Raw genomic sequence first — 64,630 nt, forward strand, 5'->3', positions numbered from 1 at the left:
ATTTTCTCACTGAGCTATCCTTATTTGATCACTCTTTATATCTTTAATTCTATCGTATCCTGATCGCTGAAGCCGTCTCCCCTTCGAATTCCCTGGATCCACCGGGGCTGGACCCCGGTAGTTCTTGTCGGGTCTTATAAGAATAATGTAGCACTTTGGTACAAATATGCAGCCAAGGAGCCCAGCAATGGAAGCCAACATGGAGAAGATCTCCACAGCCACCATGACCTTGCCCTTGGTGCCGTGAAGGTCTCAGGCAGGTTCTTGGCCAGAAAAGCCAAGGAGAAGCTCCACAGGCTAAGGAGCCCAGGTATCCCAGGATATAGTACAAAGCAGTGACCAAGCCCTTGCACACAATGATGAGATCCTTGGGCTCAGAATGAATGTCCATCTCAAGGAAAGGGGGAAAGATTCCCAGACAGACTCCACAGATCAGGAAATACACAAGAATGACATAGTTAGAACCTCCTGCTACAAGAACCATCTCATGGTTCTTCTTGGTTTCCTGACCTTGAATGCCAAAATCACAGTCAGGGTATTGACCAAAACAGTGGCAACAGCCATGGTGAACACAACTCCAAGTGTGATCTGTTGGAGGGCACAGGTAGCTGTGTTGGGATGACCAGTGAAGAGCAAGGAGCAGAGCAGAGCAAGCAGAGGAGGAGGAAGAGGAGTAGGACATAGCTGAGAGCCCAATTATTGGCCTTGACTATGGGGGTGTCTTGGTGCTTAAAAAAGACCCACAAAACCACAGCTGCGATGACAAAAACCACAGAGCCATGCAGGTCAGTGACATTCCCAAGGAATCCTCAAAGGCCAGAAGGTGACAAGTTCGGGGAGGCAGCAGTTTCTCTCCCTGTTTGGATACCCTTGGTCTGGGCACTGATCACACTCTCTGCATCTGAGGAGAAAGTGGATTCAGCATTTCTTCATTTGTACAACATTTCAATATGTGGTAAACAGAAACATTTCCTGTCACTGTTCATATGTGTATTGTGCATATTGGTCCCTTCTGATATAATATTCAGACACATCTGATTAGAAAGTGTTTGTGAGCACGTAAAAATTTGGAACCTTTGTATGTTCTTGCTGGGAATGAAAAATGGTGCAGCTACTGTGGAAATAAGTCTGACAGTTTCTCTAAGAATTAGTATAGTATAATTTATTATATAAAAACTATACTATAGCATAGTTTATTCTCTAACAATAAACATAGTATTAGCATCAGTGTGCAATTCCCATCTAGGAGTACTCTCCCCAATTTCAAGGCAGAGGCTTGAAAAGATAATCTCTTACCTGCATTACTTATAGTAACCAAAAAATGAAACCAGCCCAAATGTCCACTGATAGACAAATGGATAAGAAAAATGATGTACATATTCAACACAATGGTATTCTGCCTTAAAATGAAATGAATTGATCTGACACATGCTATAATGTACAAGAATCTTGAAAGCCTTATCCTTTTGAAAGAAAGCACACTCCAAAGGACAAAGATGGTTTTATTTATAAATGTATTTAGAAAAGTCAAATTCATAGACACAGAAAGTAGAATGATCTTTACAAGGGAGTATAAAGTAAGAGTAGAAGGCAATGGCACCCCATTCCAGTACTCTTGCCTGGAAAATCCCATGGGCGGAGGAGCCTGGCAGGCTGCAGTCCATGGGGTCGCTAAGAGTTGGACACGACTGAGCGACTTCACTTTCACTTTTCACTTTCCTGCATTGGAGAAGGAAATGGCAACCCACTCCAGTGTTCTTGCCTGGGAATCCCAGGGATGGGGGAGCCTGGTGGGCTGCCGTCTATGGGGTCGCACAGAGTCGGACATGACTGAAGTGACTTAGCAGCAGCAGCAGCAGAAAGTAAGAGGGGACTACCCTGGTAGTTCAGCTGGTAAAGAATCCTGGAATTCAGGAGACCCTGGTTTAATTCTTGGGTCAGGAAGATCCCTTGGAGAAGGGATAGGCTACCCACTCTAGTATTCTTGAACTTCTCCGGTGGCTTAGATGGTAAAGAATCCACCTGCGATGCAGAAGACCTGGGTTCTATCCCTGGGTTGGGAAGATCCCCTGGAGGAGGGCATGGCAACCCATTCCAGTATTCTTGCCTGGAGAATCCCCATGGACAGAGGAGCCTGGCAGGCTACAGTCCATGAGGTTGAAAAGAGTCGGACACAACTGAACAACTAAGCACAGCACAGCACAGAAAGTAATAGGAAGTAACTTTCATGGCAAGAGAGATGAAGTTAGGGTGATACATTCTCTGCAGGGACAGTGGAGAAAGTTGTATAGCAATGGGAATTTATTACTGCCCTTGAATTGCACTCAAGAATAATTAAAATGTCAAATTTTATATGAGGTATATTTTACCATAAAAAAATGGATAGGTCAAAAACATGAATAAGTACATGTTTTGAGAAAATGATGCTCAAAGACATCATTCTTCTTTCCCAAAACCTTCAGTTTCCTTTTCATTGTGAAATATATAAGAGGTGGTGTTACCATAAATGATTATAAATCTTTATTCCTGTGTTGTTCGAAATGTGCTTCTCTGGGCAAAAAGTACAAGTAAAACAGCAAATAGGTCTTCCTTCCTGTGGAATTTTTCTGAACCCTGAACTATAACTCTGGCCACACATAGATTTCAAACTGAAAAAGAAAAATAGACAGAGGCATTGGTCAAATTTGGCAGATGATTAGCTGCTGTCAGAGGACATCTCTATGTCTGCCAGAAGAAAGGACATTCACCTTCTGTTACATCACTGGGTCTCATTCCTACTCCTAGCCTTGTCATATTCCCTAGGAATCTAAGTATGAGGAACTAAGTTATGCTTCCAAATTCCTTTTTCTGAAATATTTACAGAGACGACCAAAAATTTAGCAAAGTATTCCATGGCTTTTATTTCATATATTCCTGGTGACATAACTTGTCCTTCTTTTGTTTAACAACCTAACCCAAAAATCCTGTCAATGCAAGTATGCATGTGGTCATGATACTGAAGTTTAATGTGTAGAAAAATATTTTACTATGCTCTCATACTGGCTGCATAGAGGATGGAGTTTTTGGTAAAGAACCTAACAGTGTGAAAAACAGATACACTGCTAAAAGTAATTTCACAAAAAAATTAATGCAGGCCATGGAGAGACAGACTATGAGAGTGTGTTCTGAAATACAGATTTTGATTAACACATTACATCCTGATCCAAGTATGGTACAGTTTTGTACAAAAATGAGAAACATTTTTATGCGTTACATGCAAAAGCATTAAACAAATAATCACCTTACAATTACACTGGACTTTTCACATGTGGGAAATATGTTAAAATTCATGGTCAATGCTTTGAAGTATTAGAGTGAAGTTTTATGACCAAATAATATGCAAATAATGAAGGGAATGTATAAATGGAAAGTACAAAGAGATAGTTGATATCCATAGTCTACTTGTGTTTATCTAAACAGAAGGACTTTACCAAATATAAATAAGGTCAGGGTATTTCATTCTACACAACCTACTCATCCTAGAAATTGACTCAGAAAGTATGTAAGAGTGTTTACTGTGAGTCACAACATTACATTCAAAGAGTGACTTTAATGTTCAGAGGCATGCACACTTCATTTCATACGAAGATTTGCTCTAATATTTTGACAATGGATACATCTAATCTTAAAAAGATGTGATACCTCATTGATCCTATAGACCATTCTATCATCTCTTTACTGATCACCAAACCTTGGTCATATAGGCTCTTGGAGCCAAATTCTCCCACTTTAACCAGGAGTTCTAGATCACATAGAAAACTCACAGCATTCAGGATAACATGCTGCATCACATGATTTCTTTTGTCATCTAAGAATATGTGCTCCTGAGCATTGTTTCTAAATTAGATTTTATCCAGGAATGGGTGAAGCTAGAAAAGAAGCAAGACTGAAAAAATGAAAAGTGCATTCAAATTAGAACTGGAAGGCCCGTTGTTACATAGCAGGCTTTCTTTCCCACCTCCCCAGCCTCAATCAGTTTCTTGTTGGTAGTTTTGTGTGGGTGTTTACCATCTCTAGGACTCTAGAGACGTGGACATTTCATCTCGTTCTGAAAACTAAGACAGAAGGAATTGAATACAATCATGACACAATCAAAGGATGTCTCCATCATGGGTGTTGGTGAGTCCCAGACCAATAAATATTGAAAGCAACAAGGGGGAAAAAATAACATACAAGGGAAATCCCATAAGATTATCCGCTGAATCCTCAATAGAACTCTACAAGCCAGAAGAGAATGGCATGATATATTCTAGTGGTGGAAAGGAAGTATCTACAAATAAGAATAATCTACCCAGAAGTCTCTCAATCAGATTTAATGTTGAAATCAAAAGTTTTGTTGTTGTTCTAATGAGTCAGCTCTTTGCATCAAGTGGCCAAAGTATTGGCATTTCAGCTTCAACATCAGTCCTTTCAGTGAAAATTAAGAGTTGATTTTCCTTTAGGACTGATTGGTTTGATCTCTCTGCAGTCCAAGGGACTCAAGAACCTCCCACTACACCATAGTTCAAAAGCATCAATTCTTTGGCACTCAGACTTCCTTATGGTCCAACTTTCACATCCATATATGACTACTGGAAAAACCTTTGACTAGATAGACTTTTGTTAGCAAAGTAATAGCTCTGCTTTTTAATATGCTGTCTAGGTTTGTCATAGCTTTTCTTCCAAGGAGGAAGAGTCATTTAATTTCATGGCTGTTGTCACCATCTGCAGTGATTTTGGAGCCCAAGAAGATAAAGTCTGTCACTGTTTCCACTGTTTCCCCATCTGTTTGCCATGAAGTGATGGATCGGATGCCATGATCTTAGATTTTTGAATGTTGAGTTTTAAGCCAGCTTATTCGTGCTCCTATTTCATGTTCATCAAGAGGCTCTTTAGTTCTTCTTTCCTTTCCACCATAAGGGTGGTATCCGCTTATCTGAGGTTCTTCTTGGTATTTTGCCTGGCAATCTTGATTCCAGCTTGTGCTTCATCCAGCCCAGCATTTCATATGATGTACCCTGCTGTAAGTTAAATAAGTAGGGTGACAATATACAGCCTTGAAGTACTCTTTTCCCAATACAGAACAAGTCTCTTGTCTCATGTCTGGTTCTAACTGTTGCTTCTTGACCTGGATACATGTTTCTCAGAAGGCAGATAGGGTGGTCTGGTATTCCCATTTCTTGAAGAATTTTCTAGTTTGTTGTGATCCACACAGTCAAAGGCATTAGCATAGTCAGTGAAGCAGAAGTATATGTTTTTCTGGAATTCTCTTGTTTTTTTCTATGATCAAACAGATGTAGGCGATTTGATCTCTGGTTTCTCTGCCTTTTCTAAATCCAGCTTGAACATCTGGAAATTCTCATTTCATGTACTATTGAAGCCTGGCTTGGAGAATTTTGAGCATTACTTTGCTAATATGTGAAATGAATGCAATTGTGCAGTAGTTTGAACATTCTTTGGCATTGCCTTTCTTTGGGATTGGAATGAAAATTGACCTTTTCCAGTCCTGTGGCCACTGCTAGGTTTTCCAAATTTGTTGGCATATTGAGTGTTGCACTTTCACAGGATCATCTTTTAGGTTTTAAAGTAGCTCAACTGGAATTCTATCACTGCCACTAACTTTGTTCATAGTGATGCTTCTTAAGGCCCACTTGCCTTCAGATTCCAGGATGTCTGGCTCTCAGTGAGTGATCACACCATCATGTTTATCTGGGTCATGGAGACCTTTTTATTGTACAGTTCTTCTGTGTATTCTTACCACCTCTTCTTAATATCTCCTACTTTGGTAGGTTCCTACCATTTCTGTCCTATATTGTGCTCATCTTTACAAGAAATGATCCTTTGGTATCTCTAATTTTCTTGAAGTTATCTCTAGTCTTTCCCATTCTATCATTTTCCTCTATTTCTTTGCATTCATCACTTAGGAAGATTTCTCTCTCCTTGCAATTCTTCAAAACTCTGCATTCAGATGGGTATATCTTTCCTTTTCTCCTTTGCCTTTTGTTTCTCTTCTTTTCTCAGCTATTTGTAAGGCCTCCTCAGACAACCATTTTGCATTTTTGCATTTCTTTTTCTTTGGGATGGTTTTGACCACTGCCTCCTGTACAATGTTACAAACCTCCATCCATAGTTCTTCAGGCACTCTGTCTATCAGATCTAGTCCCTTGAATCTATTTTTTACTTCCATTGTATAATCGTAAGGGATTTGATTTAGGTCATATCTGAATGGTCTAGTGGTTTTCCTTTCTTTCTTCAATTTAAGTCTGAATTTGGAAATAAGGAGTTCACAATCTGTGCCACAGTCAGCTCCCAGTCTTGTTTTTGCTGACTGTATAGTGTTTCTCCATCTTCAGCTGCAAAGAATATAATCAGTCTGATTTCAGTTGACCATCTGGTGATGACCATGTGTAGACTCGTCTCTTGCTTTGTTGAAAGAGGATGTTTGCTATGACCAGTGAGTTTTCTTGGCAAAACTCTGTCAGCCTTTGCCCTGCTTCATTTTGTACTCCAAGGCCAAACTTGCCTGTTACTCCAGGTATTTCTTGACTTCCTAGTTTTGCATTCTAGTTCCCTATGATGAAAATAACATTTTTGGTTCTTTTCAACTTCAGCTTCTTCAACCATTCAACTTCAGCTTCTTCAGCATTAGTGCTTGGGGCACAGAATTGGATTACTCCAATATTGAGTGGTTTGCCTAGGAAATGAACAGATACCATTTTGTCATTTTAGAGATTGCACCCAATTACTGCATTTTGGACTCTTTTGTTGACTATGAGGGCTACTCCATTTCTTGTAAGGGATTCTTACCCCCAGTAGTAGATATAATGGTCATATGAATTAAATTCACCCATTCAGGTCCATTTTAGTTCACTGATTCTGAAAATGTCAATGTGCACTCTTGCCATTCCTGTTGGACCACTTCCAATTTACCTTGATTCACGGACCAAATATTTCAAATTCCTATGCAATATTGTTCTTTACAGCATCAGACTTTACTTCCACCACTAGATACATCCAAGCCTGAGCACTGTTTCCACTTTGGCTCAGCCTCTATTCTTTCTGGAGCTATTTCCTCACTCTTCTCCAGTAGCATATTGGCCACCTGGGGAGTTGATATTTCAGTGTCATGTCTTTTCATCTTTTCATGCTATTCATGAGGTTCTCAAGGCAAGAATGCTGAATTGATTTGGCATTCCATTTTCCAGTGGACCACCTTTTGTCAGAATTCTCCACCATGAACCTTTTATCTTGGGTGGTCTTATACAGCATGGCTCAGTTTCATTGAGTTAGACAAGGCTGTGATCTATGTAATAAATTTGGTTAGTTTTCTATGATTGTGGTTTTCATTCCTTCTGCCCTCTGATGGACAAGGAAAGGAGGCTTGTGGAAGCTTCCTGATGGAAAGTACTGATCAAAAGCTTTAGGCACAAGTAAGACTTATGAAAATTCAGCACCACTAAACTAATTTTGCAACAAATACTACAGAAACTTTCCTAGGCAGGAAGCACAAGAGAAAGAAGTTCAGTTCAGTCACTCAGTCATGTCCGACTCTTTGCGACCCCACGGTCTGCAGCACACCAGGCCTCCCTGTCCATCATTAACTCCCAGAGTTTACGAAAACTCATGTCTATTGAGTTGGTGATGCCATCCAACTATCTCACCCTCTGTCATCCCCTTCTCCTCCCACCTTCAATCTTTCCCAGTAGCAGGGTCTTTTCAAATGACTCAGTTCTTTGCATCAGGCAGCCAAAGTATTGGAGTTTCAGCTTCAGCATCAGTCCTTCCAATGAATATTCACGACTGATTACCTTTAGGATGGACTGGTTGGATCTCCTTGCTATCCAAGGGACTCTCAAGAGTCTTCTCCAACACCATGGTTCAAAAGCATCAATTCTTCAGCTCTCAGCTTTCTTTATAGTCCAACTCTCACATCCATACATGACTACCGGAAAAACCATAGCTGTGATTAGATGGAGCTTTGTTGGCAAAGTAATATCTTTGTTTTTTAACATGCTGTCTAGGTTGGTTATAACTTTTTTTCCAAGGAGCAAGCGTCTTCTAATTTCATGGCTGCAGTCATCATTTGCAGTGATTTGGGAGCCCCCAAAATAGTCTGCCACTGTTTCCATTGTTTCCCCATCTATTTGCCACGAAGTGATGGGACCGGATGCCATGATCTAAGTTTTCTGAATGTTGAGTTTTAAGCCAACTTTTTCACTCTCCTCTTTCACTTTCATCAAGAGGCTCTTTAGTTCTTCTTTCCTTTCCACCATAAGGGTAGTGTCATCTGAGTATCTGAGGTTATTGATATTTTTCCCAGCAATCTATAACAGCTTGTGCTTCATCCATCCCAGCATTTCACATGATGTACTCTGCATATAAGTTAAATAAGCAGGGTGACAATATACAGGCTGGACGTACTCCTTTCCCAATTTTGAACTAGTCTGTCGTTCAATGTCTTGTTCTAACTGTTGCTTCTTGACCTGCAAACAGATTTCTCAGGAGGCAGGTCAGGAGGCCTGGTATTCCCATCTCTTGAAGAATTTTTAGCAATTTGTTGTGATCCACACAGTCAAAGGCATTAGCATAGTCAATAAAGCAAAAGTAGATGTTTTTCTGGAACTCTCTTGCTTTTTTGATCATCCAACAGATGTTGGCAATTTGATCTCTGGTTCCTCTACCTTTTCTGAATCCAGCTTGAACATCTGGAAGTTCATGGTTCATGTACTGTTGAAGCCTGGCTTGGAGAATTTTGAGCATTACTTTGCTATCATGTGAGATGAGTGCAATTGTGCAGTAGTCTGAACATTCTTTGGCATTGCCTTTCTTTGGGATTGGAACGAAAACTGACCTTTTCCAGTCCTGTGGCCACTGCTGAGTTTTCCAAATTTGCTGGCATATTGAGTGCAGCACTTTCACAGTATCATCTTTTAGGATTTGAAATAGCTCAACTGGAATTCCATCACCTCCACTAGCTTTATTCATAGTGATGGTTCTTAAGGCCCCCTTGACTTCACATTTCAGGATGTCTGGTTCTAGGTGAGTGATCACAACATCATGGTTATCTGGGTCATGAAGATCTTTTTTGTATAGTTCTTCTGTGTATTCTTGCCACCTCTTCTTAATATCTTCTGCTTCTGTTAGGTCCATACCATTTCTGTCATTTATTGTACCCATCTTTGCATTAAATGTCCCCTTGGTATTCTAATTTTCTTGAAGAGATCTCTAGTCTTTCCCATTTTATTGTTTTCCTCTATTTCTTTGCATTGATCACCGAGGAAGGCTTTCTTATCTCTCCTTGCTACTCTTTGGAACTCTGCATTCAAATGGGTATATCTTTCCTTACCTCATGTTAAAATATCTTCAGTTTTAAAACTTAAATGACTCTCAGTTGAAATATTAAAAATTTTAAGCCTGTAAAGAAAGAAAAAGAATGTTAGGGACAAGAGAAGCTTTTTGGGCACAATGTCCTATTAGCCACTTTTCTTTTTCTCTAAACTTTCTGCCCCAGTCTCAGAACCTTCACCAGCCTTAAATCCCCACCCCTCCTCCCTGCCCCAGGCTCACAGGGGCATCTCTGAGACTGACAGGGCCTATGACCTCCTGTACCGGGGACAGGGACGTTGTTCACAGAATCCAGGTGAGCAGGAGATGTTCAAGGCCCTTTCTAAGGACAGATTACATTCCTGAAATGAAGGATGAGACCATCCAGGCCTTAAAATTCTTAGTCTAAGTCCTTGTGTTCTGTGAGTTTTCAGATTTCATTATTCATTACTGAACTTGAACAATACCCAGGCACACAGAAGCTTCCCAACAAGACCATGAGTACAGGGACTGGACATTACTTCTCCCAGTGATGCTGGGTTCCAAGCTTCTCATTAATATTTTATCCTCTCCCACTGACAGACACAAAGGCAGGTGTAGGTCTTGTCGGTGTAGAGGGGTCTCTGAAAACCAGTGAAATATACAGTGAGTCATGCCAAAATGCACCCACATTTCTCTGTCCCTTCCTGGCCAGTACTTGCTACAAAATGGGGAATCCTTTTTCATTTTGAGTCAAGGAAGAATCATGCACAGCAAAGACAACCCGAAGACTATTAAGCCCAGAGCCATAAAGAAGAACTGGAAACAATGTCCTCAGGTTAGTTTGTAAGACTTGAATACTCGTGAGGCCAACAAGTGAACACTGGCCCATCATTATGAAGAAAACCTAAAGAAGAACTTGGGCCAGACTGGAAATAACATGTCCCCTCTGGTATATCTCTTCTCCATCCCATTTTCATGATATTTAAGTAACTAATATGGGCTGACCCAGACAATCACACTCTGCCCTAAGCAGAGTAGAGAATTATGAGACCAGGCTTTGCCCATGGTCCTGTTTTCACAAGACTGGAAAGGATTTCACACTCTGAACCTGCCATACATCTCTCTCCTAGTTGCTCCTTTACAACTATGGCCCAAAGCAATGATGCTGAGGGAATCAGAGAATCATCTGTGGATATTGTTCACAGTGTTCACAGCCCCTGAGGAAGACAGGTTCAGAGGAAGAGAGACAGGAAGTAGATCTGGGTCACCTAATCCAGCCCTGAAGGTATTTGTTCCAGTCAGCTCTTCCCTGTGCACATGGCCACCTCCCACTTCCCAGGACCAGCTCCAGGCTTGGTTCCTGAGGGTCAGAGCTCTGGATTCCCACCTCAAAAGAGAACTATATTGAGACACTTGAGTACTGTAACAGGTTCTGTGAAACTTGGGTCTTGTCTGGCTATCTCAACACCCATTTCCTTGTCTTCTGTTGAAGACCTCAATCCCAGTAACAGTGGTGGACTTTATCAGATTCTCGTCTTGAAGGTAGGACTTAAAGTCATTTAAACCTGTGTTATATAGCAACTTCCCACTAGCTATCTATTTTACATATGGTAATGCCTATATTATACATGACCAACCTAGACAGCATATTAAAGAGCAGAGACATTACTTTGCCAAAAAAGGTCCATCTAGTCAAAGCTATGGTTTTTCCAGTAGTCATGTGTGAATGTGAGAGTTGGACTATAAAGAAAGTTGAGCACCAAAGAATTGATGCTTTTGAACTGGTGTTAGAGAAAATTCTTGAGAGTCCCTTGGACAGCAAGGAGATCCAACTAGTCCATCCTAAAGGAAATCAGTCCTGAATATTCATTGGAAGGACTGATGCTGAAGCTGAAACTCCAATACTTTGGCCACCTGATGTGAAGAACTGACTCATTTGAAAAGACCCTGCTGCTGGGAAAGATTGAAGGCGGGAAGAGAAGGGGACAACAGAGGATGAGATGGTTGGAATGGCATCACCGACTCAATGGACATGAGTTTGAATAAACTCCAGGAGTTGGTGATGGACAGGGAGGCCTGGCATGCTGCAGTCCATGGGGTCACAGAGTCGGACATGACTGAGTGACTGAACTGAACTGAATGTATATATTTTAATGCTACTCTCTCAATTTGTCCCACCTCCTCCTTCCCCCACTGTGTCCACAAATCTGTACTCTACATGTGCCTCTCTATTCATGTTCTACAAATAGGTTCATCAGTACCATTTTTATAGATTCCATATATAAGCATTAATATCAGCCTGGTGCTCTGTGATGACCTAGAGTGGTGAGAGGAGGGGGTGGGTGGGAGGATGGCTCAAGAGGGAAGGGACATGTGTATACTTATAGCTGATTGACACTGTTATATGTGGCAGAAACCAACACAACATTATTCTCCAAATAAAAATTTTTTAGAAAGTCGTTTAAACTGGATACCAATTCTGTTTGAAAGACAAGGGTTGCATCCACTGAACTGTAAAACATCAGAAGGTTAACACTGTGTGTGTGTGTGTGTATGTATAGAGTTCAGTAAAATAATCCAGCCAGTCATTAACAATATAAACATGTTAATAGAAGCAATGATCTACAGGGGTTTGACATACTCCAACAAAAGATATGAAACATAAAAAGAAATAGGGAAGGAAGGCCTGTATGCTGGAAAATAAGCAGGGACCAGAAATTGCTTGTGAATAGGTGACAAATGAAACAGAAAAAGACTTCAAAATAGCTAAAAAGTACAGTTAAAATGAAAAATTTACTAGAGTGTCTCAATAAATTTGAACTAGTAGAAACAATAATTAGCAAACTTAAATGTGGATTGATAATAAAATTTATGTCATCTGAGAGAACAGAGGATGAAATAAATTGAAAGGAGACTCAGAAAACATGGGACATGGTTAAATAAATACACAATGGGAGTATCAGAAGGATAGGAGAGAAGGGAACATAAAATTATTTTGAGGAAATAACAGAAAATAAGCCAAATTTATTTTTAAAAACACAATAATCTACACATTCAGGAAACTCAACAAATTCCAACTAAAACAAATGCAAAGAGAGCCACAATTAGATCCATCACATTAAAAAACTGAAAGCCAAAAGGAAAACACATACTCTTGAAAAACCACTTGTGGTTGTAAGGGAAACTTAATAAGAATAGCAGCTAACTTCTCTTTTTTTAATTAATTTTTTCTTTAATTTTTTAATGTTTAAAAATTTTTTTATTTTTAAAAAATGAATTAAGAAAAATGTTTTTTGACTGTACTTCTTGGCATGTGGGAACTTAGTTCCACAACCAGGGATTGAACCACACCCCCTGCAGTGGAAGTGCAGTCTTAACCACAGACTGCCAAGGAAGCCCTAACGGTTATCTTCTTATCAGGAACAATGGAGTCTAGAAAACAGTGAGATATTCAGGGAACTAAAGAAACAATTGCACTCATCTCACATGACAGCAAAGTAATGCTCAAAATTCTCCAAGCCAGGCTTCAACAGTATGTGAACCATGAAATTCTAGATGTTCAAGCTGGATTGAGAAAAGGCAGAGGAACCAGAGATCAAATTGCCAACATCCGTTGGATCATTGAAAAAGCAAGAGAGTTCCAGGAAAACATCTTGCTTTATTGACTACACCAAAGCCTTTGTGTGGATCACAACAAATCGCTAAAACTTCTTCAAGAGATGGGAATACCAGATCACCTGACCTGCCTTCTGAGAAATCTGTATGCAGGTCAAGAAGCAACAGTTAGAACAAGACATGGAACAACAGACTGGTTCCAAATTGGGAAAGGAGTACGTCCAGCCTGTATATTGTCACCCTGCTTATTTAACTTATATGCAGAATACATCATGTGAATTGCTGGGATGGATGAAGCACAAGCTGGAATCAAGATTGCTGGGAGAAATATTAAGAACCTCAGATACTCAGATGACACCACCCTATGGAAGAAAGCAAAGACAAACTAAAGAACCTCTTGAGGAAAGTGAAAGAAAAGAGTGAAAAAGTTGGCTTAAAACTCAACTTTTCTGGGAAAAAGACCTAAACAGATATTTCTCCAAAGAAGGCATACAGGTGGATAACAAACATGAAAAGATGCTCAACACTGCTCATTATTAGAGAAAGGCAAATCAAAACTACAATGAGATATCACCTTACACCAGTCAGAATGACCATCATCAAAAAGTTTACAAACAATAAATGTTGGAAAGGGTGTGGAGAAAAGGGAATGCTCCTGCACTGTTGGTGGGAATGTAAATTGATACAGCCACTATGGAAGATGGTATGGAGATTCCTTAAAAACTAGGAATAAAACCACCATCAGTTCAGTTCAGTCGCTCAGTCGTGTCCAACTCTTTGCGACCCCATGAGTCGCAGCATGCCAGGCCTCCCTGTCCATCACCAACTCCAGAGTTCACTCAGACTCATGTCCATTGAGTCAGTGATGCCATCCAGCCATCTCATCCTCTGTCGTCCCCTTCTTCTCCTGCCCCAATCCCTCCCAGCATCAGAGTCTTTCCCAATGAGTCAACTCTTCGCATGAGGTGGCCAAAACCACCATATGACCCAGCAATGCCACTCCTAGGCATATACCCTGAGGAAACCAAAATTGAAAAACACACATGTATCCCATTGTTGATTGCAGCACTGTTTACAATAGCTAGAACATGGGAGCAACCTAGATGTCCATCAACAAATGAATGGATAAAGACCTCATGGTACACATACACAATGGAGTATTACTCAGCATAAGAAGGAATGCATTTGAGTCAGCTCAAATGAGGTGGATGAACCTAGAACCTATTATACAGAGTGAAGTAAATCAGAAAGAGAAAGATAAATATCGTATTCTAACACATACATATGGAATCTAGAAAAATGGTACTGAAGAACTTATTTACAGGGAAGCAATGGAGAAACAGACATAGAGAACAGACTTATGGACATGGGGAGAGGGGAAGAGAAGGTGAGATGTATGGAAAGAGTAACATGGAAACTTACATTGCCGTATGTAAAATAGATAGCCAATGGGAATCTGCTGTATGGCTCAGGAAACTCAAACAGGGGCTCTGTATCAACCTAGAGGGGTGGGATGGGGAGGGAGATGGGAGGGAAGTTCAAAAGGGAGGGGATAGATGTATACCTATGACTGATTCATTGAGGTTTTACAGAAAACAATAAAATTCTGTGAAGCAATTATCCTTCAATGAAAAAATAAATAAAATTTTAAAAAGAGAAAATAAGAAAGCTAAGATCATGGCATCCGGTCCCATCACTTAATGGCAAAGAGATAGGGGAACAAGGGAAACAGTGAGAGACTTTATTTTGGGGGTTCCAAAATCACTGCAGATAGTGACTGCAGCCATGAAATTAAAAGACGCTGACTCCTCCTTGGAAGAAAAGTTATGACCGACCTAGACAGCATATTCAAAAGCAGAGACATTACTTTGCTGACAAAGGTCCATCTAGTCAAAGCTATGGTTTTTCCAGTAGTCATGTGTGGATGTGAGAGTTGGACCACAAAGAAGGCTGAGTGCTAAAGATTGCTGCTTTTGAACTGGGTGTTGGAGAAGACTCTTGAGAGTCCCTTGGATTGCAAGGAGATTCAACCAGCCAATCCTAAAGGAAATCAGTCCTGAATATTCATTGGAAGGACTGATGCTGAAGCTGAAACTCCAATACTTTGGCTACCTGATGCGAAGAACTGACTCATTGGGAAAGACCCACCCTATGCTGGGAAAGGTTGAAGGCAGGAGAAGGGAATGACAGAGGATGAGATGGTTGGATGGCATCACCGACTCAATGGATATGAGTTTCAGGAAGCTTCGGGTGTTGGTGATGGACCGGGAAGCCTGGCATGCTGCAGTCCATGGGGTTGCAAACAGTTGGACATGACTGAGCAACTGAACTGACTGATGGATGTTCAAAACCATCAATTCTTTGGTGCTCAGCCTTCATTATGGCCAACTTTCATATCCATATGTAACTACTGGAAAAACCATAGCTTTGCCTATACAGACCTTTGTCAGAAAAAGTAATGTCTTTGCTTTTTGGTATGCTATCTATGTTGGTCATAGCTTTTGTTCCAAGGAGCAAGCGTCTTTTAATTTCATGATGGCAGTCACCATCTACAGTGATTTTGGAGCCCAAGAAAATAAAATTTGTCATTGTTTTCATTGTTTCCCCATCTCTTTGCCATGAAGTAATAATCTTTGTTTGAAGCCATAATCTTCGTTTTTTGAATGTTGAGTTTTAAGCCATCTTTTCCACTCTTTTCTTTCACTTTCCTCAAGAGGCTCTTTAGTTTGTCTTTGCTTTCTACCATAAGGGTGGTGTCATCTGCATATATTAGGTTATTGATATTTTCCCCAGAAATCTTGATTCCAGTTTGTGCTTCAGCCAGCCCAGCATTTCGCATGATATACTCTGCATTTAAGTTAAATAAACAAGGTGACAATATACAGCCTTGACGTACTCCTTTCCCAATTTTGAACCAGTCTGTTGTTCCATGTCTTGTTCTAACTGTAGCTTCTTGACCTGCATGCATGTTTCTCAGGAAGCAGGTTAGATGGTCTGGCATTCCCATCTCTATAAGAATTTCCCACAATTTTTTGTGATCCATGCAGTCAAAGGCTTTAGTGTAGTCAATGAAGCAGAAGTTTTTCTGGATTATCTTGCTTTTTCTATCATCCAACGGATATTGGCAATCTGATCTCTAGTTCCTCTACCACTCTACTATTTGTATTTATCATTTTATGTTTATATTCTCATGTATCTGTTTCATGTATCATTTTCTTAATATTCTTTTTATTTTGGCTATGTCAAATGGCATGTGGAATCCCAGTTCCCCAACCAGGTTCAAAACTCAAGCCCCATGCATTGGAAGTATAGGATCTTAACCACTGGACTGCCAGGGAGTCCTCATTTTCCTAATATTCAGTACTTGTTTATCTGTGTTCTCTTTTACCTCACTGAGCATCTTTAAGAAGGTCATTTTGAATTATTGTTCATATAATTCACAAATCTGTTTCTTAGGGCTGGTTAATGGAGATTTAGTTTATTCCTTTGACTGTGCCATGTTTCCCTGTTCCTTTCTAGACTGTGACTTTTGTCAGTTTGGTTATGGGAAAAAACAGTCCCCTCCTCAGTCTTTATGGGCTGAGAGCATATCTTCCAGTCTTTTTGGACTGGACTGGGGAACACTGTTATCAGTCAGTTTGGCCAGATATTCTGAGGGTGCCTCAGATCTTTTTTAGGGACTCTTCTCTGAACTAGTGTGTATAATTTCCAAATTAAAGGCGCTTTTGCTTCTTCTCTGGAGACTGTAATGTCTTGCTTCACCTGGTGTCTGTCTGTGGTATTACAGTCTCTTTGGTGTTCCCCTTGGTTTTCAGCAATCCCAACTTAGTGTCCAAACTGCCATTCCAGTCAATGCTCTGAGCCAAGTGAGGAAGAAATCAGTCCCCTAGGCAAGACCCTGAAAAGTCAGACCATGATGTATAGTCTATTTTGTTTTCCTCCTTTTCACTCCTGGGGGAGAAGCTAAGAGTTGGGAATTTTTCTCCTGAATGTGTCTTTCTGTGCTTGGGGCAAGGACATAGTTAAAGTGAGTAAAACAGCACCAATTTTATTCTCCAATACAATGTATTTCTTACTGGCTTTGTACTCACCTGGAGTGCTGCAACCTCTTAAATGCATTCTGCAGTTCTCAGAAAAGCAATTTGATCCATATCTTATTTAGTCAAAGTCTTTGTAAGAAAATGAAGGCCTGGAGCTTCCTAGTTCATCATCTTACTGATGTGATTGCCCTGGGTTCACAGTTATTTTATTTCAGTCCTTGTACCTGTCTGGTTTCTGATGAAACATCTGCTTTCATTTGTTTGCTTTTTTCCCCTTTTTATAAGGGGTCATTCTTCTCTATAACCTTTTTTAGAAATTTCCCTTTCACTTCAGTTTCCAGAAGTTTGTGAAGTATTGTGGTATGGATTTTTTTGGTTTAATGCTTTTAGGGGTTTATTCACCTTCCTGAGTTTGAAAGTTTACATCTCTTGCTAAGCTTGGGAATTTTCAGCTATTACTGCTTCAGACTTTGCCAGCCTATACTCTTTATTTTCCCACTTTTAAACTGTGATAGTATGAATGCTAGATCTTTTGCTACAGGTACAGGTACCTGAGCAGCTCTGTTCTTTCTTTTGGTCTTTTTCCTCTCTGCTATTAAGTTCTGCTGTTCTGTCTTCAAGTTTATAGATATTCTGTCCACTCTGTTCTGCTCTTGAGCACATGCAGTGTATTTTTAAAATTTAGGTTACTGCGTGTTTTCAGTTCTAAAATTTCCATTTGTTTCTTATCTTTGCTGAGACTTAAGTTTTTTGTTTCAAACATTTAAAAAATTGCTTATTGAAGAATTTTTAGGATGGCTGTTATAAAAATATTTGTTAAATTATTTTAACATCCTTGTCATCTAATTGCTGCCTTGTTCATTTAAGTGATCTTCCTGATTCTTGGTATGATGAAAGTTTCTTTTGTTGAATCCTTGAAATTTTGGGTATTATGTTACAAAACTCTTGATGTTATTTTAGTCTTTAGCCTCAGCTGACTTGCTTTGATACTGCCATGGCAAAGGCAGAGGGAGTGCCACCTCAAAATGGCCATGTGACATAGATCCGCTTTCCCATTTGATCTCCCTAGAAACCTAAGGAGTTAAGGGTCTCCTTTTTATTGCTCGGTAGGGGTGGGATTTCTGGTTCCTCACTAAGCCTTCGCTGGTATCACCTTGGCTGAGACAGATGAGTGCCTGGTTTGCTCCCTATTTGCCCTCCAATAGCACTATGGGATGGGACTGTGGCCTCCCCACTGTTGGGTGGTGGTAAAAGTTCTAACCTGGCACTGGTGTGTGTGTGTGGGGTGTCCCAGGTCCCCATGTAGTGTCCAATAATAGATTGCTGTGAAGATGGGTCATTTACTACCACCCAGAATAGATGCATGTCTTAGCTCCTGGCCTTCTGTGACACCACCAGCAGAGCTTTATGGCCCCTCTTGACAGTCGTTTAAGGGTAGAAGTCTAGACTCTTCACTCAGCCATTGCTGGTGTGTGTAGTGATGCTTTTTTTTTCCTTTTTTTGGTGCTTTGTGGCTGGAGTAGAATGGTTATTATCTGAGTCATCTGTAAGGCAATGGCACCCCACTCCAGTACTCTTGCTTGGAAAATCCAATGGATGGAGAAGCCTGGTAGGCCACAATCCATGGTGTCGCTAAAAGTCGGACACGACTGAGCGACTTCACTTTCACTTTTCACTTTCACGCATTGGAGAAAGAAATGGCAACCCACTCCGGTGTTCTTGCCTGGAGAATCCCAGGGATAGCGGACCCTGGCAGGCTGCCATCTATGGGGTTGCACAGAGTCGGACATGACTGAAGCGACTTAGCAGCAGCAGCAGCAAGAGTCATCTGTCTTGCTAGGGTACCCTTTCCTGGTCCTTTGGCTAATGAAACTGAACCCTTTGTTGGGGGTTTGTAAACTTTTTTTGTGTGTCTATGTCTCTTGCTGTCTCTGGGTTCCTGATTCTTCAGCTCTACATTTGGGATATAAGAGGTGAAACAATTGCCATATCATTCTTCTGGTCCTCCTGAGGTTCCTAGCAGGCCTATTCTCTTTTCTCCATTTTAAAGAATCTTCTTGTACATATAATACATATATAATGTACAGGGGGGTTAGGTGTACTTAGTGGGAAAATAACACAAAGTATATACCTGCCTACTCCATCTTCCTGGAACAATGTTATCTTTAGATTGAAAACTTGAGTTCATAATATATAAATTGATTATTTTATCCAACAATATATGCTAATACTGTTACTAATTAATGATGTTTCTGCCACCAAAATACATAGATGAATACTTAAAACTATGAGTTAATCTACACCATTCATCATTGTTGTTGTCCAGTCACTAAGTTGTGTCTGACTCATTGCCACCCCATGGACGGCAGGCTTCCCTGTCCTTCACTATCTCCTGGAGTTTGCTCAAATTCATATTCATTGAGTTGGTGATGCTATCAAATCACCTCATTCTTTGTCACTCCTTTCTCCTACTGCCCTCACTCTTTCCCAGCATCAGGATCTTTTCCAATGAGTCGGCTCTTCACACCAGGTGGCCATAGTATTGGAGCTTCAACTTCAGCATCAGTCCTTCTACTGAATATTCGGGGTTGATTTCCTTTAGGATTGACTGGTTTGATTTCCTTGCTGTCCAATGGACTCTCGAGTCTTCCCCAGCATCACGACTTGAAGCAAGTGTCTTTTAATTTCATACCTGCAGTCACAGTCTGCAGTGAATTTGGAGCCCAAGAATATAAAATCTGTTACTGCTTCCACTTTTCTCCCTCCTATTTGCAGTGATGGGACCAGATACCATGATCTTAGTTTTTTAAATATTGAATCTTAAGCCAGCTTTTTCACTCTCCTCTTTTACCTTCATTAAGAGGCTCTTTAGCTCTTCTTTGCTTTCTGCCATTAGAGTGGTATCATCTGTACATCTAAGGTTGTTTACATTTTTCTCAGCAATCTCGATTTCAGCTTGTGATTCATCCAGCCTGGCATTTTCTATGATGTACTCTGCCTATAAGTTATATAAGTAGGGTGACAATATACACCCTTGATGTAGTCAGTGAAACAGATGCTCTTCTGGAATTCCCTTGCTTTCTCTATGATCCAACAGATGTTGGCAATTTGATCTCTGGTTCTTCTGCTTTTTCTAAATACTGTTTGTACATCTGAAAGTTCTTGGTTCAGGTACTGCTGAAGTCTAGCTTGAAGGATTTTGAGTATTACTTTGCTAGTATGTAAAATAAGTGCAATTGTATGGTAATTTGAACATTCTTTGGCACTGCCTTTCTTTGGGATTGGAATGAAAACTGACTTTTCCAATTTTGTGGCACTGTGAAGTTTTCCAAATTTGATGACCTATTGAGTACAGCATTTTAACAGCATCATCTTTTAGGATTTGAAATAGCTCAGCTGGAATTCCATCACCTCCATTAGCTTTGTTTGTAGTGATGCTTCCTAAGGTCCACTTGACTTCACATTCCAGGATGTCTGGCTCTAGGAGAGTGGTCACACCATCATGGTTATCCAGGTCATCAAACCTTTTTGTATAGTTCTGTAAATTCTTGCCATCTCTTCTTAATCTCTTCTGTTTCTGTTAGATCCTTCTCATTTCTGTCCTTTATTGAGCCCATCTTTGCACGAAATGTTCCCTTGGTATCTCTAATTTTCTTGAAGGGATCTCTAGTTTTTCACATTCTATTTTTTTCCTCTATTTTTGCATTGCTCACTTAAGAAGACTTTTTTTTTTTAATCTCTGCTGGCTATTCTCTGGAATTCTGCATTCAGTCGGGTATATCTTTACCTTTTGTTTCTCTTCTTTTCTCAGTTATTTGTAAGGCCTCCTCAGACAACCACTTTGCCTTCTTGCATTTCTTTTTCTTTGGGAAAATACAATGTTACGAACATTGTAACATTGTTCCTATACAATGTTATGAACCTCCATCTGTAGATCTTTAAATGCTCTACCAGATCTAATCCCTTGAATCTATTCATCAGTTCCACAATACAACGGTAATGGATTTTATTTGGGTCATACCTGAATGACCTAGTGTTTTTCTCTACTTTCTTTAATTTAAGCATGAATTTTGCCACAGGGAGTTCATGACTTGAGACACAGTCTACTCCAGGTCTTCTTTTTCCTGATTGTATAGAACTTCTCCATCTTCAGGTGCAAAGAATACAATCAATTCAATTTTGGTATTGACCATCTGGTTTTGTCTATGTGTAGGGTTGTCTCTTGTGGTGTTGGAGAGGGTATTTGCTATGATCAGTATGCTCTCTTGGCAATACTCTGTTAGCCTTTTCCCTGCTTCATTTTGTACTCCAAGGCCAAACTTGCCTGTTACTCCATGTATCTCTTAACTTCCTATGTTTGCATTCCAATCTCCTATGATGAAAAGGACGTCTATTTTGGTGTTAGTTTTAGAAGATCTTGTAAGTCTTCACAGAACCGCTCAACTTCATCTTCCCCAGCATTAGTCATTGGAGCATAGACTTGGATTACTGTGATGTCAAATGGTTTGCCTTAGAAACAAACTGAGATCATTCTGTCATTGTTGTGTCTGCACCCAAATACTGCATTTTGGGCTCTTTTATTGACTACGAGGGCTCCTCCATTTCTTCTAAGGGATTCTTGCCTACAGTAGTAGATATAATTGTCATCTGAATTAAATCTGCCCATTCCCATCCATTTTAGTTCACTGATTTCTAAAATGTCGATGTTCACTCTTGTCATCTCCTGCTTGACCATGTTCAATTTACCTTGATTCATGGACCTAACATTCCAGGTGTCTATGCAATATTGTTCTTTACAGCATCGGACTTTACTTTCACCACCAGACTCATCCAGAACTGGGTGTGGATTCTGCTTCAACCCAATCTCTCCATTCCTTCTGGAGCTATTTCTCCATTCTTCCCTAGTAGTATATTGAACAGCTATCAACCTGGGGGCTTATCTTCTGGTGTCATATTTTTTTGCCTTTTCACACTTAATCTACACCATTAGGAACTATAAAGCAGTATATGAAAAAGGTGGCATTTCTAGGGTTTAAAAAGCTGGAGACTGTGTAACTTGAACCAGAATAGGGGTAGGAAAACATATAGGTCTCTTCACTCTTCGTCCAATGCTCTCATGGAATGTTATCTCTCTCAAAAATAAATTATAATAAAACCTTACAAGCAGCTGTTGGAAGCTGTTTTTATAATCTGAAGCATACTGACCTACAATACAGAAATTATATGTTATTTTGAAAGCATAGTGAAAGTTGCTCAGTCGTGTCTGACTTTTTGAGCTTCCATGGACTATACAGTCCATGGAATTCTCCAGGCCAGAATACCGGAGTGGGTAGCCTTTCCCTTCTCCAGGGGATCTTCCCAACCCAAGGATCAAACCCAAGTCTTCCACATTGCAGGTGGATTCTTTACCAGCTGAGCCACAAGGGAAGCCTAACTGCACCTTAATTTTAAAAAGTAAATTAAGTAAATTATCAGTTTTAACAATTTTATCATCTGTGGTATTTAGCAAAATACCAGGACAACTGTCAGGCACCAAGAGTAGAGCTAGCCTCTGTTCTTTTTTTAACTTCTCATTAAACATTTTTTACAGACTCTCCTAAACTCATATTTCCAAAAGTTCATCTTTTAGCCAGTTTCTCAAGTCAGAAACTATCAAGTCATCTTTGAACCTTCTGCCACATCAGACATTCTTCCTAAAACAGGCTTCAAACTGGCCATTTGCTACACAGAGATATACACTGATTTAATATCTAAGGATCATATCCAAACTCCTATACTCTCAGGTAGTATTTAACTTTTCTGATAACCTAACTCTAGCTTTCGTTTCCAATATTAATTTTTCTTTTATTGTATCAGAAATCCTCTACATCAGCAAAGCTTGTTTCTCTACTGGTCTCATCAGATGCTGCATTCACTCTCCTTCTGAGACTCTTGCTCTTATGGTACTCTTGTCCATGCCATCCCCTTCTTCTCTCTACATGTTATAATTTCATCCATGCTTCAGATCTGGATGACAAAAAAAAAATTCTGCTTTGAGTTCTTAGAACACAATCTTGGCTTCTACTTCATTTGGCTTCTACTTATTAAAGAAGAAACCTGATCTTATTAACACATCAGTTCAGTTCAGTCGCTCAGTCGTGTCCGACTCTTTGTGGGCCCATGAATCGCAGCATGCCAGGCCTCCCTGTCCATCACCAACTCCCGGAGTTCACTCAGACTCACGTCCATCGAGTCAGTGATGCCATCCAGCCATCTCATCCTCTGTCATCCCCTTCTTCTCCTGCCCCCAATCCCTCCCAGCATCAGAGTCTTTTCCAATGAGTCAACTCTTTGCATGAGGTGGCCAAAGTACTGGAGTTTCAGCTTTAGTATCATTCCTTCCAAAGAAATCCCAGGGCTGATCTCCTTCAGAATGGACTGGTTGGATCTCCTTGCAGTCCAAGGGACTCTCAAGAGTCTTCTCCAACACCACAGTTCAAAAGCATCAATTCTTTGGTGGTCAGCCTTCTTCAAAGTCCAACTCTCACATCCATACATGACCACAGGAAAAACCATAGCCTTGACTAGATGGACCTTTGTTGGCAAAGTATTGTCTCTGCTTTTGAATATGCTATCTAGGTTGGTCATAACTTTCCTTCCAAAGAGTAAGTGTCTTTTAATTTCATGGCTGCAGTCAACATCTGTAGTGATTTTGGAGCCCAGAAAAATAAAGTCTGACACTGTTTCCACTGTTTCTCCATCTATTTCCCATGAAGTGATGGGACCGGATGCCATGATCTTAGTCTTCTGAATGTTGAGCTTTAAGCCAACATTTTCACTCTCCACTTTCACTTTCATCAAGAGGCTTTTGAGTTCCTCTTCACTTTCTGCCATAAGGGTGGTGTCATCTGCATATCTGAGGTTATTGATATTTCTCCCGGCTTCCAGCTTATGCTTCTTCCAGTCCAGCATTTCTCATGATGTACTCTGCATATATGTTAAATAAGCAGGGTGACAATATACAGCCTTGATGTACTCCTTTTCCTATTTGGAACCAGCCTGTTGTTCCATGTCCAGTTCTAACTGTTGCTTCCTGACCTGCATACAGATTTCTCAAGAGGCAGGTCAGGTGGTCTGGTATTCCCATCTCTCCCAGAATTTTCCACAGTTTATTGTAAATAATGATATGCCACGACCAAGTAGAATTTCTTTTAGTAAAGCCAACATTCAAGGGATTAGATCTAGTAAACAATGTGCCTGAAGAACTACGGGTGGAGGGCCATAATATTGTACAGGAGGCAGTTAACAAAACCATTCCAAAGAAATGAAAAGCAAGAAGGTAAAGTGGTTATCTCAGGAGGCTTTACAAATAGCTGAAGAAAGAAAAGCAGCAAAAAGCAAGGGAGGAAGGGAAAGATACAGCCAACTAAATGCAGAGTTCCAAAGAATAGCAAGGAGAGACAAGAAGCCCTGCTTCAATGAACAGTGCATAAAAATAGAGGAAAACAACAGAAGGGAAAAGACTAGAGCTCTCTTCAAGAAAACTAGAAATATCAAGGGAACATTTCACCCAAAGATGGGCACAATAAAGGACAGAAATGGTAGAGATCTAATAGAACTTCTTGATCTAATAGATCGAGATGAAAAGAATACATGGAAGAACTGTACAAAAAAGATCTTAATGAACTGGATAACTATGAGAGCCAGAGCCAGTATGTCACCCAAAGCCAGACATTCTGGGGTGTGAGGTCAGGAGTGCCTTAGGAACTGTGGTGCTGGAGAAGATTCCTGAGACTCCCATGACCAGCAAGGAAACCAAACCAGTCAGCCTTAAGGGAAATCAACCCTGAATACTCATTTGAAAAACTGACACTGAAGTTTCAGTATTTTGGTCACCTGATGTGAATAGCCAACTTATTGGGAAAATCCCTGATGCTGGGAAAGGTTGAGGGCAGAAGAAGAGGGCGTCAGAGGATGAGATGACTGGATGGCATCACTGATGTAATAGACTTCATGAACTTGGGCAAATTTCAGGAAACAGTGAGGGACAGGGAGGCCTGGTGTGCTGCAGTCCATGGGGTCACAGAGTCGGACACAACTGGGCAACTAAATAACAGTAACAGGGCAACACTGGTAAGCATAAAAATTCAGTCAATATAACTATCTATTAAAGTGTGAAGAGAAAAAAATATTATTTCACTAAATACAGAAAATGAAAATGAAAAAATACTACTATTTATGATTAAAAGAAACAGCACATTGGGAATACAGGGGTATGTTTCTATTCTGATAACAAATATATACAAGAAATTAAAGAAATTAAAAGTAACATCATTAAATGGGCTTTCTTGGTGGCTCAAACAGTAACGAGTCCACCACCAAGAGTAATGCAGGAGACTCAGGTTCAGTCCCGGGGTTGGGAAGATTCCCTAGGTTGGGGAGATTCCCTCAAGAACAGAATGGCTACTCATTCCAGTATTCTTGCCTGGCAGATTCCAAGGTTAGAGGAGTCTGGCAGGCTAAAGTCCATAGGGTTGCAAAGAGTTGGACACGACTGAGCAACTAACACTTTCACTACTTTTCAACATTGCACTGGTCTGTGCTATACAGTACTACCATGTAAGAAGAGATTTTGATTTAAAATTAAATGTACTACAACTCAAAGAGAAAACCACTAGACCATTCAGGTATGACCTAAATCAAATCCCTTATGATTATACAGTGGAAGTGACAAATAGATTTAAGTGATCAGATCTGATAGAGTGCCTGAAGAACTATGGACAGAGGTTCATAACATTGTACAGGAGGCAGTGATGAAAACCATCCCAAAGAAAAAGAAATTCAAAAGGCAAAATGACTGTCTGAGAAGGCCTTACAAATAGCTGAGAAAAGAAGTGAAAGGCAAGGGAGAAAAGGAAAGATATACTCATCTGAATACCGAGTTTCAAAGAATAGAAAGGAAAGATATGAAAGCCTTCTTAAGTGAACAATGCAAAAAAATAGAGGAAAACAATAGAATGGAAAAAAAAAACTAGAGATCTCTTCAAGAAAATTAGAGATACCAAGGGAACATTTCATGCAAAGATGGGTACAACAAAGGACAGAAATGGTATGGACCTAACAGAAGCAGAAGATATTAAGAAGAGGTGGCAAGAATACACAGAACTAAACAAAAAGAGTCTTAATGACCCAGAAAACCACAATGGTGTGATTACTCACCTAGAGCCAGACATCCTTGAGTGTGAAGTCAAGTGAACCTTAGGAAGCATCACTACGAACAAAGCTAGTGGAGGTGATGGAATTCCAGCTGAGCTATTTCAAATCCTAAAAGATGATGCTGTGAAAGTGCTGCACTCAGTATGTCATAAAATTTGAAAAACTCAGCCATGGTCACAGGACTGGAAAAGGTCAGTTTTTATTCCAATTGCAAAGAAAGGCAATGACAAAGAAAGTTCAAACTACACAATTGTGCACCATGTTCAAAGCAAAACTGCACTCATTTCACATGCTAGCAAGGTAATTCTCAATATCCGTCAAGCTAGGCTTCAGCAGTACACGAACCAAGAACTTTCAGATGTACAAGCTGGATTTAGAAAAGGCAGAGGAACCAGAGATCAAATTGCCAACATCTATTGGATCATAGAGAAAGCAAGGGAATCCCCAAAAATCTACTTCTGCTTCATTGATGAGACTAAAGCCTTTGACTGTGTGGATCACAGGAAACTATGGAAAATTCTTAAAGAGAATCTGGAATACCAGATCACCTTAACTGCCTGCTGAGAAACCTGTATACAGGTCAAAAGCAGTAGTTAGAACCGGACATGGAACAATGAACTGGTTCAAACTTGGGAAAGGAGTATGTCAAGGCTGTATATTGTCACCTTGCTTATTCAATCTACATGCAGAGTACATCATACTATATGCTGAGCTGGATGAAGCACAAGCTGGAATCAAGATTGCCAGAGGAAATATAAATAATCTCAGATACACAGGTGACAACACCATAATGGCAGAAAGTGAAGAGAAACTAAAGAGCTTCTTGATGAAGGTGAAAGAGGAGAGTGAAAAAACTGGCTTAAAACTCAACATTCAGAAAATGAAGATCCTGGTATCTGGTACCATCACTTCATGGCAAATAGATGGGGAAAAAATGGAAACAGTGACAGATTTTATTTTCTTGGGCTCCAAAATCACTACAGATGGTGAGTGCAGCTATGAAATTAAAAGATGCTTGCTTCTTAGATGAAAAGCAGTGACTAACCTGGACAGCATATTAAAAAGCAGAGACATCCCTTTGCTGACAAAGGTCATCTAGTCAAAGCTATGGTTTTCCAGTAGCCATGTACAGATGTGAGTGTTGAACCATAATGAAGGCTGAGCGCTGAAGAATTGATGCTTTTGAACTGTGGTGTTAGAGAAGACTCTTGAGAGTCCCTTGGACATCAAGGATATCAAACCAGTCAATCCTAAAGGAAATCAACATTGAATATTCATTGGAAAGACTGATGGTGAAGCTGCAGCTCCAATCCTTTGCAACCTGATGCCAAGAGCTGACTCATTGCAAAAGACCCTGATGCTATGAAAAGATTGAGGGCAGCAGGAAAAGGGGGTGACAGAAGATGAGATGGTTGGATAGAACCATCAACTTAATGGACATGAGTTTAAGCAAACTCCAGGCAATAGTGAAGGACAGGGAAGCCTGGCATGCTGCAGTCCACGTGGTCATAAAGAGTCAGATACGACTGAGCAACTGAACAATTATGTTTGCAGAAAATACCAAAGAACCTATAAACAAGCTACTAGAGAAAGTCAGTTTAGCAAGATTACTGGATATAAGGTCAATATATAAAAATCGATTGCATATTCATGTTCTAGTAATAAACAATTGGGAAATGAAGGTTAAAAAATACTACTTACAATAGTATAGTGAAGGCATCATGTCTCCTATGTTCTTTGCCATTACATGAACTTTTCCTCTGTGTTAATGTCATTCCATCTACTTCCACACACTTGTTGAACTCCTACAATTCTTTCCAGTCTCTGCTCAGGGTTAATCAGTCTTTCAAAGCATTTTTTCTTACCCTTTTAAGTACTTTTTCAAGTTTATAAGCAAATTCTCTTCTTAAAAAAATAAAACAAAAATTAACACAGATATCAAACATATAGAACAAATAAAAGTGGAGCTTTCTCACTGAAATGAGTACAGAGTAAACTCAAGAGTCATAACTTCCTAAAAAAAGCTCCTAAGCATAGACTGAAACTCAAGATTTTTAAGTACTCAAAGATCCGAAAATTGCTACTATAGCCAACATCTTAAAAAGTGGAATCTTTCTCCGGCTTTATAGAAAATAAGATCAGCATATACAAATTCTTTCGCTTCCAAGTCAAACAGAAACTTATTTGCATTCCTTTCTGCAGGCTTTTCTCTCCAGCTTAAGTTGAATTCTTCCACCTAAGCTCTTATTCTCTCATAATAGCTCAGAAAATCTGTTCCAGTGACCTCTTTAATTCAGTAATATGTGCATACATTGTTGCCTCAATTATTAACACAGAAATATTGTCATTTTCTCCCACTGAAATACAAACTTTTTTTCCCTTTTTTTTTTTTTAAACTTCCTGAAGTTCACATCTTCCATCTAACCTACAATAATGTGGCTTCTGTTCACTCTGATTAACAGAAATTGTTCTTGCCAAGGTCTTCAACATGCTAGCTGCTAATTCAAATTTACTCTTTTATGTGATTTGTGGCACCCAACACTACTGAGATCCAGTTCTCCTTTGGGTTCACTGACTTCACTCCTCCGGCTTTTCTACGTCTGGGGCTATTCCTTTTCATGTTAAATTACTTTTCCTCCACCAGCTCCTTATTTGGTATTTTTGTGGGTTTTATCTATGACCCCTGCTCCCCATTCTAATCTATACACTATGCTGGACAAATTCACACATGATGGTTTTGAGTACCAATTCTGTATTTTACTCTGAATTCTAGTCTTCTGGGTCTAGACTGCTAGGCTTGTCTGTTCAGCTGTCTTCAACCTTTTAAACTCAGTCTCTACACCTTATTGCTAGACCCACTCCCCTTATATAAAATCTTTCATTGGTATAAATTTCCGAATCAATTTCAAATGCTTTAGGACAGCAAGTAAGACTTTTGGTTCTGCCATCTTCTCAAGCTTCAACCTGTCATTCTCACCACTGAACAGATGTTCTACAAATGTGCCATGCTGTCGCCCACCTTTATGTTTGCTTATGTGGCTCCCTCTCCTTCAAGTACTCATCTCACTCTCTGGAGAATTCTTATTATTCTTCCATAACTAGGCTCAGACCTCACTGTCCCTAGTCCTTTCAGACTCCCTTGGTTAGGTCCATTCCTTCTTTATGCACCCAGCACAAAAACACAGCATTTGTGTTCTATAACATAGTATCATTGTAACTTCTATTTCTCTGTGCAAACTACACTGTAATCTGCTTACTCATTTGTTATTCTCTTCAACTCCATCTTTTTGCCTGTCAAATCACGACTTCCTGAAGACCTGTTCTTTTTCTTTTGTATGATTTCCAGTGCCTAGAATAATAGCTGGCTCACACTTGGAGTTAAGCATTTACTGAGTAAACTGTTTTTTAAAGGTTTAGAAAATTTTCCCGTCTTTTATTTTCCTTTGGAGTCTGAGATTTTTAAAAACTAGAAAATCTTAAGTGGGGAAAACATGCTTTTATTTCATGAAATTGATTCATTTGTAAGACTGCCACAAGTTCTTAGGACTTCTGCAGCAAACTAAAAAAAAAAAAAAAATTAATAGCTTTAAAGTGATTAATCAAACTATATTTTTTCCTACTTAAATTAGCATGCTGTACAGAACTGAGCAAATACAGTTATATGATAAATATGACTTCAATGAAATAAAGAAAAATAATGCTGAAACAAAATTAGAAATTGTGTAAAAATTTTGAGACACTCTTAGGTGTAATTTTGAAGTAACAAGAAAAATAAAGGAGGAAGAGAAAGTTATGACCAACCTACACAGCATATTGAAAAGCAGAGACATGACTTTGTCAACAAAGGTCTGTCTAGTCAAGGCTATGGTTTTTCCAGTAGTCATGTATGGATGTGAGAGTTGGACTATAAAGAAAGCTGAGCGCCGAAGAATTGATGCTTTTGAACTGTGGTGTTGGAGAAGACTCTTGAGAGTCCCTTGGACTGCAAGGAGATCCAACCAGTCCATCCTAAAGGAAATCAGTCCTGAATATTTATTGCAAGGACTGATGCTGAAGCTAAAACTCCAATACTTTGGCCATCTGATTTGAAGAGCTGACTCATTTGAAAAGACCCTGATGCTGGGAAAGATTGAGGGCAGGAGGAGAAGAAGGGGATGACAGAGGATGAGATGGTTGGATGGCATCACTGACTCAATGGACATGGGTTTGGGTGAACTCTGGGAGTTGGTGATGGACAGGGAGGCCTGGCGTGCCTCCCTGTTCATGGGGTCGCAAAGAGTCGGACACAACTGAGCGACTGAAGTGAACTGAACTGAACAGAGGGTGGGTTTTTTGGCCTCCTTTTTGATGAAAACCATGCACCAAGTTTGACAGAAATTTAGGAAAAGTTGCAGAGGCTGAGGTAGGTTGCAGTTTATTTTTATCTATTATTTGGTCCTTTGCTCTAAAAATGCATATATTTTAAGGTTTTTTTTTGCTATTAAACTGTTGTAAGAGACATGGTATTAAGCTTATGCAATTGGTGTCTTTCTAATGATAAATCCAGCACCTTTACACCCAGATTTTTTCTGTTCACATGTTGCATATAGTGTATAACACTGTATAAAGAGACAGAAAAACCTCACATTTATCTTACAAATGGCCAAAATCAGTATTTTCAATTGTGATTTATTTGTCTCAGGATATTTTAAAAAGTGACTAACAGGTATTAAAGTATTCCACATATTTATTACACAGTCAAAGCTTTTCCTTAAAATTAAATAACTGATAAGGACTAAATTAAAATTGAAGTTTTATCATATTCATTACATTTACTAAGTCATTCTCAAGTGTGTATACAGTTGTCCCATACTATCTGTAGTGGACTGATTCCAGGACCCCCACACAGATACCAAAATCTGAGGATGATCAAGTCCCTTACATAAAATGGCACAGAATTTGCATGTAACCTATGCACATCTTCTCATAAACTTTAAATCATCTCTAAATTACTTGAAATACCTAATACAGTGCAAGTGCTTATGAAAATAGTTGCCAGTGTGTGGCAAATTCAAATTTCGTTTTTTGGATATTTCTGAAAAGTTTTTTTAGTATTTTAAATTTGCAGTTATTTGAACCAGTGGATGTGGAACCCACAGATATGTAGGACCAATTTTATTCTAATGACCTTTGGTTTAAGGGTTTCACACATGCAAATCTACTTTGAAGGGGTCCTCTTCAATGTGAATTTTATAATGGTTCGTAAGGGACGACCTCTGGCTGAAGAGTTTCCCACATGCATTACATTCATAGGGTTTTTCTCCAGTATGAATTCTTTGATGTGCAATAAGTGATGAGCTCTGTCTAAAAGTTTTCCCACATGTAATACACACAAAGGGTTTTTCTCCTGTATGAATCCTTTGATGTTGAAGAAGAGCTGCACTTTGCCCAAAAGATATCCCACATTCCAGACATCGATATGGTTTCTCTCCTGTGTGAATTCTGTGATGATTACTAAGGGACGAGTTACACCTGAATGTTTTCCCACACTCATTACATTTATAGGGTCTTTCTCCAGTGTGCATTCTCTGATGTTGAATGAGAGCAGAACTTTGTCTGAAGGCTTTCCCACACACTTTACATTTACATGGTTTCTCTCCAGTATGAATTCGCTGATGAATAATGAGTGTCGAGTGGGAACTTAAGGCTTTACCACACTCATTGCAATTATACAATTTCTCTCCAGTATGAATTATTCGATGTCTATTAAGTCGTGAAATAGAAGTGAAACCTTTTTCACATTCATTACATCTGTAAGGCTTTTCTCCAGTGTGAATTCTTTCATGTTGGATAAGAGATGCACTCTGACTGAAGGCTCTCCCACATTCACCACATTTAAAAGGTTTCTCTCCTGTGTGAATTCTCTGGTGGTAACGAAGGGATGAACTAGACTTAAAGGTGTTGCCACATTCGTTACATAAATAGGACTTCTTTCTTGGATGAATTCTCTGACATCCAGGAAGGTTGCAAGTGGATGCCTTCCTTCCTGGGTTATATTTGTGGGGATTGTCTTGAGCATGAATTTTTTGATGTATAAAAAGGGCAGACCTTCTGCCAAAGGACTTACCACATTCTTTACATTTGTAGGATTTTTCCACAGTATGTATTTTTACGTGTTTATAAAGGGATGCACTATGGCTGAAGGCTTTCCCACACTCTTTACATATATAGGGTTTCTCTCCAGTATGAGTTCTTTGATGTTGAATAAGAGCTGAACTTTGGTTGAAGGCTTTCAAACATTCATCACATTGAAATAATCTCTCTCCAGTATGGTTTTTCTGATGTTTACGAAGGGATGACTTGTGAATGAAGGCTTTTTCACATATGTTACATTTATGGCGTTTTTCTGCTGTCTTTATTTTCGATTGGTTAAGTACATTTGAATCCTGCCTTAAGCTATTTCTTTGTATTTCATATTTTGAAGGTGTTTTTTCTCTAGCAATCCTCTGTTGCTTAACAAACACTGATTTCAGGCTGAAATTTTGGCCGAAGTCATTATTTTTATGGCTTCTTTCTACAGTGAGGATTTTTGTATGGGTGACTGAAATTATTTGTAAACTTTCACTTTTGTCCTTCTGTTTCTTTATTCTGTCTTCATATATGCAGGGGTTTTCTGATATGAAATTCCACGGTTCATCCTTTTTGAGTGTTTTCCTTATTAGCCCCGAAAATGATGAGTCTTGAGTTTGAGTTGCCTTTGTGGTTTTAGGACTGCTCTTACATTCTGAAAAAAAATAAAAAAAGGAAGTGCCAATGATTCACATGATTAGCTGAGACTAAATGTATAGAAGGAATAAATATTAATGATATATAAATAAGGCCTCACTTTCTGGATTAAAAAAAGCACTAGGAAGAGGAAAAATAGAAGTAACACTGTATATATAAAATAATAATGAATGAGAGATGATGTACTAGGGTGAATAAAATAAGGGATCTTCATTTAAAGAAGGTGAGCATATACACATGACCAGGAGAATGGAGAGAAGGGATCAGAAGAGAAATATGAACTGGGAAATGCAGTCTAGCACCCAAAGCATATGACAGGCTCATAAATTATCTCCATGACATCATTCTCATTTCTGTAATTATTTCTAATCTTGAATATCTTCCCTACTTTTCCTACATGTCAAACTTCTCTGTAGCCTTCAGATTCAGTTCCAATGTTAGCTCATCTGTCACCCTTTCCTGACTCTGAGCCCAAACAATCTATTCCCCTTATTATACCACTTACCATAGTATCCCATAATATGTATTTAAGGGAAAAAAATGAGTATATCTAGAGAAAATGAGAAAGCCTTAAACAAGTTCAGCACCATTAATAATAAACACATGCAAGAAAACAGGAATTGAGAGATACTTCCTCAACAAGGTAAAGTACATATACTTTAGTCCTAAAATCAGTATCTTATTTAATAAAGAAACTCTAGAGACATTTCCACCATGATCAAGAACAAGGCAAGGATACCAACTACCTTCACTTCTATTCAACATTGTATTAGATGTATTAACCAATACAAGTACACAAGCAAAGCCTTTTGGCTTTGTGTATAAAGAGGCATAAGGATGAGTAAAGAGAAAATTAAACTACTTCTATTTGCTGATGCTATTAATGATACATCTAAAATTAAACTTCAGAGAATCAATGATAAAACTTGATCAGTGACATAGCAGGATATAAAATTAACATACTAAAATCAATAATCTTCATTTATACAAAAATTTAGGGAAATAAATTCACAAGAAATATGAAAAACTTATATGAGGAAAAATTTGAAACAGTCTTGAATGACATTAAAGTATACCTGAACCAATAGCAAAACCTCTCCTATTCATGGATAAGAAAATTAAATATTATAAAAATATAAAGATATTAAATTGCGTGTGTGTGTGTGTGTGTGTGGGTGTGTATAGATAGATAGATAGATAGATATTTTAAATCCTGCAGGATTTCTCAACTTTAGCTGACATTTTATGCTGGATAATTCTTTTTCAGTGATGGCCTGTGCAATAGTACCTACTCTTTTCACCACTCCTACCCTCTCTCAAGTTGTGGCAGTCAAAAATATTTCAAGACACTGAAGCACTGAAATGATAAAATCACCCCTGGTAGAGAACCAATGGTATGGATGAAATAAAAATGAAAGTAAGTTAATAAATGTTGAAACTGGGTGATAGATACACAGGAATTCCTTATACTATTTTCTCTACTTACATATATGTTTAAACTTTTCTGTAATAAAAGTAAAAATTAAATTTTCTTTTACTTTCTGTTAATTTCTTGCAAGAGGAGAGAGTAGGTTAATCTTTCTCCCCTTTATACCATGTATAATCAGGGAGAAATTAGAAAATACTTATATTTGAATGAAAATGAAAACACAACTTACTAAAACTTATGGGGTGTAGTGAAAACAGGAAGAAAATTTAAAGAAGTACTTAAAAACATAATTTACTACTTAAGGAACCAGAAAAAACAAACTCAACCCAAAGCTAGCAGAAGGAAGGAAATAACAAAGGCAAAAGCCTAGTCACATAAAATAGAAAAACAATAGAGAAAAATCAACAAATCCAAAATCAGTTATCTGAAAAGACCTAGAAAATTGATAAGCCTTTAGTGAGACTAAGAATAAAAGGGAAAAGACACACATTAGTAAAATCAGAAATGTGAGTGGTGACATTACCACAGATTAAAATAAAAAGGATTATAAGGAAAAACTATGGATAATTGTATGACAAAAAACTGGATAGCCTAGAAAATATGGACAAATTCATAGAAACACAAAATCTACCCAAACTGAATTATGAAGTAGAAAATCTGAACAGATATATAATCTAGAAAAGCAACTGAGTCAGTAATCAAAACCTCCCAATAATAATTATAAAAACCAGCTCTGTACCAGATGGCTTTACTGCCTACCAAACATTAAAGATCTAACACCACTCCTTCTGAAATGCTTCCAAAAAACCAAAGGAGGCAGCGATACTTTCTAACTTATTCTATGAAGCCATCATTGCCCTGATAATAAAACCAGACAAAAACCCTACAAGAAAAGAAAGCTAAAGACCAATATTCGTTACATATATTGATTTTAAAATCCTCAATAAAGTACTTGCAAAGAGAATTCAGCACATTAAAATGATTATACATCATGACCAAATGAAATTTATCCCTGGCATACAAGCATGATTTAACATATGAAAACCAACTAAAGCAACACATTCAGAATGAAGACACAAAACCACACAGTCATCTCAAGTGATGTACAAAAATGTACCTAACAAAACTCAAAATACAACATTTTTTCATGATTAAAAAAAAAAAGAACAACAACAAAACTGGGACTAGAGGGAAACTACCCAACACAATAAACACTATCCTTAAAGAACCCACAATTAACATCATATTCAATGGCAAAAGACCATGATCTTTTCCTCTGAGATCAGGAACAAGACAAGGATGCCCACTTTTACCACTTCAACCCAGTACTGGAATTTCTAGCCAGAACAATCAGGCAAGAAAAATAAAGAGTATCTAAACTGGAAAGGAAGAGGTAAAATGATCTTAGTCACAGATGACATGCTCTTTTTAAAAATTTATTTTATTGAAGTACAGTTGACATATAATGGTGTGTTAATTTCTGCTGTACCACAGTAATTCAGTTATCAGATGGTAAAGAATCTGCCTGTAATGCAGGAGACCCAGGTTCAATCCCTGGGTTGGGAAAATCCCATGGAGGAGGGCATGGCAACCCACTCCAGTATTCTTGCCTGGAGAATTCCCATGGACAGAGGAGCCTGGCGGGTTACAGTCCATGGGGTCGCAGAGAGTCAGATACAACTGAGCAACTAAGCACACAGCACATACATATATTGGGTTGACCAAAAAGTTCGTTCAAATGTTTCTGTAACATCTTATGGAGAAATCCAAATGACCTTTTTGGCCAACCCAATATATACATTCTTTTTCATATTCTTTTCCATTACTTATGGGTTACCACAGGATATTGAATATAGTTCCTTGTGTTATACAGTAGGACTTTGTTGTTTGTCCACTCTATATAATAGTTTGCAATAGATGACATAATCTTATATACAGAAAATCTAAAGACTCAACAAAAAAACTGATAGAATACACAAACTCAGCAAAGTGGCAGGATAAAAAAATCTACACAAAATCAGTTTTGTTTTTATATTCTAACAATGAACAAGTCAAAACAGAAATACAGAAAAGGATTTCATTTACTATAGCATCAAAAAGAATAAAATACTTAGGAATTAACTCAAAGGAAGTAAAAGATTTATACACTTGAAACTACACTGTATAAAGATGACAAAGGTAAATGGAAAAACATCAAGTATTTATAGATTATAAGATTTACTATTGATAAGATGTTAATACTACCCAAAGTGATCTAGAGATTAAATGCAAGTCCCATCAAAATTCTAATGCCATTTTTGGGCAGAAATAGAAAAACCCACATTAAAATTTATATTAAATCTCAAGGGACCCTGAGAAGTCAAATAATTTTGAAAAAGAAGAACAAAGTTGGAATACTTCCCGATTTCAAAACTTATACAAAGTTACAGTATGGAAGCATCGTGGTACTGGCATAAAGATACATATAGATCAATGGAATAGAACAGGAAGTCTGAAAACAAATCTTGGCATATAAGGGCAAAGGATTTTTGACAAGGGTGCCAAGACCATTCAATGGGGAAAAGATAGTCTTTTCAACAAATAGTGCTGGGAAAACTGGATATGCATGTGCAAAAAAAAAAGAAAAAATGAAGTTGGACCCTTCATGTGTGTAACACCATACACAAAATTTAACTCAAAATGAATATATGACTTAAATGTAAGACCTAAAACTATAAAATTCTTAGAAGAAAACATGGGGCAAAAGCCTCATGACTTAGGATTTACCATTGATTTCTAGAATAGAATACCAAAAACACAGGAAACAAAGGAAAAAATAGACAAATAATTGTACTTCATCAAGATTAAAAGCTTCTGGGTGAATTCCTGGCAGTCCAGTAGTTAGGACTTAGCACTCTCACTACTGGGGTCTGGGTTCAATCCCTGGTTGGGGAACTAAGACTCCACAAGCTGAGCAGTGTGGCCAAAATAAACAAATAAAAGCTTCTGTACATCAAAGAAGACATCAGTAGAATACAAAGGTAAGACTAGGAAAAATATTTTCTAATTATATATCTGATAAAGGGTTAATATTCAAAATATATTAAGTATTCCTATAACTCAACAATAAGAAAAAAAAAAACAATTTAATTCAAAAATGGGCAAAGGACTTGAACAGACATTTCTCTATAGAAGGTATACCAGTGGACTCTAATAAGCACATGAAAAGATGTTCAACATGTTAGGAAATAAAAATCCAAACTTTCACATTTGTTATTATGGCTAACAAACATATATGTGTGTGTGTGTGTGTGTGTTTTAATTATATATACAGAGAGATGGAAAGTAACAAATGTTGGCAAGGATATGGAGAAATTGGAACCCTTCTGAATTGCATTGATGATCATGCACCAGCTAGGACAAAGAAAGCTTTAACTCAGTCTCTTTAAAAAATCTCTGCTAATGCTTGAAACGTCAAAAATTCCAGTGTTCACTTGCCACCCCCATCATTCCAGTTTGGCTTTGAATGTAGCCACTTTACATGCCAACCTAAACACACTGTCATTCCCCCCTAAACTGACATATGGAGTCTGTTGAGCAGGTTGAATATGTCACACAATTAAGGAAATTTTGTGACCCATACTGTGTCATTGAAATATGCTGCTAGTGGTGACCATTTTTCTAAAAGCAATCTCTGGACTGTCTCTCATAACTCAAAAACTCTGGCCAGTGATCTACCTTTAGAAAGCATCTCACTTCTGTGTATAAGAGAAGACGTGCGTTCCGTATCCATCTCACAGAGCTGTGCAAACAGTCATGAGTTAAGGGCATGTACTTTAATGTGGTTGATAATTTTAATTACATTCTGCAAAACGTTGTTAAGGTGACATTTTCCAGCTAGCCAGCATTTCTCTATGGATAACACAATGTGTAGACTCACATTCAGAAGTGACCTCTTTGACCCAAGTACATTACTTTGCCAACAAATGTCCATCTAGTCAAAGGTATGGATTTTCCAGTAGTCATGTATGGATGTGAGAATTGAACTATAAAGGAAACTGAGTGCTGAATAATTGATGCTTTTGAGCAGTGGTGTTGGAGAAGACTCTTGAGAGTCCCTTGGACTGCAAGGAGATCAAACCAGTCAATCCTAAAGGAAATCAGTCTTGAATATTCATTGGAAGGCCTGATGCTGAACCTGAAACTCCAATGCTTTGGCCACCTGATGTGAAGAACTGACTCATTGGAAAAGACCCTGATGCTGGGAAAAATTGAAGGAAGGAGGAAAAGGGGATGACAGAGGATGAGATGGTTGGATGGCATCACTGACTCGATGAACATGAGTTTGAGCAAGCTCCGGGAGTTGGTGATGGACAGGGAGGCCTGGCGTGCTGCAGTCCATGGGGTCGCAAAAAGGCAGACACGACTGACCGACTGAACTGAACTGAATGAAACCAGAAAGCCATCTAGTGGTTTTCTGACCATCTAATAATGGTCTAAAGACATTACTATGGTCTCTGTGCAGTCAAACCTTTCTGCTAAGGATAATCTGTATTTGCACCCCACCCTCCCTGCCCCCAACCAGCCCCAGCAATAGCATCAACACCTCAGTTCCACACCAGATCAAGCATTAGAGTCTCATAAAGAGTGAGCAACCCAGATCCCTCGCATGTACAGTTCACAGTAGCATTCACACTATTTTAAGAATCTAATGCTACTGCTGATCTGACAAAAGAGTTACGAGCTCAGTCATGGCAGCCACTCTGTCCACGCATATACAGATACAAAATGACCAATTCTGTTTCCCTGATATGAAATCATTCTTGAATAGTTCTGCAGCTGTGATGTTGGTTGCCAACACAAGTGCACATATCCCCCTGCATATCCTCCTGAAAAACAGATTGCACAAAACCAGGCACTGTTTTCCTGTTTTCAACACTGGTAGACTCATCAACCTGGATTACGCCCCACAGTGACTCATTAATCCTCTCTAACAATTGTGCCTCAATATCCTCTGCTGTTTCATCCATTTGTCTAGTTACAGTGCTAGACGAAAGAGGAACACATGCCACCTTTTGAACTGCAGCCTCTCCTAAAGTTCATGACAAATGAACTTTAGCAGCAGACAGGATCAACTCTTCACCAATAGTAAAGGACTTCTTACCTTTAGCAATGAAGTTAGCCCTAAGAATGATGCTCAGTGCAGACACATTTGATGAAGTGGTGGCCTTCAGTAATTGCTTCTGTTCTTCGTATTCACTTTCTTTTTTTCCCCCTTTGAAAAACTCCAGAGACTTGCATTTTATTGCAGGGTGCTTGGTCTTCCTGTGGTAAAGCAGTTTCGAAGGTTTCGAAACTTTGTTGGATAGCCAGTCATCACATACTATACAAAGTGGGCTTAGAGAATGTGAATCACCTGTTTCAATAAACCTGTAATTTAAGTTGGACTCCTGGTATTCTATTTAACTTTTATTATTTATTTTTATTTTTGGCTGCTGGGTCTTCATTGCTGTGCGCAGGCTTTCTCTAGTTGTGGAGACTGCAGGCTTCTCACTGCAGTGCCTTCTCTTGGTGCAGAGCATTGGCTCTATAATGCAAGGGCTTCAGCAGTTGCAGCTCTTGGGTTCTGGAACACAGGCTCAGCGGTTGTGGTGCAAATGTTTAGTTGCCCTGCAGTATGTGGGATCATCCTGGACCAGGGATCAAACCAGTGCCCCCTGCATTGTAAGGTTAATTCTTAACCGCTGGACCACCAAGGAAGCCCCATTTTCTTTTAAATACCGCTTTATTTTTGTTGGCAGTCTTAAAGCCTTCTGCTGTCTCATTATTGTGTCTTTCACCCTTTTCAAAGAAGCTCTCCAGTGATGTTTGTTTTTTACTTATTTTGGCAAGGGTTACTTTGTAGGTTTATCAAAACTGTGACTGAGACAAGTGTGCAATGAGGGAAAGAGATGTGTATAGAAGTGATAAATAAAATAATGGACAGGTCATGCATGGACTAAAATAAGTGTAAGATTCTGATTTAAAGCCCACCACTAGATACAGCTGTACAATTCATCAACTCACTTGCCCCTATAAAGCCTGCCACCAGATACATCTTAGTTGTCACTTGCCACTCACTGATAGGGTTTTGATATCAGTCTTTAAGCAATTGATTTATTATGGTCTCTGTGCAGTCAAACCTTTCTGCTAAGGATAATCTGTATTTGCACCCAAACCCCCAGCAAAAGCATCAACACCTCAGTTCCACATCACATCAAACATTAGATTCTCATAAAGAGTGAGCAGTCTAGATCCCTTGCAAGTACAGTTCACAGTAGCATTCATGCCATTATGAGAATCTAATGCCACAGCTGATCTGACAGGAGTTAAGAGCTCAGGTGGTAAATGCTATCGATAGGGAGGTGCTATAAATACAGATGAAACTTCCCTTGCTCTCCTGCTGCTCACTCCTGTCATGCAGCTTACCACTCACCTCCTGCTACCCGGACTCCTGCTCTGTAAGACACTAGGGATCCAGTAATGAAAAGAAGGGGTGACAATGGGCCCCCTCCACTAATAGGAGTGACTGGATCCTCCTTCTCAGACTCTTGTATTGGTATGGCCTTTTCCCTCAGACTGAGAAAGATATAAAAATGTGTTTAAACATTAGAAATGTGAAGGAAACACTGAAAGATGGTGTATTTCAATGGTCATTAAAAAGAGCTAAAATGAAGAACAGCAGCAGGTTATGTTTGATCTACAGCATGTCTGAAGTTGAAAAAACTCTTTCAAGTGCAATGTTCACATTACATTCTAAATGTATGGTTCTTTTAGTATTATTTTAACCAATACAATAAAACCTATTAACCATCGGAAAAAAAAAAAAAAAAAAGAAATGTTTTGTTTCCTCCAGGAGCCTAGTTTAACATGAGAAACAAATTAATTCAATGTGCAATCAATGCAAAATGTGATCACTTCTACAATGAAAATAAAAGATAGAAACAGAAACAAATGTGCGCTTTAAAGAGTATCCAAACTATCCTTCGACAGTGGAGGATATCGGCAGGAAAGATGTTCAGGCAATAGTAACAGTTTCCTAGGATTTCAGGGGATTAGTAGTTTGCTAGTGGAAATTTAAAAACTGAATCTTCCCTTTTGTCAAAATGGAAAGATATGTGCTTTCCCACCCTTTTTCTTAGCATATTCTTTGAGAAAACTTTTATTTGTAAATCATTCCTCTATAGCTTTGATATGTATTTAAACTTGTAAAGCTTCTGCTAGCATTAGAAACCAGCACTAAAAATTCTTAAGAGCTTGGGAGCCATCTCTTTGAAATATAAACATCAAGAAATATAGTGATACTATCTTCCTGTTCTTGTGAAAGTTTAGCCTAGTGCCTAGTTCCAAACTGGCACTATCTGCTCATCATAGGATACTAGAAGTTTTCTTATCACTAGGACATATAGCCCAACTGCCTGGTGCATTTAGAATAAATACAAAAAAATGTATAGCTGTGTTGTCGTCAGTCCCCTTGAAAATGAAAGTGTTAGTCGCTCAGTCATGTCGACTCTTTGTGACCCATGGACTGTAGTCTGCCAGGCTCCTTTGTCCATGGAATTTTCCACGCAAAATTACTGGAGTGAGTTGCCATTCCCTTCTCCAGGGATCTTCCTAACCCAGGGATCAAACCTGGGTCTCCCACACTACAGGCAGATTCTTTACCATCTGAGCCACCAGGATGAAGACAAATGACAATTAACCTCAAGAACATGTATTCTCAAGAATATGTAATTCTCAGCTACGTTAAAAAAGGGTGGGTTTTTTTTTCTGTTATTGTGATCTCATCAGCAGGTTACCTATGCAGTCTAGTTTAATTCTTATTCAATAGTGACAATGTTTTCTGTCTTTTGGAGAGGTTTTTCTGGGTTGGCAGGAGATTTAACAAAACTTTCCCCAATATTATATGAAGGGATAAGCATGAGGGTTGAAGGCAGAATCAGTATCTTTTTTTTTTTTTTTTAACCCAAAATAGGCTTTTGGCCGTATTTTCTAAAGCATTCCCCTGATTTATCCAATAATTAGTCAGATTCAAAGTTATATCTTAACGAAAATGTGACTTTAATTGGCACTTTCACAAGGCTTCTTGTGAACCAGAGACTGAGAGAATTAAAATCGGTATGCTGGGAATTATACATAACAGTATAATTATACATGGGTGTAGTACTGCACATTTGTGAACACCCTCCGTCTTACTGAAAAAAGAAATGCTGGTATAGACAATGTTTTTGGCAATGTCAATTTAAATAACTTTTTATTATGGAAAAATTTTAATATATATGAAAGTAGAGAGAATTGTACAATGCTTCAAAAACCACCAACACTTCATATATAAGCTTCACTCCTCCTCCATCAGATGGGCTAAAGCAAATCCCAAACTTATCATCTCATCTGAAAATATTTCCAAACACATTTCTCAAAGGGCATTAAGAAAAAGCAACAAAAAGCAAAACATCTCACAGCCAATGAAATTAACACTATTTACACAGGCAGCATTTGAATTTCCCTATGTGAAAGCCTTTGACTGTGTGGATCACAACAAACTGTGGAAAATTCTGAAAGAGATGGGAATACCAGACCACCTGATCTGCCTCTTGAGAAATCTGTATGCAGGTCAGGAAGCAACAGTTAGAACTGGACATGGAACAACAGACTGGTTCCAAATAGGAAAAGGAGTAGGTCAGGGCTGTATATTGTCACCCTGCTTATTTAACTTATATGCAGAGGACATCTTGAGAAACGCTGGGCTGGATGAAGCACAAGCTGGAATCAAGATTGCCAGGAGAAATGTTAATAACCTCAGATATGCAGATGACACCACCCTTATGGCAGAAAGCGAAGAACTAAAGAGCCTCTTGATGAAAGTGAAAGAGGAGAGTGAAAAAGTTGCCTTAAAGCTCAACATTCAGAAAACTAAGATCATGGCATCCGGTCCCATCACTTCATGGCAAACAGATGGGGAAATAGTGGAAACAATGGCTGACTTTATTTTTTTGGCTCCAAAATCACTGCAGATGGTGACTGCAGCCATGAAATTAAAAGACGCTTACTCCTTGGAAGGAAAGTTATGACCAACCTAGACAGCATATAAAAAGCAGAGACATTACTTTGCCAACAAAGGTCCATCTAGTCAAGGCTATGGTTTTATAGTAGTCATGTATGGATGTGAGAGTTGGACTATAAGGAAAGCTGAGCGCAGAATTGATGCTTTTGAACTGTGGTGCTGGAGAACTCTTGAGAATCCCTTGGACTGCAAGGAGATCCAACCAGTCCATCCTAAAGGAGGTCAGTCCTGAGTGTTCACTGGAAGGACTGATGTTGAAGCTGAAACTCCAATACTTTGGCCACCTGATGCGAAGAGCTGACTCATTTGAAAAGACCTTAATGCTGGGAAAGATTGAGGGCAGGAGGAGAAGGGGACGACAGAGGATGAGATGGTTGGATGGCATCACCAACTCAATGGATATGAGTTTGGGTAAACTCCGGGAATCGGTGATGGACAGGGAGGCCTGGCGTGCTGCAGTCCATGGGGTTGCAAAGAGTCAGACATGACTGAGCAACTGAAATGAACTTTGTCCTAAATTTTTTCAATTAGGAAACAAGGTTCACCTACCTTGGTTGGTGAACTCTTAAATCTTTTCTAATTATTAGGTTATAAATGTAATTTGTAATCTGGTGAAGTGAAGGTCATTTGCCATCCCAGAAAAATATCTTAACCTGATAAAAGAGTATCCACAACAACCTAGAGCTAACATTACACTTGGGCTTCCCCAGTAGCTCCGTGGTAAAGAATCTGCCTGTCAATGCAGGAGATGGAAAAGATGTGGGTTCGATCTCTGGGTCAGGAAGATCTCCTGGAGAAGGAAATGGCAACCTACTTCAGTATTCTTGCCTAGACAGTTCCATGGACAGATGAACTGGATGGGCTACAGTTCATGGGTTCACAAAGAGTCAGATATGACTGAGAGACTAAGCACACACATCATTATACTTAATGGTGAAAGGCTGAATGCTTTATACCTAAGATCTGGAACAAGGCAACCATGTCTGTTCTCACCACTCATAATCAGTATAGTACTGAAAGTCTACTTAGTACAACATGGCAAAAAAATGAAATAAAAGGTGTACAAATTGGAAAGGAAGAAATAGAACTATCCCTATTTGTAGATAACAGTACAAAGAAAATTCCTCAGAATCTACAAAACATTTTCTAAAACTATAAGACATTTAGGAAGGTTACAGGATAAAGACAAACATACAAAAATCAGTATTATATCTACGTAATATGGACATATGGGCAATGAACTTATATTTATAGTACCATTTATAATTACTCAAAAACACTTAAGTATAAATGTAACAAAATATATACAAGACTTGTATCATGAAAATTATGAAACATTGATGAAAGAAATTAAATAAGAGCTAAATGGGGAATTCCATGGTGGGTCTGTGGTTAGGACTCAGCACTTTCACTGTTGAGGGCCCAAGGGCCAGGGTCAATCTCTGGTTGGGGAACTAAGATCTCACAAATCATGTGGCATGGGCAAAAACAAAAACAAAATAGAACTAAATATATGGTTGCTGCTGCTAAGTCGCTTCAGTCATGTCCGACTCTGTGCGACCCCATAGACAGCAGCCCACCAGGCTCCCCTATCCCTGGGATTCTCCAGGCAAGAATACTGGAGTGGGTTGCCATTTCTTTCTCCAATGCATGAAAGTGAAAAGTGAAAGTGAAGTCGCTCAGTCGTATCCGACTCTTAGCGACCCCATGGACTGCAGCCTACCAGGCTCCTCCGTCCATGGGATTTTCTAGGCAAAAGTACTGGAGTGGGGTGCCACTGCCTTCTCCGAAATATATGGTAAGATATACCATATTCACGGACTGGAAGATTCAGCCTAGTAAAGACCTCAATTGTCTCGAAATTTACTTGGTTTACTACAATATCTCTGCATGTAGATATAAATAAGATTATTCTAAAATTGACATGGAAAAGCAAAGAAACTAGAATACCTAAAGCAACTTCGAAGAGGAAGAAGAAACTAGGAATAATCAACCTACCCAATATTAAAGCCTATATATAGCTACAGTAATCAAAACTGTGTGATGCAGGTAGAGGGAAAGACACACAGATCAGTGGAACAGCAGAGAACACCTAGAAATAAAGTCACTCGTGTGCTCAACTGCTTTTGGACAAAGGTGTAAAAGAACTGAGTGAAAAAAGACAGCTTATTCAACAAATAATGCTGGGACAACTGACTGTCCACCAGCAGAAATAATGAGTCTTGACTGAATCTTACATCTAATACAAAAATTAACCCCAAAGAATCACAGAGATGAATGTTCAATGTAAAACTATAGCACTTTTAGAAAAAAATGCAGAAGAATATCTATAAGATCTAAGGATAAGTAAAGAGTTCTTAGACTTAATGAAAGGACAATTCATAAAAGGGAGCATTGAGGAACTGGAGCTCATCAAAATTAAAACTTTCATTCTTCAAGAGACACAGTTAAGAGAATGAAAGGGGAAACTAAAGACTAGGAGAAAATATTTGCAAACCACATATCCATCAAGTGACTATGATCCAGAATGTATTAAAAAACTCTCAAATCTCAACAGCAAAAAACCAAACAATACAATTAGAAAATGGATAAAAGATACAGACAGACATTTCACCAAAGAAGATATACAGATATCAAAAAAGCACAAAAAAATATGTGCAATGTTATTAGAACTTAGGAAGATGCAAGTTAAATTATAGGTATAATTGGGTCTCCTGCATTGCAGGCAGATTTTTTTACCATCTGAGCCACCAGGGAAACCCCGTATATACCTATCAGAATGGCTAAACTAAAAGTAGCAACAACACAAAATGTTGGCAAGGATACATAGAAACTGAATCATTCATATGCTGCTGCATTGCTGGTAGAATATAAATTGGTACAGCCACTCTGGAAAACAATTTGGTTGTGTCTTCAAAACCTAAACATGCAACTACAACATGACCCAGCAATTATACTCCTGGGCATTTATCACAGAGACATGAAAATTTTCTTTTGTACAAAAACCTATACACAAATGTTTTTAGCCATGTTACCTGTAATTGTCAGAAACTGGAAACAATCTATATCCTTCAACAAGTGAATGGTTATATAACTGTGGTATGTGTGTGTACTTTACAAAAAACTATTCAGCAATCAAAAGGAATGAAATATTGATACAAGAAACTACTTTAAAAATTTTCCAGAGAATTATGCTGAGTGAAAAGAAAAATCCTAAAATGTAACATACTGTATGACCATTTAAATAATATTCTTGAAATGACAAAATTATAGAAATGGACTAGGAGTTACAAAAGAGAAAGAACAAGGGGAGGTGAGAAACAGGGACAAGGAATCAGAGGAAAGTGGGTGTGTCTAAAAATGGGTAGCAGGTAGGATCCATATGGTGACAGAAGGAATTCTTCCATATCTTTACTGTATCAATATCTTATTTGCAATCTTCTATTATAGTTCTGGAACTGGGTGAAGGACCAATGGATCTCTCTGTACTATTGGGTTGGCCAAAAAGTTTCAATACTTCTTATGTGAATCTACAATTATCTTAAAATGAAAGCTTTTTTTAGCCAAAAAAAAAGGCAAAATTCCCTCTAAAGTAAAAACTCAAATTGGTATCAGTCCCCCAAATCTGATCTAGTACCACTATCTCAGTGAATGATATCATTGTCCATCCCTAAACAAGTCACAAGCCAAGCAGGCAACCCTGACAACTCAATATCCCTTATATTCCATATTGAATCCACCTTTAATTCCTGCTGCCTTTATTTCCTAAACATCTCTGAAACTGGTTTCCTTCTTTCTGTCTCCATTACCACTAGGCTAAGCAAGTCATTCATTAACTGGAAACTGACTTGGACCAGGCACTATTTTAGGTATTGGAGAAATAGGTACAAATGAAACAGACAACCCAGCACAAAGGAGTTTATAGTTCAGAGACAGAGCAGATTATAAATAAATACTAACTATTTTGCAGTGGTAAGGACTCTGAGAGAAAATAACACATGATGAGGGGATTAAAATAGATGGAAGAATGTTGCAAAGGGTGTGGAGGTAAGGGAATCCTCCTATACTGTTGGTGGATATATAAATTGGTTCTGCCACTATGGAAAACAGCATGGAAGTTCCTCAGAACAACTAAAAACAGAGTTGCCATATGATCCAGCAATCCCACTCCTGGGCATATGTCTGGAAAAAACTGTAATTCAAAAAGATACACACACCCGAAAGTTCACAGCAGCACCATTTACAATAGCCAAGACATAGAAACAACCTAAATGTCCATCAAAAGATGGAAGGATAAGGAAGATGTGGTATATATACACAATGGACTACTACTCAGCCATTAAAAAGAATGAAATAATGCCATTTGTAGCAACAGGAATGGACCTAGAGATTATCATACTAAGTCAAGTAAGTCAGAAAGATAAAGTCAAATACCACATTATATCACTTACTTGTGGAATCTAAAATATGATGCAAACAAACTTATCTGAGGCAGAGGAACCAGAGATCAAATTGCCAACATCTGTTGGATCATAGAAAAAGCAAGAGAATTCCAGAGAAACATCTGTTTCATTGACTATGCTAAAGCCTTTGACTGTGTGGATCCCAACAAACTGTGGAAAATTCTTTAAGAGATGGGAATACCAGACCACCTGACCTGCCTCCTGAGAAACCTGTTTTCAGGTCAAGAAGCAACAGTTAGAACCAGGCATGGAACAATGGACTGGTTTCAAACTGAGAAAGGAGTATATCAAGGCTGTATATTGTCACCGTGCTTATTTAACTTATATGCAGAGTACATAATGCATAATGCCGGGCTGGATGAAGCACAAACTGGAATCAAGGTTGCCGGGAGAAATATCAATAACCTCAGATATGCAGATGACACCACCCTTATGGCAGAAAGTGAAGAGGAACTAAAGAGCCTCTTGATGAAGGTTATAGAGGAGAGTGAAAAAGTTGGTTTAAAACTCAACATCAAAAAACTTGAGATAATGGCATCCGGTCCCATCACTTCATGGCAAATAGATGGGGAAACAATAGAAATAGTGACAGACTTTATTTTCTGGCTCCAAAATCTCTCTGGACAGCTCTGGACAGTTGTACTTTCATTCAATTTAATCCAACTAAAGCTTAACTCAGAAAGGCAGACTCCTCATGGATCAGAGGCTGTCAAGGCGAAGGTAAGGGCAACAATTCCTCCTTCTCTCCCTCTGATCTTCCATGTCAGGCTCAGCCCATGCCTGGCAGTGGGGCTGACGCCTCTCCTAACTCTCTACTGCTTCCCTACTGCCTGAGTCCTCTGCTTATTTTGTGGTCATCTTCAGCTGTTCCCGCAAGATTAGTATATTTCTCCCAAATTACAGTTATAGAGAGAGCCAAGTGTGGTTCAGATCTCAAAAGATCTCACCTTGGATGGGGAAGCAAGCACTCTCCTAAAGGTGTGGGCACTTTAGGAATTGAGACAGCCTGTCTCATAGCTCGTCTCACTCACTCACTCACTTCAGTCGCTCAGTCGTGTCCAACTATTTGCAACTCCACGAACTGCAGCACGCCAGGCCTCCCTGTCCATCACTAACTCCCGGAGTCCACCCAAACCCATGTCCATTGAGTTGGTGATGCCATTCAACCATCTCATCCTCTGTCGTCCCCTGCTCCTCCTACCCTCAATCTTTCCCAGCATCAGGGTCTTTTCAAATGAGTCAGCTCTTTGCATTAGGTGGCCAAAGTATTGGAGTTTCAGCTTCCACATCAGTCCTTCCAATGAACACCCAGGACTGATCTCCTTTAGGATGGACTGGTTGGATCTCCTTGCAGTCCAAGAGACTCTCAAGAGTCTTCTCCAACACCACAGTTCAAAAGCACCAATTCTTCAGCTTTCTTTATAGTCCAACTCTCACATCTATACATGACCCTGGAAAAACCATAGCCTTGACTAGACAGACCTTTGTTGACAAAGTAATGTCTCTGCTTTTTAATATGCTGTCTAGGTTGGTCATATCTTTCTTTCCAAGGAGTAAGCGTCTTTTAATTTCATGGCTGCAATCATCATCTGCAGTGATTTTGGAGCCCAGAAAAATAATAAAGTCAGTCACTGTTTCCCCATCTATTTGCCATGAAGTGTCTGGTGGGCCCCAATTCCACATCTTGATGGGTCCACTGATTCATCGGGAACTGACAACAACCTAAGACAAGTCCTACCACGTCTACGCCAGGTGGCTCCAGACTGGTTGCAGGCTGATCCTTGCAGAATATAAGCCTGAGCCTGTGGCCACGCTACTTCAACTCCTCAGAGGCTGTGACCAGCTCTCAGGCACAGACCAGGTCCCATGATAGGGCTCCCACCTCAGCAGGATCTGGACCCTTCCCCTTTATCCCTGTTCCCACCTTTACACATCAGCTTCCTTTCTCTGGACTTACACACACCCTGTGAATGCTTCTCACATCCAAGTATCCTTCTTTGGGAAGCACTGCCCACACTGCCCCTCCTGATCCACATTCTCACAGAGAATGTGATTCTCACAGAGTTCCTGTGGCTCTTCCCCCAAGATCCCCACCAGAATCTGTCATTCCACACTCCTGTGTGCACTTAGTCTTCCCCTCAACTGAGCTCTGCTAGGGTAAGACCTGTGTCCTTCTGTCCAAGGTTGCACCACTGTTTATCACGGGACAGGAAAGCAGTGGATGAGGGTTTGAACTTGGTTCTCCCAGAGCCCCAGCCTCCCCAATTCAACAGCTGCCAGTCCCCAATTTTCATGACAGCCACCTCTGCCATTTCTCTCCTCTGGTGACTACTTCTCTGGTTCAGTCACAGAATCTTCCTTCTTAACCCACCTCATGAACGTTGAGGTTTCCTGGAACACTGACCTCTCCTCCATTCCCTCACCTTCTCAGCTCAAGATTTAAATGCTTCTCTCACACTGATGGCTCCCTGACCTCCCTGCTGAGTTCCAACCCCCTAATCTTTCTATAACTGTCCACTGCTGACCTCTACCCATATTTCATTCACATCTCAAATGAAATCCATCCCACACTGAACTCATCATATACCCTTAACAAAGGGGGCGCTCCTCTTTCCTCCTGAACCCATTGCACATGCCTTCTTCCAGGTAATGTCTTGCCTACGTTATTCAATAATCTCTAGAAGGTTCCCACCTCTATTTTTTTCTCACTTCAACTCTAAGCCCAACAATGTTTCCAAAGTGACATTCTTATTAAATTCAAATTACATAATTAAGGACTTCATGGGTATATTTTGTGAAAATTCTAAAAAAATTAAATGTAAATAAAGTCCCCTTTCATCATGCCCATTCTTGATCCCAATCCACATGTAACTAGTGTCCCCTGACCATTTTTTAAGCACTTAAGCACATATTATGCATGTCGACAAACGTGCATAACACCAGGGGCTTCCCTGGTGGGTCTGCTGGTATAAAGAATCCTCCTGCAAAGTGGGAGACCTGGGTTCGATCCCTGGGTTGGGAAGATCCCTTGGAGAAGGGAACGGTTACTCACTGCAGTATTCTGGCCTGGAGAATTCCATGGATTGTATATCCATGGGGTCACAAAGAGTTGGACATGACTGAGCTACTTTCTGGAGAAGGCACCCCACTCCAGTACTTCTGCCTGGAAAATCCCATGGACGGAGGAGCCTGGTAGGCTGCAGTCCATGGGGTCGCTCAGAGTTGGACAGGACTGAGCGGCTTCACTTTCACTTTTCACTTTCATGCATTGGAGAAGGCGATGGCAAACCCACTCCAGTGTTCTTGCCTGGAGAATCCCGGGGACGGCGGAGCCTGGGGGGCTGCCGTCTATGGGGTCGCACAGAGTCGGACACGACTGAAGCGACTTAGCAGCAGCAGCAGCAGAGCTACTTTCACATGCATGCATGTAGACAAACACCATGTAATTTTCTTTACACGTAAATGGAGACATGTTATGATCATGCTCTGTAACTTGCTTTAGCTTCTCACGTGCCTTGGAGCTCAGCCCACTCCAGTGCTCCTTCTTTCTAACTGGTGCTGCGTGCGAACACAGGAACCCACCTCAGGATGTTTAAAGTGTCTCAGACTCAGACCAGTCTTTCCAAAATATCAAGGACCATATAATTCTTCAATTTAAAATTCTTGAATTGGGGCTTCTCTGGTGGCTCAGTGGTAAAGAATCAGCCTGCCAACGCAGGAGACACAGGTTCAATCCCTGATCCAGGACGATCCCACAGGCCAAGAAGCAACTTGGCCCATGAAAGTCAACTGCTGAGCCTGTGCTCCGGAGTCTGGGAGCCACAACAAGAGAAGCCACCGCAGTGAGAAGCCTGAGCACGGCAACCAGACAGCAGCCCACAGAGTGACAAAGGCCCAGCCCAGCCAAATACAACCAACAAATAAATAAAACTATCAGAAATTCTTAAATTATTTGCAGTCAACCATAGACAGTTCTCATCTGTAAGAACTGTACCAAAGCACCCATAGTGTGGCCCCCACTCGGCTTTCCAATCTATTTCCTTTCTGATCTCTTTCTTTTCCTATAATGCTGGCCTTCAGTCAGAATGAATCAGCTATAGTTTCTTAAATACACTAAGTCTGCTGAATGAATACATGAAAATGTAGCCCTTCTCTGAAACAGGAAAGAATAAGAAAAAAGATCCTGAGAGATTCACCTGTGAAGTAACTGTAAGAGAAAAAGAGGACGCTTGTGACTGGGGGCCTTAGCATTCCTTCTCCATCATTTCTTGAGGACTGAGAACCTGGAGAAAGTTCACTGACCAACATCTCCAAGTCACACATCCACTCATTTACCAGACTGCTGCTTGCAGAGATTCCCCACCCACTCACCTAGAGAGGAATCTCCAGGGCTTTCTTTCTCTACCTTCCAGGGATCTTCTCCTTGCTGCAACAGGGAGATCACTTCAGGTTTGGAAAATGGGAGTCCTGCTCACAGCAAAAAAAAAAAAAAAAAGGACAAAAAAATACAAACAACAACAAACTCAGTCTTGACACAAAGAGGTAACTGGTTCTGAGTGGAAACTGAGGATGAGGCAAAGAGCTTCTGTGGGGTGCTCAAGCTATGCCCCTGTGATGTAAAGGAGCGGGTTAGGGAAAAGGCAAGGGACTTGTAGAACCTAACGATGGAATAATTAGTTACATGTTAGGGAAACACAATGAACATGCAGCCCTGAAATAGGGTACCATTAGCTTTCTGTAGAAAAACAAGTATGTGAGATGTCCAGACTAATATCTATAAACAGGTATAAACAGGAAAGGATTCTGTAACAGGTAGCTTGTTTAAAATGAGAAGACATGATCTAGCTTTAAAATAAAGACACTATCCTTTAAAATAAAGGATCATATGGTGTTCATCTGGCTGGAAAAGAAAACGGGGAAAGGCAAGTGGTGGGTCAAAGAAGGGGGCTGAAGGATGCTCTCTGCTTAGAAATGAGCAAACACATCATAATGGGAATGGCTTGAACTATGAGGGAATTTCTAATGTGCAGCTCTGTAGACTATCCCATCCATGAGGCATGAGGCATCCATGCTTATGAGGAAAAATTTTTCAGATTTATTTTTGGAGATCCAATTTGTATAGTGCTAAGGCAAAATTCAGCTGAAATTTTGATGATCCATGGCTTTTATCCAGGGATTTGGGTGCTGAGTTATCCCAATTTCCAATCAGAGGAAATTTCCTTACCCAATGAGACAAGGTTACTGTAGTTCTCCAGCATCACATCTTGGTACAGGTTTCTCTGAGAAGGAGCCAGCTTTCTCCACTCATCCCGTGTAAAGAGCACGGCCACATCTTCGAATGTCACTGACACCTGTAGAGACAAGCCATCCTAGCTCACCCAGGACCACCCATCACACAGGGTGAAGGCAGCAGCAATGGGAAGTAGTCAGGTTACCATGAAATGCTTCTATATTATTCTAGGTTCTGAAAGGTTCAAGTCACTAGTTTAATGAACACTTGATTTGTGACAAATATATACTGAGTAGCATGAAGTCTGAACCATGCCCTGTGTTAACCACAGAGATGTGTGGAGGTATTAAGGCCATTAGTAGGAATGTTCGTTAGAATAATCTTTCTTCAGGCAATTCAATAAAACATATTAAGAGCATTAAAATGTTTATACTCTTTAAGTCTCCAAATTACTGTATTTGTTTGACAATGAACCATGCAAAAAAATGCACACACAAGGACATTTATTATGGTGTTAGTAAGAGCAAAGAAATGGAAACAACCTAAATAATCATTGACAGAGGCTGGGTTAAATAATTTAAGGCATTATCTGCGTGCTCTCTGAAGCCTGAGGACAACAGTGGCAATTAAAGTAGCTATCATTTATTGAATGCTTTCTTCAGGCCAAGTACTTTTCTTAGAGCTTTATATTAATCTGTAGTGTAAAGCTTTTATCTTCATGACAACCCTGAGAAGACGGTACTATTATTATCCTCATTTTACACAGGAGAACTCACAGAGAGGGGAAGACATCTGTCTAAAGTCATAAAGCTGGTCAGTGGTAGTGCTGGGATTCCAATTTCAGGTACATGTCTAAGGCTCCATTCTTAACCACTCTGTAAAAGGCCTCTCAAAACCTACCAAATAATTAGTAAATAATTGAAATTCTGCACACAATGTACTTAAAACCATACCAAGTTTATATTAAAGGTTCAGATGTTACCTATTATCACATCAATATAAAGTACTAGGCAATCATTAAAACTGATGATATAAGTCAATAATGTTGACTTAAAAAGACATTCATGATAATATTAATTACAAAAAGCAGGTTATGTATCAGTATGTGTAGCTTGTTCCCATTTTTGAAAAAAATTAAATATGTACATAGAAAATGATGCTGAGAGATACATAACAAATGGCTCACAGCAATTATCTCCAGATGGTGGGGTTTTTTTTTGCATATATGGAAAAATATATACACAAATACACACACATATACACATCTATGCACATATGTACATATACAAGCATATATACATATACACATATATATGTGCATATTTTATTATCTGTAAAGTTTTTTTCCACAATTATGCAATATTTTTATGGTAAGATGAGGCATTAAATTAATATTGGTGAGGAATACAGCAATTCTTTGCTGTCAAAGAATTTACAATCTAACTAACAGACAAGAAAAGTGCATGAATTTGAACAACAAAGGAAAATGTGTAGCTGAATATGACCACACATCATTTCCATTTACCCTTATTTTAGAGACAAGGAACACAAGATCCAGGGCAGTTAGGATTCCAAGTCACACACTTTATTAATGGCAGAGACAGGATGATAACTAGTCTCCTTTTAACACAGCACTTGGTATATTCTCTCTCTGACCCTAAAACATCCCGTTACTGAGTTTTACATACAAGTCCACGCAGCATGTAAGGTTAGGGAGAAATGTCATATAGGGACGGAGAAGATTCTGGGCAAGAGAGCAGCTTGACTTTGTTGGAATGGAATGTGAAAGCCAAGCAGCTCTAATATACAAAGGCAGGTCCTAGCCATTGCCTCAGAAGATCAATCACCACATTTCGTGGCTTCAGATGATATACAACATCACACAGCACAGAGCTCTGGTAACACAGGGTCTGGGCCTACTCTGCATTCTGAGAAATGCACCAGAGGAACGGCTGGACAATATCCAGCATGAACTGAGAGGCCAGACATACCTGGGTTTGATTTCAGGTCACTGGACTTCTTTGAGCATCAGTTCCCTCATATGTAAAATGGGGTAATAACTGCTGCGCTGTTATGAGAGTGAGAACAAAGGTAAAGCCCTCGGGATATTCCCTAGCAACATTAAGTATCAATATTATTGTTAGATGAAAATGAGTAAAAACTGACAGTATTTTCTGGGTCCGAAAAACACTGTATAGTCATTTCTATCTGCCAACAGTAATAGTATCATGGACTAGAATGATATCGTTCAGCTACCACAACCACCACCTACTGAACGTCTCTGATGCGCCCAGCCCCGATTAAAACACTTTCCATGCTGTGATTTCACGTGATCCTCTCATCTACCCTATGAGGCAGGCAGGCATGGTTGCTATTCTCATTCTACAGCTGAGGAAACTGAGGCACAGAGAGATGCAGATGCCTAAGGCCTATAAATGGCAACAGAGGATATGGGTTCAAACCTGGCTGTCTGGCTTGAGAGCCCCACTTCTAACTGTACACCCTGTATACCTTGACTCTCCACTACTGATATCCCACAAAATCCTCCCTGCCTCTTCCTGAGGAGTCTTCTCTCTGTTCTTGAAGTCAAGAGACCTCTCCATTTATGTTCCCTCTGACATGGTTAACCTGGATGGGGGCCCCACCTTCATTTCCACAGAATAAAGATGAAAATAGTAGGTCAAGATCAGCTTTCAAGAGAGTGATAGAAGCAAGATACATGATCCAGAAAGTTAAAACTAAAAACTATGGACTGGGGAAAAAACCTGGGAAAGATAGCATGAGGATTCTCAGGGGCGGAAAGAAAAAGAAAAGCATTCTGGCCAAGAGTAGGGAGAGGGACAGGAATGAGCAAAGGGGCCAGGCCAGAAAGGAACGCTGCCAAGTCTGGATGTTTGTTTGTTCTGACCTCAAGTGATATGAGACGTGTGGCATCTTACCTGTCTAATTAGTAATCACATGGTGACCTGAGAAATGAATAAAAGAGTGCATACCAGGAAAACAAAAGAGAAACACTAGATATGGATTGCAAGGTTGGAAGTGAACATTCCCTATGGAATCTACCACCTACCTCCGTGGGCCAGCTCTTCAAAGAGAAAAGGATATAGGCTCCAAATCCTGGTGAAGATTGTATTAGGGGGAGAACTCCAGTTTGAAGATAAAAATATATATATATATATTTGTCTATAAGACTTGAGAGGGCAATGAACTCACCTGAGACCTTGCTTCCCTCTGTTCGGCAGCCATATCCTCTTTCTGAGCAGTTTCCCTTGAGGATGGGTGAAGTCTCCAGAAATCAGATCTGAGAGAAGAAAAAGGGAGCCAGGAGGAAGCCCCTTCTCTTTCCACCCCTCAGAATCAGCAGCTCTGAAACCTTTACAGAGAATGAGAATGATACCATGTGCCCTCAGAGAAGGACCTAGGAATAGACAGCACCAGGGAGAAGGGCTGGGTCATCCTGTTCCAGGCCCAGCTCTCTCCCTGACTCAGAGGAAAAGGTCCTAGGACTCTATCAGCAGTAGTAGCAGCTCCTTGAGCCTCACCAAGTGTCAGGCACTAAATGCATCATTGAGCACAGTTGGCACTGTCAACCCCCCATTTTATAGATCAGGACACTGAGGGCAGAGTGGGAGCAACTTACCCCAGTCCACACAGCCAAGGGAGGGTGGTACCAGGATTCCAACCACAGCTGGCCACAGAGCACATGCTTTAACCTCCCTGCATGCACGTGACAACTTTTCTCCACGCAAGTCTTCCCACCCAACTCCTCCCTCTCCTGCCAAAGAAACAATTTCCAGATTTTTCTGGAAAACCTGCTTCCGGAAGGGAACACATCAGCTTTCCTAAAGCGGGGAGCAGGCTTTAGGGAGAAGGCACAGGCAACCGAAGATCGGGATTCCAGTCCTGATTCTGCCACTGGGGAAAACCAGTGACTCACTTCTCACGCAAAACAAGCCTTTCACTAAGGAGGGCAGTGGCGATGTTAGAGGGAGGAAATAATCTTCACATTCACTGCCGGCCAGGAGCAAATTAAAACGCCCGCAGGAGCCAGGCAGGTAGCTCGCTGGGAACAGGTCGGGAGAAAGCAGCAGGGTGGCAGAACCCGGCGAATGGGGAGGAAGTGCCCGACTTGCGGAGTTCAGGGCACATCTGTGGGAGGCGGTGGTGCCAAGAAGACAGAGCCGGTGGCGCTCCGCCCACGGCCTGCCGGCACCCACGAAGAACCGGCTCTCGCCTCTTGGGCCTCTGTCCCGCGCCCCGACGCAGCATCCTCCCGAGGCCCGGTCCTCCCTCCTGCATCCCCGACACTCCACCGCTCACCTCTCCCGGGCCTCCGGGGGTTCCGCGGGCAGCAAGTGTTATGCTCCGGAACTGACACGGCCAGACAACTGCTTCAGGTAGGGACTTGTCCGAGGTGCTGCCTGGGTCGACCTCACGCCGGGAGGCCTTTCACGCCAGCGGCAAAACCCACGCAGGTCCGGGACCCTCAGGGGCTATCGCTATCCCCTCTGGGAAATGTAGTCCACACCAGAACCCAAGGATTCTGGGAAGTGTAGTTCTTCGTAACTGTTTGCCAGGAGAGGCCGGGCTGAGTCTGTCCCATTCCCAGACTCATTCTGAGCTAATGCTGGTGCTTCCTGGGCCGCTGGGTGGTGGGTTCCTGGTTCTTCCGGGAGGAAACAGTTTTGCCAGGATAGTATGCGTAGCTCTGCATCTTTGTAAATGATAGTAAGGCAAGTAGACAACTGACAAGAGCAAACCTATTTTCTCTTCAGTCTTTCAATAAGTATATTGAGCACCTGTTGGAGATAAGCCCTACCTCAGTGAGCAAAACAGAGATCATTGCTCTGGAGAACTTTTTTTCTGGGTCAGGGGACGGGGAAGGAGGTGTTGCAGGAAGGGAAACCCCTTCCAGGGCCCAAAAGAGGACTCTTGTCTAACACTCGGAAATGATATGTCCAAGGAGACACACATGCTGACAAAGCAAGAGACTTTATTGGAAAAAGTACCCTGACCCCACCCCCCAACCCCCCAGAGAGCAGTAGGGTAAGGGAACCCAGGAGAACTGCTCTGCCACATGGCTCACAGTCTCAAGCATTATGGTAATGGGGGATTACTTTCCAGGTTGTCTTTGGCCAATTATTCTGACTCAGAGTCCTTCCTGGTGGTGTACACGTTACTCAGCCAAGATGGATACCAGGGAGAAGGATTCTGGAAGATGATCGGACATGTGGTGTTTCATTTTGATCTTTCCCGAATTCTTCTGGTTGGTGGTGGCATATTAGTTGCTGTTCTTTACTAGGACCTCCTCCTGTCGTGAAATAACTCATGCAAATGGTTACTATGGTGCCTGGCAAGGTGGGCGATTTCAGTCAGTATGCTTTCCCTAACAGAGAGATTGAGCAGACAAGAAGTCATGAACAAAATGATATAGCATTTTAGAAAATAAGCATTATGGGGAAAAGCAAAAGAAAAGAAAGGAAGAATCTGCAACAGGTATGGAGGCAGGTTGCAGCAAGGAATAGGGTCACAAATACCACCCTTTGTTAATATAGCAGGAAACAATCTTGGTAAGGTAGAATAAGTATCCTTCTGTAAATTCTTTATTTATTTTTTATTGAAGGATAATTGCTTTACAAAACTTTGTTGTTTTCTGTCATACCTCAACATGAATCAGCCATTGGTATACATATATCCCCTCCCTTTTGAACCTCCCTCCCATCTCCCTCCCCATCCCACCCCTTTAAATTGATACAGAGCCCCTATTTGAGTTTCCTGAGCCACACAGCAAATTCTCGTTGGCAATCTATTTTACATATGGTAATGTAAGTTTCCATGTTACTCTTTTCATACATCTCACCCTCTCCTCCCCTCTCACCATGTCCATAAATATATTCTTTGTATTTGTTTCTCCATTGCTGCCCTGTAAGTAAATTCTTCAGAACCATTTTCCTAGATTCCATATATGTGTGTTAAAATATGATATTTATCTTTCTCTTTCTGACTCACTTTACTGTGTATAATAGGTTCTAGGGTCATCAACATCATCAGAACTGACTCAAATGCATTCCTTTTTATGGCTGAGTAATATTCCACTGGGGCTTCCTAGATAGCTCTGTTGGTAAAGAATCCACCTGCAATGCAGGAGACCCTGGTTCGATTCCTGGGTCAGGAAGATCCCCTGGAGAAGGGAAGGGCTACCCACTCCAGTATTCTGGCCTAGAGAATTCCATGGACAGTCCATGGGGTCGCAAAGAGTCGGACACGACTGAGCCACTTACAATATTCCATTGTGTATATACACCACTACTTCTTTATCCATTCATCTGTTGATGGGCATCTAGGTTGCTTCCATGTTTGATCTATTATAAATAGTGCTGCAGTGAACAATGAGATACATGTGTCTATTTCAACCCTGGTTTCCTCAGGGTATATGCCTAGCAGTGGGATTGCTGTGTCATATGGTGGTTTTATTCCTAGTTTTAAAAGGAATCTCCATACCATCTTCCATAGTGGCTTCTGTAAGTTCCTGTTCAACTGTCTTGGCCATGCTCAGCTCAAATGAATAATAGTCATCATGACAACTTATAAATAAAAATGCTGAGACTTTGATGGGATTCTTTGAATCCTTAAATCTACTTGGGAAAAAATATTATCTAACATTATTGATTTTAATAGTCCATTACCATCGTATAGCTCTCCTTTTATTTTGCTCTTATTTAGGTCTCCCTATATTTAGGTTTCCATGTTTTTTCTCCATGGCAGTATTGCATATTTTTGAGTTTTATTTGAGGATGTTACATAATTTTTGACCCATTCATGAATGACAACCTTGTCGTGGTGAAGGGGTTTGCATAACTCAATGAAGCTATGAGCCATGCTGGGCAGGGCCACTCAAGACCGATGGGTCATAGTGGAAAGTTCTGACAAAACATGGTCCACTGGAGGAGGACATGGCAACCCACTCCAGTACTCTTGCCAAGAGAACCCCATGAACAGTATGAGAAGGAAAAAAGATTTAACACCAGAAAATGGGCCCCACAAGTCAGAAGGTGTCCAGTATACTACTGGGAAAGAGCAGAGGGCAGTTACTAACAGCTCCAGAAAGAATGAAGCAGCAGAGCCAAAGAGAAAACAACATGCAGTCGTGGATGTGTCTGGTGGTGAAAGTAAAGTCCTATGCTGTAAAGAACAAAACTGCATAGAAACCTGGATTGTTAGGTCCATGAATCAAGATAAATTGGATGTAGTCAAGCAGGAGATGGAAGAGTGAACATTGACATCTTAGGAATCACTGAACTAAAATGTACAGGAATGGGTGAATTTAATTCAGATGACCATTATAACTACTACTGTGGGCAAGAATCCTTCACAGGAAATGGAGTAGCCCTCATAGTCAACAAAAGAGTCCACAATGCAGTACTTGGATGCAATCTGAAAAATGAGAGAATGATCTTGGTTCATTTCCAAGGCAAACCAATCAACATCAAAGTAATCCAAATCTATGTCCCAATCACTAATGCTAAAGAAGCTGAGGTTGAACAGTTCTATGAAGACCTACAAGACCTTCTAGAACTAACATCCAAAAAAGATGTCATTTTCTTCACAGGGGATTGGAATGCAAAAGTAGGAAGTCAAGAGATACCTGGAGTAACAGGAAAATTTGCCCTTAGAGTACAAAATGATACAGGGCAAAGGCTAACAGAGTTTTACCAAGAGAACATGCTGGTCATAGCAAACACTTTCTTCCAATAACACAAGAGATGATGCTACACATGGACCTAATCAGATGGCCAACACCAAAATCAGAATAATTACAGTCTTTGAAGCCAAAAAGGAGCTCCTTATTGGAGCTCAGACTTAAATGGAAGAAAGTAGGGAAAACCTCTAGGCCATTCAGATATGACCTAAATCAAATCCCTTATGGTTATACAGTGGAGCTGATGAATAATTTCAAGGGATTAGATATGGTAGAGTACCTGAAGAAATATGAACAGAGGTTTCTAACATTGTACAGGAGGCAGTGCCCAAAACCATCCCCAAGAAAAAGAAAGGCAAAGTGGTTGTTTGAGGAGTCTTTACAAATAGATGAGGAAAGAAGAGAAGCAAAAGGCAAGGGAGAAAGGTAAAGGTATACCCAACTGAATGCCAGAATTCCAGAGAATACCAAGGAGAGACAAGAAAGGCTTCTTAAGTGGACAATGCAAAGAAATAAAGGAAAACAATAGAATGGGAAAGACTAGAAATCTCAAGAAAATAGAAACAGCAAGGACCTAACAGAAGCAGAAGAGATTAATAAGAGGTGGCAAGAATACACAAAAGAACTATACAAGAAAGGTCTTCATGACCTGGATAACCACGATGATGTGTCACTCACTTAGAGCCAGATATCCTAGAGGGTGAAGTCAAGTGGGCCTTAGGAAGCATCACTACAAACAAAACTAGTGGAGGTGATGGAATTCCAGCTGAGCTAAAAGATGATGCTGTGAAATTGCTGCTGTCAATATTTGTCAGCAAATTTGGAAAACTTGGGAGTGGTTACAGGACTGGAAAGGTCAGTTTCCATTCCAATTTTCAAAAGAAGAACCTCTTGGTGAAAGTGAAAGAGGAGAGTGAAAGAGCTGACTTAAAACTCAACATTAAGAAAACTAAGATCATGGCATCTGTGGTGACCCAAGGATGAAAGAGCAGATAAAACCAGGGAGGGTCTTGAAATGCAGGAACAGAAAAACCAGACCCTTATCATCCTTTCCTCCCCCATGTTGTAACTATTAACAGATTTCAGGTCCTCCTGAGCATTATAACCTGTCTCCCCTTTTACCCCATAGGGAGAAGGTATTTCCTTACTCTTCCCTCCAACCAGTATACGTGCCTCATCCAATCAGCAAATAACCCTCAAGGCCCCATCCCACGCCTTGTACCCTGAGTATAAAAGTGAACTAAGGACCCCTGTTCAAGGTCGGTTCTCCCTTGAGCTGCCCCACTGTTCTAACAGCGTTTCCCACTCTAATAAACTTTATTTCCTTCTCATTCTGTCTCATGTATGGAAATTCTTTTCTGACCCATGTCCGGACCATGACATTTTTGGTGGCCTGTATGTGGACCTTGGGGCCTCTTCCCCCACCTCCTCTCTTCTTTCTCATAGGGACCCTCTGCAAACAGGCAAGTGCTGTGGAAGCAACTGAGGAACTCTGGCCAGGGTTACCCTCTGGTGTGTTCCAAAGGCCCCACTGTTTACTGCACCCCAGTAGCTGCTGCCTGAACGGGTGAGGGTCTCTCCTGTGTCTTCTTTCCAACTGAGGACTAGGCCAACCAATATTGTGTGGGCATGGATCAGGCACTTAAAAGCCATTAGGGAGCCTGACACATGAAGACTCCCGTGTGAGGATAAGGGGGACACGGAATGGATCAGGCCACAAGGGCATCCACCCGCAGCAAGACAAGGAAAACAGAGAGCATTGTCCCCTGGCCACCGCCTCCCCAGTAGGATTGTAGGGAAGATTCCTCAGCCTTCTTCCCTGTCACTTTCACTTCTTTCCCTTTCAGTCCAGATTGATTTACAGGAGCCTAGGTGTTGCCTCTGAGCCATCCCAAGAATGGCTTCCATGTTTCAGGGAATCGCCAAAGAGTGAGTCACCCGGTTGCTCCCAGGAGTCTCTATCTGTCTCTGCCCAGGTCACAGATGCTGTCTTTCTCTGCCCAGGTCACATGGTACCTTAGCCGCATGGTTCTCAGGGGTCACCTCTCGCTGTCGGACGCAACTTGGGACAGTTGGCCATTTTTGTGCCATTAGTCACACGGTGAGATCACTGGAACAAAAGGGGCGCCTTTCAGTCAGCCAGTGTCTCTCAGTACCCACATCCTACAGCAGATAGGCTAAGAGTGGATTCTGGTACGTCTCAGGAGCCTCTCTCAGACTCACCTCTTGACTACATTCTCAGAAACTGGAGACACTGCAAAAGGCCTGGCCCAATACAAACTGGGGGACCCCCCAAAAATGGCCCCTGAGTAGCATAGTATCTTTTGCCAAAAGCAGGGAAAGGTCTCAGAATTTCCTTGTATTCAGTCCTTCATGGTCCTCAGTCAGAATCCGGATTTGAGGGACTCATGCCGCATGTGTCTTTCCGTTGCCTTCCTATCATCTGTCCCCCTCTGTCTCTCTCCATCAGATTTCCTAGATGACCCCTACTTGACCTTGCATATCCACATGATCTCCAAGAAAGGATTCTGAGGTTCCCTTTGGTCCAGGTCTTTCTTCTATATTCAAAAGCCTGAAGGATCAAAAACTCTCCTCTGTGTATGCTTATCTCTCAGGTGGGGAGGGAACCAAGTTTCCCCCACTCCTGAACATCCTAAAGAATTCTCTTCTAACTACTGCTAAGAGTAGGGAAGGACCAAGCCTCCTCCTTCAAATTCCCTTAATCCCTCAGATTCTTCTAATGGAACAAAGACCTCACTTCCCACCAGAGGGACAATCCAAGATTTTTATCAGCTGATCTGCCCCTGATAGCAGAGTCAATTTGAGCACTATTTGGTCTATAGTTTAGGTATAAAACTATGACTATAGAAAGGAAATATGACTTTTTGACACAGGATGGCCATGATATTCTTTAGATTCTGGAGAAAACTGGTTAAAGTGAAAGTTTTTTTCTTCGAACCTGCAAAACCGGTCTTTTTGCATATGCAGTTAAAAACAACTAGCTTGATAAAAGGCTTGTCTAGGAAAAAGCTTGAAGTTTACCCTTTCCGTGTCCTTGAAATACACGGCCCATTTTACCTGAGACCTCAGCCTTGGGCAAATTAGCACTTCAAGCAAAAAACAAAAACAAACAAAAACAAAAAACAAGGAGTCAAAGAGACATTTTAAATCTCAAGTGGAAAACTATGAGATCTCTGTTTGTCTGTCTGTCTGGGTTTATGTATGTCTCAGTGTGTCTTTTTTTTTTTTTTTTTAATAATACTGCTGAAGTTGTAAATGAATTCTAATTTAATTGGCCTAAAGAAAATTAAGGGCTTACAAATCAGACAATCTTAAAAACAAGAGAAAGTAACCTAAATGAATTTCAGATTTACATGAACTGGGTAATTTTCAGTATTAAATATCTAATATTAATGTTTGTTTGCTAATCTAATATAGACATGTCTGAGAGTCATTAAGCATAGTATTTTCATTGTGCCTAGGTTTATTATAAGTTAAATATTGTTATATTGTTATATCTGTTACAAGTTTGTCAGCAAGGGAAGTAACTTGACTGAAGAAACTTTTAAAAAAGAAAAATATAAATGAGACAAGAGCTTTTAGTTAAATTATTAAGAATAATTATACTTTAGGAATATCTGTCTAAAATAGTCTCTTCAGATTGGGGTAACTTGAATTTCTAGGGTTGTGCTAAACTAAGTGATGGAAGTTTATTGAATAGCTAGATCATTTCCAAATAAAATAAGATTCTGAAACATTCATTAATGAACACTAACTTCTACTTACAG

At 40.1% G+C, this 64,630-nt stretch overlaps 1 protein-coding gene across 10 annotated transcripts; it reads right to left on the bottom strand.

Moving 5' to 3' along the window:
- Positions 1-30,826: 30,826 nt before the first annotated feature.
- LOC102408093 (zinc finger protein 354B) lies at positions 30,827-57,640 on the bottom strand. Of its 10 annotated transcripts, none has more exons than XM_044948393.2 (7): positions 57,464-57,640; positions 56,357-56,444; positions 55,135-55,211; positions 53,138-53,264; positions 52,285-52,339; positions 39,512-39,672; positions 30,827-32,937 (listed from the first exon to the last, which is right to left on the bottom strand). In XM_044948393.2, exons 4-7 carry the CDS (start codon positions 53,169-53,171, stop codon positions 31,358-31,360), a joined length of 1,830 nt encoding a protein of 609 aa, XP_044804328.1. In that variant the 5' UTR covers positions 53,172-53,264; positions 55,135-55,211; positions 56,357-56,444; positions 57,464-57,640; the 3' UTR covers positions 30,827-31,357. The 10 variants fall into 10 exon arrangements, with proteins under 10 accessions (XP_044804328.1, XP_044804324.1, XP_044804325.1 ...); XM_044948389.2 differs by lacking the exon at positions 55,135-55,211 and adding an exon at positions 56,784-56,918; XM_044948396.2 differs by lacking the exons at positions 39,512-39,672; positions 55,135-55,211 and adding exons at positions 51,496-51,619; positions 56,784-56,918 and having other exon boundaries at positions 32,807-32,937.
- Positions 57,641-64,630: the final 6,990 nt, after the last annotated feature.

This window comes from Bubalus bubalis, chromosome 9 (assembly GCF_019923935.1).
Source record: "Bubalus bubalis isolate 160015118507 breed Murrah chromosome 9, NDDB_SH_1, whole genome shotgun sequence".
Lineage (NCBI taxonomy): Eukaryota > Metazoa > Chordata > Mammalia > Artiodactyla > Bovidae > Bubalus > Bubalus bubalis.

Coding starts and splice junctions, on each gene's coding strand:
- LOC102408093 (XM_044948389.2), bottom strand. CDS start 56,848: ATGTGCTCTGTGGCCAGCTGTGGTTGGAATCCTGGTACCACCCTCCCT. Junction 52,340..53,137: donor CAGTAACCTTGTCTCATTGG/GTAAGGAAATTT, acceptor TCCCTGTTGCAG/CAAGGAGAAGATCCCTGGAA. Junction 39,673..52,284: donor CCCTGGAGATTCCTCTCTAG/GTGAGTGGGTGG, acceptor GCTTTACCACAG/GAAGACCAAGCACCCTGCAA.